This window comes from Vicia villosa, linkage group LG7 (genome assembly GCF_029867415.1).
Source record: "Vicia villosa cultivar HV-30 ecotype Madison, WI linkage group LG7, Vvil1.0, whole genome shotgun sequence".
Lineage (NCBI taxonomy): Eukaryota > Viridiplantae > Streptophyta > Magnoliopsida > Fabales > Fabaceae > Vicia > Vicia villosa.
This window is the reverse complement of record NC_081186.1, coordinates 114,317,005-114,388,914: the sequence shown is the minus strand read 5'-3', so window position 1 is coordinate 114,388,914 and position 71,910 is coordinate 114,317,005. Positions and strand designations below refer to the sequence as shown.

The window sequence follows — 71,910 nt, the reverse complement described above, 5'->3', positions numbered from 1 at the left end:
TTTTTACCCCTAAGATTCCACCTATCATTCATTTGCATTTGAATAAGATCACAAGCATGGTTCTCTTCTATCCCATTAGTCATAAGGTTTACCTTTTGTGGGAGATCACCAAGAACCTTTGTACTTCTTTTTGCATTTTTATTTGTTTATGTTTATCATCTAACTTTCGCTAATCTTTATTCAAAATACAAAAGCATGCATGTTTGTTACTTTCCTTTTCTCTTATTTTTCAAGGTAAGGTTGACAATCAAAAGGAAAAAGAGTGTCTACTACTCTAGAGGATATTATTTCATATGCAAATATGTTCAAAAGCTCAAAGTAACTTGGCTTGTGGTTGAAGTTTTCCCAAAGATCAAACACTATTTCCGAATTAGGGTTTTGGTTCCTCAATGTCAAAGTTATGGTTAACTTTTGGTCAAATGAATTTTTCTTCAAGGACTGACCTATAATCTTAGACCATATCATGTCAAGCTTCATTCAACATTATTGGATCATGAGAAGTTTAAGATTGAGGCTTATTTGTACAAGTGATTCAAGTTTGGTTCAAGGTTTATTTCTATGCCTTTTCCATGCATTTTCTCAAGAAACCATCAAGATTAGCTCAAGGCCAATAGTGTTTTCCATATCAAGATGATGCAAATATACATTCCATCATACTTGTGGATGGAAAATAGTGTTTTCCACTCGAAGGAGATGAAATGTCTTTTCCATTAAAATCAAACAAAACAAACCTCTGTGTTTCTTTTTTAGTAGAACTACAAATGCTCTGAATTCCCTATTGCACAAAAGGGGTATGTAGGCACAAGATGCGATGTCTTAACAAACACATAAAATAATTAAAAAAAAACAAGTTCTTTTTGCATCTCATCCATCTTTTTGCAAACTTTTACTGCTTTAGCCTAAACGCAAATTTTCAAAAGGTTCCTATGGATTTTATCGATATATTCCCTTTCCTTTGGAAACAATAAAGTTTGGTGGCAACTCTTGCTTTCGAGTTAAGTTAACCAATAGCTTAATCTCAATTTTTCTGCACTGACAGTTCCCTTCCATATATGTGACATTTTCTACAACAGTTAAAGGAAATCACCTCGGTTTTATTTAAAGAAATAGAAGCTCATTTTGATTCGAGGTCCACAAAATTTAAGATAACCGCCCTAGCAACACATATGTGACGGTTGATCACATTAGACTAAAACATGTTCATTCTCATCTCAGAAATAATTTTCTTCTCTTTAGAATCTAAATGACAGATAATTGGATGAACGAATAACTTTTGACTCAATCCATAATTATGTACATCACAAATCATACTAAATGTCCAAACATTTTCGTGTTCTAGTGTCAACACATTTCAACTTTTGGATAAATTCTTCATATTGGCCAATTCTTTTGTACCTCATCATAGAATGTCTTCTATTAGAACTATAATCCACCTTCTAGTTTCATTCAAAACCAAATTTGTCAACTTTCGCACGGAACTATTTAAGCATATGTTCACGTAACGTAAACTTTTGTTCACTAGTAAATTCTTTCCCACCATCAATGTGTACCACACCATGTTAGAGATCTTCTAGCATACCATCCTCTGATGCATTATCTTGGTTGACACCTTCAGCGTGCACCTTACCCACAACCAATAAAAACTAACAATTCAATCAATAATAAAAGAAACATCTGAATGTTACAATCCAGTAGAATCCAGACGATACTATTTGCATGACTCATATAATGATGAAATAATTAGATTATGATTAAATAATAAGAGATACAAATATACATTATTTGTAATTTAAAATGATTATGATGTTTTTGTTGTCGAAATACAGTTGAATGATGTTAACAAATTATTGGATAAGAAGGAAATAATTTTTAGAGGGTTTAAGGAAATATATTATATGATCACGAGTGAAATGATTTATGGAATTGCACTACTTAAAACTTCACGCTCCTGATAGTATTATCGGACTGTTTTAACCTTTTGTTCAAACGATACGATTTGAACATATAAAATCATTCCCACAACACCATTCCAAATAAATGATCCAGTGTGTTCTATTATGGATGCGTCTGAATTGTATTATCCAAATGACGTGAGATGGACAATTTCAAAGGAGAAACATATATGGTGTAACAAGAAAGGCTTAATATTATTTATTAGAGTGAAGACTCATTTTGGTCCCTCACAAAAATTACACAACCCACAATAGTCCTTCACGATAAAATGGACTCAATTTAATCCCTTATAAAATTTAATCGGATCATATTAGTTCTTTTGTTAATATTTTTTTCAAATCAGTTTTTTCCTAGTTTTAAACCCTGGACTGCCACATTGGACTTAATTTATTTTTCATTTTTTAAATACTAAATTCATTTTTATTTTTAATTTCATTTTTAATCAACAATGAATTAATTATATAAAAAAGTCAAAATTGTTTCTTCTTACAAAATTTAATCGGACCATATTAGTCCTTTTGTTAATATTTTTTTCAAATCGATTTTTTCCTAATTTTAAATCGTGACTGGACTGCCACGTTGATTTTATTTGTTTTTCATTTTTTAAATACTAAATTGATTTTTATTTTTAATTTCATTTTTAAACAATTATGAATTAATTATATAAAAAAATCAAAATTGTTTATTATAAGAAGTTGAACTCATGTCCTTTAAACCGCATTTTACATTTTTACCACTAGACCAATGTACATTCCTGATAAGTGATTCTCAATATTTCTAGTAATCTAAACAATTCTGAATTTAAAATAGAAAATACAAAATTTATATCAATAGGGTCTCGAACCCAAGTCCCTTCAGATTAAATGACAGTTAATTTATTTCAATAGAAATTGATTCGTCTATTTGTAAATGATAGTCACTTTACTAACAATAGAAATTGATTTGTCTAGTTGTTACTGATAGTCACTTTACTAACCGTAGAAATTGATTTGTCTAGTTGTAAATAATAATCATTTTATTAATAATAGAAATTGATTTGTCTAATTGTAAATGATAGTCACTTTACTAATAATAAAAATTGATTTGTTTAGTTATAAATGATAATCACTTTATTAACAATAGAATTTGATTTGTCTAGTTGTAAATAATAGTCACTTTACCAATAATAGAAATTGATTTGTCTTGTTGTAAATAATAGTCACTTTACTAACAATAGAAATTGATTTTTCTAGTTGTAAATGATAGTCACTTTATTAACAATAGAAATTGATTTGTCTAATTGTAAAGTGAATATCATTTAACCTGAAGGGACTTGTGTTTGAGACCTCATATATAAAAATTTATGTACAGAATTTGTTAATATTAGTAGAAATCATGAGAATTACTTGTCATGAATCTATATTGGCTTAGTGGTAAAGACATAGATATATCTTTTAAAGATCCTATGTTCGATTTCTTATAAGAAACAATTTTGACTTTTTTAATATTATTAGTAATTCATAATTATTTAAAAATAAAATTAAAAATCAATTAGTATTAAAAAAAATGAAAAATAAAAAATAAAATTCAACGTGGCAGTCCAATCACAGTTTATTGAAAAAATATTAGAAAAATGACTAATATGATCTGGTTAAATTTTGTAAGGGACTAAGTCGAGTCTATTTTTTGTAAAGAACTAATTTAACTTGTGTAATGTTTGTGAGAGAGCAAAATGAATCTTCAATCTATTTATTATATACAACTTTATGATGCTTTCTATCACAATGGAAAAGTTAAAAACAAACACAAAAATACATATATTATGAAAGTAATTTAAAAGATAATTAAGTGTTATCATTGTAAATCATTTTTATACTTTACTCTTGTAACGTATCTTCAAACTAATGATTTACACTAGAAAGTAGAAGACTCCTATTATCTTCAAACAACTTTTATATTATCATGTTAAAATCGAAATGGAATTAACTTCATATGAGTCCTCTTTGTCAAACCAGCTAATTAACTATCTCTTTTTACTAATAATTGTGAGCAGGGCAGGCCAACTCCAACTACTGACTTTTGAACATTGGATGCCCCATCCTTTATAATCCATTCTCTATGTCTTAGAAAGTGCTCTCAATCCATATGCTATATCTAGAAAAATAAAGTAAAAGCAAGTTGTATGGCACTGTTTGTGGGGAAAGATTATTAGTTATGGAAAAAAAAAGTTCCAATGCCGACTTAGGAAGTAGTAAAATCATCTTTGTGAGGGGAAAACTAAGTGGAATCAAGATTAAATAAGAAAATTTCTTTACCCACCTCCCTATGGGGGACAACCCAACGAAAATCCCACTTTACCCCTATTTCGGAAATGCATTTCTAAAATTTTTTTTTTTCTAAATTTTTTCAGACTTTGGAAATGTATTTCCGAAAAAATCCCAAAAATTGAGATTTTGATTAATTCGGAGATGCATCTTCGAAAAAAAAATCTAAAAACAAAAAATTAATTTTAGGATATTAATTAATTCATATATAATAAATTTGATATAATTTATGAGTAATAAATAATAATAATTATATATTTTAATATAATTTATGAGTTATGAATAATAATTATTATATATTTCTATTCTGAGTCATATTTTAAAATTTAAAATAATTTTAATTAAAAAAATTAAAATAATTTCACTTACAAAATGAGTTATAATTTTTTATTTATATATTTATAATAATTATTATGTATTTATAAAAAAAATTAAAAAAATGAGTGTTTTAATTTATATATTTATATAAAAATTATTATATATTTATATATTTATATATTTATATATTTATATAATAATTATTATATATTAATTATAAATATATTTATATAATAATTATAAAAATTAAAAAAATGAGTGTTTTAATTTATAATAATTATTATATATTTATATATTTATATAATAATTATTATATATTTATATATTATATATTTATACATTTCACTTACAAAATTAATAATTATTATATATATTTATATATTTCTAATTTGGTCTTGAAATATTTCGGATATACATCTCTGAAGACACCCCTCCCAAAAAAAAGGTGTTTTCGGAAATGCATCTCCGAAAACCAAAAAAGGGGGTGTTTTCAGAAATGCATCTCTGAAAACACCTTTTTTTCGCGTTTTCGGAAGTGCATTTCCGAAATAAGACAAATTTTAAAAGAAAAAAAAAAGTTTCGAAAATGCATTTCCGAAGTAAGGGTATTTTGGATTTTTCACCAGAGGTGACCAAGAAAATAGGGAGGTGGGTAAAGAAATTCTCTTAAATAATTGTTTTTAATTAAACTTAGCTCGATAAATAATCAATACAATATGAACTAATATTTAAAGAATTCAATTTAAAAGTCATCATAGACTCATAACTCATAGTGTGTGTATGTATTTATATCAAATCAAAATATCTTGTAATGTTGCACTTCTAATACAAATCATTTTTCAAGAACTAAACTAAAAAAACAAGAACAAAATTAAAAACAAACAAAAATTATATAAACTAAAACTAAAATATAATATATCTATAAGATTAATCTCAAATTTTATAGGTATGATCTATATAATAGTATGTTTCAATCTAACGGTTGATTTTAAAAAATATTTATTTAAAGTTATTAAATATATATATATATATATATATATATATATATATATATATATATATATATATATATATATATATATATATATATATATATATATATATATATATATATATATATATATATAAAAGACCGACCCTACGTGTAAGAAAAATGTAAAGGTACTCTTCAAAGATAGAAACAAGAACACATTTTCCATTTCCTTTACCCTAGTCGACGATGAAACATAGGAAGCTAGAAGTTTTTCTAAAAATAGAGAACTTATGTCACAAAAAGATGCATGTTTAGGGTGTAACATGATATCTCAACCAAAAAGATGCACGTAGTATCAAACTGTGAGATATAGCACGTGCCAAAATAGTAAATAAAATAAAAATAAAATAGAATATTAAAAGAGATAATTATGTATATAATCGGAGAAGGAAGGTAATTGTATATAATTATTCTAAAGATAAATATAATTGTAAAAGATTTCAAATAAAGGATTAGATCGAAAGGGACAATAGAAAAAGTTTTGAAAAAAAAATCTTTTATATTAATAATTCTCAAGGAGCTAGGAGCATAGGTTGTGGCGTGTTCCATTCCCATTGTTTGCTTTCATATTCAGCCATTGTTGTATTATTATTTTACCTCATATTTCTTCTCTAGAGGTGTGCCCATCTCTACTATAGAGTTGAGTCCACTAAACCGAAGAGCATAAATTTGTCTCCCCTAAAGAAATTAGTGCCCTACTTGGATAGGGCCATAAGGGTGTTTATTTGTTCTCATGAAATGAGTGGATACATGATAGATTAACTATTAATTAACAATTTCTAAATAAATAAGTTATTCAGGGGCGGAACCAAGATCCAGCTTGTTCGGACAAACGTCCGGACTTCCCTATTTTCTTTGTACTTCCCTCAATTTAATAGATGAATTGTTATGAAATTAACAAAAACAATATAGAGATGAAGTAGAGAAAGTAAGAGAGAAAGTGGTGTTCTATTATCTTCTTCAAGAAGTATTATTTACATTGCAAAGTGGACCTTATTTATAGGACATTAGGAAGGTGAAAAATCATAACCTTACTATACCACTTAATAGGGAATATGAAGAAAGATTAGAATACATATGGACATCCACAATAATATTTATTCATAACACTCCCCCTTGGATGTCCATTGAGGATATGCCTCGTTAAAACCTTACTAAAAAAAACCCAGTGGGAAAAATTCTAGTGAAGGAAAAAGAGTACAATATCCTTTGAATATGAATTGCCTCGTTAAAAACCTTACCAGGAAAACCCAGTGGGACAAAACCATGGTGAAGGGAAAAAGAGTGCAAAACATATGTTTTTCTCCCCCTCATGCATACATTTATATGTGTGAGGATATTCTTTGTAGTCGCTGCTTAAAATGTCTTCTTCGAAGTGACTTCATGTAGTGCTAATAGTTATGCAGGATTTTATGAAGTTGTTGCCATGATTTGTTTTATAGATCTCCATGAAATGATTGTACCATCACGTGTAAATAAATAGCCTCTTTCTGATCTACCATTGTCTGAATCTGACAAGTAACCTGCATCTCTAAGATAACGAAGTATATGTTTGACCGCTTTCCAATTTCTTCGTGTAGGTGAATAATTCTATCTTGATAATAGATTGACCGCAAATGATATATCATGATGTGTATATTTAGCAACGTGCATTAGTACTCCAATTGCACTAAGATATGGTACTTCAGGACCAAGCAATTTTTTATCCTTTTCTCGAGGCCTTAAAAGATCTTTCTCCACATCTAATGATCTAACAAGCATATTTGAGTAGGCAATATGTGACATTTGTCCATATATAATCATTTAAACATTTTTTATATAGCCTTCTTGATGTACAAATATTCTTTTGTCCACATGCTCAATTTGCAAACCTAGACATATTTTGTCTTTTCTAGGTCCTTCATCTCAAACTCTTTATTTAAGCAATTTATAGCTTTTGGAAGCTCTTCAGGAGTTCCAATAATACTTATGTCATCCACATAGACAACTATTATTGCAAATACTTTTCCACATCATTTTATGAAAATAAAAGGACAAATTGATCATACCACATGCGTCTAGATTGCTTCGATCCATAGAGAAACTTGTTCAATTTGATGAAGTGGTTTTCTCGAGATCCAAAATTACGTGCCTTTGGTATATTGAACCCTTCAGGGAGTTTCACGTAAATGTCACTATTAAGTGAACCATATAAATAAGATGTCATAACATTCACCATGTTCAAATTAAGCCCTTCATGTGCTACAAGGCTAATTAAATATAAAAAAATCGATTGAATCCACTACAGGTGGATATGTTTTATCAAAATCAATCTTAGGTATTTGTGAAAATCATTGAGCAATAAATCAAACTTTATATCATTCTTATGTTTCTTTTTCATAAAAATCATTTATATCCAATTGGTTTCACACCTTGAGGTGTTCGGACTACAGGTCCAAAAGTGAGTCACTTGTAAAGTGAGTTTAATTCTTCTGTAATTGAATATATTCATTTGGCCAATTCTCACTTAGTCTACAATCTTTAATAGACTTTGACTCATGATCCTCGTTATCATTGATCACTTTTAGCGCTATATTGTATGCAAAGACATTGTCAATATTGACTTTATTTGGTTATCTCAATTTCGGTTCCATTGCATTTCATCCATGACATAATTTATCGAGATCTCTTTATTTCATATTTCAAGTACTTGATTTGTTCTTCTGGAACTGAAAATTAAATTAAATCAAAGTGCTCTTAGCATTTTCATATCCTTACTTGGGTCATCTTTAGTTTCTTTTCTTAGTAGAGGACTTTTAACATTGGAACCGACTTTCATACCACGCTTCAGGCGCAGCTACAACTCATTTGCAATATTATATTATCCAATAGGAGAATCCACTTTGAGTGGAGTATTACCAGCTGATAATTTATTTCATAAACTTTGCAAATGAATAATATTTTGAACTTTTGGTTCATATTGATTTGTACGAGGATCAATACAACAATTTATTTTAACTTGTTCATTTGAACTTCTTGTTCATTATTTCAGCTGTTCATTTCCCTCCCCCTAATATTGGGAAAATTAATTTATCAAGTGATAATCAGCCTACCGGGCTGCAATCAAGTATTTGATTATTTGCTCAAATTATATCCTCAAAATTGAGATTCATATTAATTATATTTTTCCAATATTCTTTCATGACTCATCTTAAGGTATTATATTGAAGCAATTGGAATATACACAACACATCCAAATGTTCACTAAGATGAGAAATATTAGAATACATTAGGGAGGACTAAGATATAGTATATTGTTGGCTTAATGCGAATAAATATCTTAATATCATACTTTGGGTGTTTCAAATATATAATTTAGAATTGATGATCTCATAAGTATCAACCATATAATTAACTTTAGACGTCTAAAGAATGAATCTTCGGGTCCATTTTCTTTTTATGAACATATATTACATGATATTCAATATCAATTTTAATAATATATATGTGATACTTATACAGGAATTTCTATAAAAAAAGTTCAGAAAACAAGATCTTAGTCTAATTAGGTGAGAAAATAATTTCACAAACTTCTGGTTGTGAATAGAGACATATGCATGATATTTTAGTCGATGCAACAGTTAATGTCATAAAAACGCAATTTCTCAAATTTTTATTTTCTTTTAGAAACACACAAAAATTTAATGGATTGAAGAAACTTCTGGTTCTTCAATACAAATTATTCGCATCATATTATATCCGAGATGACCCAACCGGTTTTACCAACGACACTTTTAAGTGTAATTTGTAAACTACTGGTTTACAATGACATGTGCTTAAATTGTACTAATATAAGTGTAGTACAAGCTCAAGGAAAAAAAACGGTAGTTTTTCTATTGTACATTTTATGTCCAAATTCATTTGTGTAATACAAAGATATTCAATACCTCCAGTATAATTCAAAACCAATATAATAATAGTATCTCATTATTAAACACTTTAATCAAACATATTCATATGAACATATGATTATAGAATTATCAAACAATTACCCCTTATAAAATTAAACATATTTAATTAAACAATATTATATCACTAAAATTATATTGTCATATAATTATTTTGATTTACTATCCTTCAGGGATGGATAAGTTCTCCAGGAACTATAAAAATAATTTGTTATAAACAATAATCTAAAAAATATAATCATCCTTCTAGGATGCATTAAAATTATGTGTGTCATTCTTCTGGAATGACAATCTTTTAATGAGCATATTACAAGTTATAAAATTTTAGATCGATAAATCAAAAAATCTTTATGAAATCCTTTTGGGATATTTTAGTATTCTTCCTGCAATCCTTCTAGGATGTATGGAAATTATAATTGATATTATCCTAATCAAATAACATACAATAGCTTGAAACTAAATCAAACAAAGAAAAACATACCTGAGAGCTTCGTGCTGATAACGTGTTATGAAATTAACAAAAACAATATAGAGATGAAGTAGAGAAAGTAAGAGAGAAAGTGGTGTTCTATTATCTTCTTCAAGAAGTATTATTTACATTGCAAAGTGGACCTTATTTATAGGACATTAGGAAGGTGAAAAATCATAACCTTACTATACCACTTAATAGGGAATATGAAGATGAAAGATTAGAATACATATGGACATCCACAATAATATTTATTCATAACATGAATAATAATAGTGTAAAGTTTTTGCATAGTCTGTCTAAAATTAAAGGCATTAGTGGTTAATGAGTTCTTTAAAGATTTAATCAATAGAGAATTGAATTTTGGCGGAAGTAATTCCTAATCAGTATCAATAATTTATTTGTATTAATACATATTAAATTATAAATCAATTAAATTAACTATCACGACCTTCTTATTATACAACTAACCAATTAAATTAACTATCAAACACACCCAACTTTATTTATTTCTTTAATAAACCACGAATTAATAAAACCGTTTCTTTGATAATAAATGATTAAGGCTGTGTTTGATTAAAAAAATAATAATTAATAAGTTATTGATAGTTTATAATTAAGGACTAGTGAATATATTAGATGGTTGATAATGATAGTTGATATAATTTAACATAATATCAAAATATATTTAACACATATAAATTTTGACAGTGAACTAAGATGACAAATTAAGATTTTATTTGATAAAGATAGCGGTTGGATGATAAGTTAACAGATAACTTATAATTTAGGAATGATGGTTGATGATTGATATCTGATAGCTGATGGTTGATGAGTTATAGTTGATAAGTTAATTAAAGTATTTGATAAAAGTAGCGGTTCAATTAGTTGATAAGTTAATTAAAGTATTTGATAAAATTAGCGGTTCAATTAGTTGAAAAATTAAACTAACATAACAAACATTTAATAATTAAAGTATTTGATAAAATTAGCGGTTCAATTAATTGATAAATTAAACTAACATAAAAAACATTTAATATATAAGTGTTTTATTTTAAACTAAAATCAATTATAAATTATAATAGTGAGCTTAAATTAAAATAATAAGGATACAAATGAAAGAAAAATTAATAAGCTATAAACTATAAGTTAAAATGTTATTTAAAATAGCGCCTAGAAACTAAACTATAATTTAGTAAAACAAACTATAAGCTCGTGATGAAATAAACTATTACGAGACAAGTCTTTTACTGTCATATGAGCTTATAAGTTATAAGCTATAAACTCAAAATATGCCTCGCCAAATATAGTCTAAACGTGAGCATCACTACAACGCGGAAGCCCTTTAAAAGCGCTTTTTATGGGCTTTAAAAGCGCTTAAAAGCGCTGTGAAAGCCAGCGCTGGCGTAGGTAACAAAAGCGCTTCAGAAAGCGCTCTGGTAGGCCCCCCTATAAGAGCGCTTTTCTGGAAAAAGCGCTCTGGTAGGCCCCCCTATAAGAGCGCTTTTCTGGAAAAAGCGCTCTGGTAGGCCCCCTATAAGAGCGCTTTCCTGGAAAAAGCGCTCTGGTATCCCCCCTCTATAAGAGCGCTTTTCCAAAAGCGCTTTCGTATGTTGCGTTTTTTTTATTTTTTATGCTTTTTTATTATTCTTTGGCAGCGCTTTTACTAAGAAGTGCTTTTGTAGGTGGACCTTTAAGAGCGCTTTTCAAAAGCGCTGTCGTTGCTAAATGATGTATTTTAATGTGCAGCCTGTAATTTAATCCTCCCAGTCGACCTGTAATATGTTTTCAACCTGTAATATTTTCGACCTGTAATATATTTTCGACGATATAATTTCAGCCATCAGTAAGACAATATATATATATATATATATATATATATATATATATACTAATATAATACCATTATAATATCCAAAATTATATATATACATCATTACAACATCAATAATATTATAGTTCAAATCGACACAAATCCTACATGAAAAATTGCTTAATATAAAAGTGACACAAATCCTCTTTGATTTCTTCCAACTTAAGTCTCGGGTACCCAGCAGCACGGAATTCGTCAAGGTACTACAAAACAAAAACATAATATGAATGATATATTTAGTTAAATGTAATAAATTATATGAAATTATCTTAAGTTATAAATTCATACCGTGAGCGGAATCTCTAATTGATTCGCCTGAAGGATTTCTTTCATAAACCTCAAAACAAAGTATCCGCAATCTGAACTGTTTCGCTGTTGCGGACACTACATAGAAAAACAAATAAGATTTTATAGTTGTCTTGTTTTATCAAGTAGCATAAATATTATAAGCAAAATTGTGAAAAATAATGTACCTGCACTTTGATCCAAGTAATGTTGTTTGATTTAGTCCGGGATACCTGTGCGTCCCGTTGACTTCGGAACACTTGTATTGATCTAATTAACAAATATATAAAAGCATATGTTTAGATCAATCCCATAAATAAGTAAATATATAAATATACACGAATATTTAAAACGATCCCACTTACAAATCAACGATTTCCTTCATAGCCGGATAATTGGTCCAGTCACCATTTACCGAATTCAGATAATACACGACTTCTCTTATAGGGTTGATAGCAAGCAACAACCAGTGTGCTCTATAAATTAAAACAGTAGGTTATATGAAAATTTTGCTATACACAAAAGAAACAGAGATTAGATGAACCAAGAATGAGAAACTAACCCTACTGGTCGGGTATTATACGCCCAAAGATGCAGACTTTCTGAATTGCCGGTGAACATGAATCTATCGACTAAGAGCTGTCTAACTGATTCCGGTTCCGAAGCAATTGCCATTCCGCTGCAATGGGCGGAAGACACGAAACGGAATCTGTTAGACAATACAGTCCCGCGCAACACTCTGTCATACAACAACCTTAAATAAAAACATAATAAACATTAGATTATTTTCATTGAAATGTGTAAATAAATTATATTGTGGGACTAATTAAATAATATATCGGATGAGTGAATATTACCGGATGTATGAGTGCATATTACCGACGCCTAGTTGTTCATGCGTAAAAATCTCTTCCAAGTCATCAATTGCAATATGTGACTTGAATTCAATACCGAAGACACTTTCATCCATATTGATTTCACGTAAAGCACCATCCTTCAAATCGGACATATCAACCATTGTTACGAGCGTCGTCCGGTACCGAGCCACAAAAGCACCGCTTTTTTTGCCGCTATCTTCGGAGGACCAGTGGGTGGTACGCTACGAACTTGCTGCGTCACTTGTTGTGACTCCCGAGCGGATACCTAAAAATCATATAAGTTAGGTAAAATAAAAAATCATGCAGATTTAGATTCAGATTATATATTAACACTTTAAATGTGCCTCTTTTAGTGATGCAACAGACTCCTCCTCCTGTAAAATCCCTTTACCCTTAATTGCAGGTTTTATAGGAGCAGTCTAAAATTAAAATGTAAAACATAATTAATAAACGGTTTAGAATTGACAATCGAAAACTAAATGATTCATAATCGTTTTCAATATACCTCATCACTAATGGTAATGAGCTCCGAGGGCCATGCAACAAATGATCCTATTGCATCTCGCAGCAATGTCGTCTCTGAGACCATGTCAGGTACCGGTAGCATCGCATCATGATCTAATACAACATCCACCGATACTTTCAGGTGTCCATCCGGGAGCGGACTATGGTGAAGTAAATCTCCCAAAGTGTTGTGCACTTTTCCCTTGCCAACTAGTCGATAATTCGGTGACGATAAGTATAGTTGGCAAGATGAAATGCCCTAAACCAATAGTAAATATAAAGTCATTATCATTAATAAAATAGAACAATTTGTAAGGAAAAAAGTTTATAATTACCTCGGGAAATTTCCTTTGACAGTTGATACTAGCCTTATCACTAGTTTCTTTCACCAATGAAGTGTTGCACTTTTCTCTCATATACATATCTTTATCTCTTTGCAATTCAGAGACTTGTGCTTGCAATTCCTGCAAATTTTGCAACACTTCTTCATTGGTAAGATTTGATCTTCTCCTAGGACTCTTGTAAAAAGAGGTTGGAGTCACACCATGACCCTTACCCCTCACCCGACCGGGATACTCAGGAGCATCTAGTGCTCTACTAAGTACGCTCCCCTCACCGGTGGATACCGATTGCGACAAGGTCTCCTGTAATTCATTTACATTTCAATAATTATTAGTGGAGATAAAAAATCATTTATATATTAAAAAACATTTGATTTAATTAAAGACACAGCATTATACTTACACACTCAGTATAAACTCTCTGAACATCGGGATCGACAGCTTGATTCTTGCCCACACGAGCTTCCTTCCACAACACATGTACAGGAAGTGAAGTTTCCTCACTTTTAGTCTCCTCTAACTATGCATTGACACAAATGATAAAATCGTCAAATAAAACATGTACATTTAGACAATTAATTAAAACGTATTTCTATTTACTTACAATTTTATCCTCTAAGCGTGCATATCCCAAACGCCCTTTTTTGTATGGATACGCGGGTTTGGATGCTCTCGCATTATTCGTGGCACTCCTTTTCCGAAAATCTTCATCTCTTTGCTTTACAAACTCAGCCCAATCTTTTTCATCAATGAAGATCTCATACTTTTTGGGCCGTCCCGGTGCCTCTTCAAGAAAGTTTCCATCTTTATCCTTAAGATAGGTGTTTGTCAAAAAAGCTTTCCACCCTCTATAACTTTTGCCGGCCAAACTAAGTATGTAGCGTCTACGATCATCTGGTATCTCAAAAGTCCTCTGCAAAAAAACATACGCATAGTGTGTTAGTATAAGTAATTTAAACAATTTATCGTCAAGATAATAACAACAATTAACCATATATGATATATACCTGAAGCTCGTCCCAAATCGTTTTTTTTTTCACATCCAACTCTTCGCTTTTCAGATTCCATTTAGCTATGGAGACCGGAATATGCATACGAACAAGTGTACCAATATAGCTTGTCAACTTTGCAGAATTAGGACCAATTGCTTGTTTATCAGAATTCCAATCCAAATGGTATACTAATCCTTGGTCTCTATGTCGAATGATTCCCTTCATAATGGTGATGCCTCGTGCAACTTCTTTTGCTTCAGCATCAGGTGGAGCATTTGTATCCGGAGCATCTCTTTCTTGAGCATCTCTTTCTTGTGAGTTTTCTTGTGAGTTTTCAGGTGGAGCTTCTCTATCCGGAGCCATTGAACCTGTATCAAACAAACTAAAGCACATTAGTACACTATTAATAAGCTAACAATCTATACAAGTCAAATGGAAGTCAAACCATGCATGTACAAGTAAATCGGAAACGAAATCGATACAAATCAAAATAAGCGTCAAAAAAGAAAGTTGTCGGAATTGAACGAAATTTACATGGCTATGGTAAAACGTCCCCACGGACTCAAAAATAAAGTCGGTTTTCCGAAATTCAGACCCTAAGCCCGACTTTTGATTACGGGCAGAAGCAAAACCGATAAAAAAACAGTCCCGAAATGTAAAGATAAGTGCATGAGCAGCTCATCGTCAAAATAGTATAGTTACATGTAAAGAAGTCAACAAACGGATACATGGTTCAAAAGTTATGTACAAAACGAGAATATGCACCAAAATTGAATAAGTACTATACTATTGAATAAAACAATCGGTACAAATTGAATAAAGCAAATTAGTCGGAATATGTATACTATTACCTTTATCACTAACGTCTCTTTCTTTTCTTGGTAGGATTGTGTTCTACGCGTCTCTTAACAACGCGGACGGTTGGATTGATCCAAATACGCTCATTATGATCATTTCTAGTACATGATTCATTCTCATTTTGATCGTTTCTTGTACAAGATTCAATGCCAACACCAATATCACCTTGATCTTCAATGTTTTCATCAACTATTTTGTTAGATAAAAGCACTATAGACCATTTCGTACTTGTCGGATCATTGACATAAAACACTTGTTTAGCTTGAGAGGCTAGAATGAAAGGCTCATCTTTGTACCCTACCCTATTGAGATCCACTTGCAAAAATCCTGACTTATCCATTCGTATGCCACTATTATTTTCAACCCACTTGCAACCAAATACAGGAATCTGAAACTTCGCGTAATCAAACACCAAAATGCGCTCGATAACCCCAAAATATGACAAATTTGCAAATTTCGGATTTAAGTCATTCGCACTTGATATGTGCATTGCTTCAGCTACCAAGGTAACACCACTATTTTGCATAGTACTTTTATCATCCTGTTCTTTGGTATAAAATGTGTATCCATTAATTGCGTATGCGCTATAAGAAAACACAATTACACTTGGACCATAGGCTAAACATCTCAACCTTTCTGTTACTGAAGCAGGATCTGAACGATACTTTGAATAAATATGATCCCTAAACCACGGTATGAAACTTCGATTGTGCTCTCGTACTATCCAGTTCTCATTTCTATTTGGATTTAAATCTCGGAGAACAACCTTGCGCATTTCAACATACGGCTCAACCTCAATCTCATTGTGCAGAACATACAAGTGCGCTTGATCCCGTTCGACCATTGATACTGTCACAACTTTATTTCCAATTAGCCTTTTTCCTTCTTTTTTTCGACAATATGATATTTGGGGAGTCCAATTGATTGAACATTTGACAGATATTCAGTACAAAACTCAACCGCTTCTTCAACAACGTATCGTTCGGCAATACAACCCTCCGGTCGACTTCTGTTTTTCACGTACCCTTTTAATATTTTCATATAACGTTCAGCAGGGTACATCCATCTCATATAAGCTGGTCCGCACAATTGTGTCTCTTTCACAAGATGAACGACTAGATGAACCATTATGTCAAAAAACGAGGGAGGAAAATACATTTCAAGATCACATAAAGTAACAACTATCTCTTTTTGCAATGTTGGTAAGATCGCGGGATCGACCACCTTACTGCAAATTGACCTGAAGAAGAAACACAGCTTAGTTATTGCGCTTCTTACTTTTTCTGGCAGAATAAAACGTATACCTATTGGTAAAAAGTGTTCCATTATAACATGGCAATCATGCGTCTTCAAACTCTTTAACTTGAGGTCTTTCATGGACACAAGTCTTCTAATATCTGAAGAGTAGCCTTCTGGAACTTTAACTTCACTGAGGAACTTACACAATGTTTTCTTCTCCTTTCTAGATAGAGTGTAAATAGCAGGTGGCAGATATGTTCGTTTTCCTTTCGTCACGAGTCCCAATTCAGTTCTCATTCCCATGTTTACCATGTCCTTCCTTATGTTGAGGCCATCCTTAGACTTTCCTTGTATATTGAGTAACGTACCTATGACGCTGTCAAATACATTTTTTTCAATATGCATAACATCCAGGAAATGTCTTACGTACAACGACTTCCAATATGGAAGTTAAAAAAAAATTGACTTCTTCTTCCACCCACCCTTGACAAGTGAATGTGCAAAAGGCTTGCCAAACTGAGTGCTCACATCTTTCACCTTTTCAAAAATTTGATCACCTGACAAAAAAGGCGGGGCTGTACGATGTTCGGCCTTTCCATTGAATGCTTTTCTCCACCCACGGTAGTGATGATTAGAATTTAAGAATCTACGATGGCCGAGAAAGACATTCTTCTGACAAAGCTCCAATCGTGTCGTATCGGTTTCATCTTCACAAACAGGACACGCCTTTTGACCTTTATTGCTGTACCCGGATAGATTTCCGTATGCTGGAAAATCATTAATTGTTCCAAACAACATCGCCCTCAAGTTGAAACTTTCCTTCCTATACCCATCGTAAACCTCCACACCGTTCTCCCACAAAAACTTTAAATCTTCGATTAACGGTGCCAAGTATACGTCTATGTCATTCCCTGGTTGTTTAGGCCCAGAAATTAGCATAGATAACATCATGTACTTACGCTTCATGCATAGCCACGGAGGTAGGTTATAAATCATAAGAATCACAGGCCATGTGCTATGCGAGATACTTTGAATACCATGCGGGTTCATTCCATCAGTAGACAATGACAACCGAAGGTTTCTTGCTTCTTTTCCAAATTCAGGATAATCAGTATCAACTTTCATCCATTGTGGTGAGTCTGCCGGATGTCGCAACTTTCCATCAATAATTCTTTCATCTGCATGCCAAGTCAAGTGTCTTGAATCGGTCTCACTACGATACATGCGTCTAAATCTCGGAATTATAGGAAAATACCATAAGACTTTAGCAGGAGACAACTTTTTCTTATATCGAGGGGCACCACATTTAGGACACTCATTCAACGCTGCATACTCGTTTCGAAACAAAACGCAATTGTTTGGACATGCATGTATCTTATCATAGCTCATGCCAATAGAGGACAACATCTTTTTGGCTTCATACGTTCGATTGGGAAGAACATTATCCTTTGGTAGCATATCTTTCATAAGGGCTAATAACTCTATGAAACTTTTATCCGACCATCCATTGTCCTCCTTTAAGTTGTACAACTTTAACACCGCAGACAATCTTGTAAATTTTGAACAACCATCATACAACGGTTTATCTGCATCGCTTACCAACCTCTCAAACATTTTGGGACAATCCGCAAGATCTTCTTCAAGCGCTTCTGCAATCTCTTCGACTCGATCGCACTCGTATGTGTCTGTGCAATCGTCGTTTGAAGCATACTTCCTATTACAACTCGACTCAGCATTCCCGTTACTTTTCTCACCATGCATTGTCCAACATGTATAACTTATATCAATTCCAAACCGTAGTAAATGGGATGCCAACTTATTCCCGTCAACCTTACCCCCATAACAGCAACCCAAGCAAGGACACGACATTCGAAGCGGGTCTTCGGAGTGCGCAACCGCAAACTCAACGAATTCCCATACCCCTTTCTCGTACTCTTTCGACAATCGTTTTGAATTCATCCATGTCTTATCCATGTCTTAATTAAGCTAAACAAAAACGGTCAAACTTTCACTCTTCACAAGTAACCCCTATGGCGAATTCAATTCACAAAGTTAGTAAGTTCATCACTTAATATTATTGACATCAAGAATATTCCACATGTCGGAATAATGAGTATTACTAAATATAATCTAAAAGTTACAAAGTTAGTAAGTTCATCACTTAAAAATCAGAGAATATTCCACATGTCGGAATAATGAGTATTACACTCATGTCTTAATTAATTAAGCTAAACAAAAACAACTAATTATTAAGAAACAGAACGGTATAATGCGTTTCTGTCAAAACGCAAAGGATACACGGAATGAATCAGAAGCAATAAAACGCAACATATTACTTTGGCGAGAGAGAACAATTAATTACATGTATAGTAGTAAGCAACTTCTAGACCCACACAATGTAAGATTCTTGAATGAGATCAAACTTTCACTCTTCACAAGTAACCCCTATCTAGCAAATATATTCCTTAAACATGAGAAATTGGGTTCAAAACAAGTTCTAAATCCCTAAACCAACATCCCGGACAGCCATGATATACGTATAAATTGGCTCTCAAAATTCACTTCAAACAAGTTCAAGATGAAAGAAAGTAAACTCAACCATAGCCAAAGCTCAACGATGTCTTTAGTGTTAGAAAAAGATTTGTTATGATCAATATTCTTAGTTTTGATGATAACAAGGATATGAATTTTGTGTGAGATAATGTGGTACTCTAATACATCGCAATTTCCCTTTCAGGAAATATATAAAGAGTATGCACAAATCAGCGCTCAGAAGCTTTGTCTCAGAAGGTTCAGCATGCAACATCAGAACATGGTCTGGCAAGACATCAGAAGATGGTCAAGGCAGAATCAGAACATGGGTATATGGAAGCATCAAAAGAACTTGAGATCAGAAGCAGAAGCACTGAAGTTCTCATGGTATCACGCTCAGAAGCACTTCAAGGTCAGAAGACAAGAAGATGCTATGCACCAAGCTGTTTGACTCTGATGATATTCAAATATTATATACACAAACATCAGATCAGAAGAAAGTACAGGTGGCAGGCTACGCTGACTAACAAAAGGAAAGTTGGAAGCTATTAAAGGCAACGTCAGTAGACACAACGTGAACAAGGCTCGAGGTAGTTGACAAAAGCGTGAAACATTAAATGCAAAGCTGTACGGAATACGCAAAGCATTAAATGCGCCCAACGGTCATCTTCTCAAAGTGCCTATAAATATGAAGTTCTGATGAGAAGCAAGGTTACCAATTTCTTGACGATTTGCTAACAATTAACTTGCTGAAACGCTGTTCAAATCAAAGCTCAGAAACTTCATCTTCATCAAAGCTCACTACATTGCTGTTGTAATATATTAGTGAGATTAAGCTTAAACGTTAAGAGAAATATCACTGTTGTGATTATAGCTTTTCAGAAGCATTTGTAATACTCTTAGAATTGATTACATTAATTTGTAAGTAACTAGAGTGATCAAGTGTTGATCAGGATACTCTAGGAAGTCTTAGCTTGTGTCTAAGCAGTTATAATTAGAGTGATCACGTGGTGGTCAGGATACTCTAAGAAAGTCTTAGCTTGTGTCTAAGCATTTGTTCCTGGAGTGATCAGGTTGTGATCAGGATACTCTAGAAGACTTAGTCACGGACTAAGTGGAAAACCATTGTAATCTGTTGCGATTAGTGGATTAAATCCTCAGGTGAGGTAAATCACTCCGTGGGGGTGGACTGGAGTAGTTTAGTTAACAACGAACCAGGATAAAAATAACTGTGCAATTTGTTTTTATCGTTCAAGTTTTTAGACTACACTTATTCAAACCCCCCCTTTCTAAGTGTTTTTCTATCCTTCAATTGGCATCAGAGCGCCGGTTCTAAGGTGCAAGCACTTAACCGTGTTTAGAAAAGATTCAGGAAGAGAAAAACGCTTCAGTAAAAGATGGCTGGTGAAGTTCAAACAAATCCAACTGCATCTACATCTGGCTCTGTTGAGCAATACAACGGTAACAATGGTTATACTAGACCACCAGTATTTTATGGTGAAAACTTTGAATACTGGAAAGATAAACTGGAAAGTTACTTTCTTGGTCTAGATGGTGAACTATGGGATCTTCTGATGGATGGTTACAAACATCCAGTGAAAGCCAGTGGCGTAAGGCTTACAAGGCAAGAAATGACTGATGATCAAAAGAAAGAATTCAAGAATCATCATAAATGTAGGACTGTTTTGCTGAATGCTATCTCTCATGCTGAGTATGAGAAGATATCTAACAGGGAAACTGCCCATGATATATATGAGTCATTGAAAATGACCCATGGGGGAAATGCTCAAGTCAAGGAGACTAAAGCTCTTGCTCTAATCCAGAAATATGAAGCCTTCAAGATGGAGGATGATGAAGATATTGAGAAGATGTTCTCAAGATTTCAAACTCTAACTGCTGGATTGAGAGTTCTGGATAAAGGCTACACCAAGGCTGATCATGTAAAGAAGATCATCAGAAGCTTACCCAGAAGATGGGGTCCAATGGTGACTGCATTCAAGATTGCCAAGAATCTGAATGAAGTTTCTTTGGAAGAGCTTATCAGTGCCTTGAGAAGTCATGAGATAGAGCTGGACGCAAACGAGCCTCAGAAGAAAGGTAAGTCTATTGCATTAAAATCTAATGTTAAAAAATGCACTAACGCTTTTTAGGCTAGAGAAGAAGATCCTGAAGAATCAGAATCTGAAGAAGAAGATGAACTGTCCATGATCTCCAAAAGGGTAAACCAACTCTGGAAGAGCAAGCAAAGGAAGTTCAGAGGCTTCAGAAGTTCAAAGAGATTTGAACGAGGAGAATCTTCTGGTGACAGAAGATCTAACAAGAAGAAGGCTGTATGCTATGAGTGCAATGAGCCTGGACATTACAAGAACGAGTGTCCAAAACTTCAGAAGGAGAATCCCAAGAAGAAGTTTCATAAGAAGAAAGGTCTTATGGCAACATGGGATGATTCTGAATCAGAATCAGACTCTGAAGGAGAGCAGGCCAACTTTGCGCTGATGGCTACAGAAGATGATGGATCAGAATCTACATCAGAATCAGATTCTGAAGAGGTATTTTCTGAACTATCTAGAGAAGAGTTAGTTTCCAGTTTAACAGAACTTCTGGAACTCAAAGCTCATCTTAGTATCAAATACAAAAAGCTGAAAAAGCAGTTTGAATTTGAAACTAAGAAGCTGGAATTGGAAAATTCTGAACTGAAGGAAAAAGTTTTAAATCTATCCAAAGATAGTGGATCTCCTTCTAAAACAGAAAAATCCATTCCTAGCATGAATCATATTCTGAAAGAATATGACTCGAGCTTCAGAAAGTTCTTATCTAGAAGTATTGGCAGAAGTCATCTTGCTTCTATGATATATGGTGTTTCTGGAAACAGAAGGTTTGGTTTTGGCTATGAGGGTGATACCTCACATAAATTTGAACCTATTGATGATCTGAAGATCACATACAAGCCATTGTATGATCAGTTCAAATATGGCCATGCTCATGATATTAGGCTCACTTCACATGCACAGAAGTTTAACACTGTTCACACCAAGAAGCATGTGACACATCCTAAGAAATATCATGCTGACAAACCTAAAGAATATCATGTTGTTCCTCCTGTTAAATATTTTGCTAAACCCAAGTTCAATCAGAACTTGAGGAGAACTAACAAGAAAGGACCCAAGAAATTGTGGGTACCTAAGGAGAAGATAATTTCTGTTGCAGATATCCTTGGCAGCAAAGAGGACAAAAAGCAAAATGTCATGGTACCTGGACTCTGGGTGCTCGCGACACATGACGGGAAGAAGGTCTACATTCCAAGACCTGGTGCTTAAACCAGGTGGAGAAGTCAAGTTTGGAGGAGATCAGAAGGGCAAAATCATTGGCTCTGGAACCATAAGTCTTGGTAACTCTCCTTCCATAACTAATGTACTTCTTGTAGAAGTATTAACGCATAACTTATTGTCCATAAGTCAATTAAGTGACAATGGTTATGATATAATCTTCAATCAAAAGTCTTGCAAGGCTGTAAGTCAGAAGGATGGCTCAATCCTATTTACAGGCAAGAGAAAGAACAACATTTATGAGATTGATCTTTCTGATCTTGAGAAGCAGAAGGTAACTTGTCTTATGTTTGTTTCTGAGGAGCAATGGGTCTGGCACAGAAGATTAGGACATGCTAGTTTGAGAAAGATTTCTCAGATTAACAAACTAAATCTGGTCAGAGGACTCCCAAATCTGAAATTCAAATCAGATGCTCTTTGTGAAGCATGTCAGAAGGGCAAGTTCTCCAGACCTGCATTCAAGTCTAAGAATGTTGTTTCTTCCTCAAGGCCGTTAGAACTCTTGCACATTGATCTGTTTGGCCCTGTCAAAACAGCATCTGTCAGAGGGAAGAAATATGGATTAGTCATCGTTGATGATTATAGCCGCTGGACATGGGTAAAGTTCTTGAAACACAAGGATGATTCTCATTTAGTGTTCTTTGAATTCTGCACTCAGATCCAATCTGAGAAGGAGTGCAAAATCATAAAGGTCAGAAGTGATCATGGTGGTGAATTTGAGAACAAATTCTTTGAGGAGTTCTTCAAAGAAAATGGTATTGCCCATGATTTCTCTTGTCCTAGAACTCCACAGCAAAATGGAGTTGTAGAGCGAAAGAATAGGACTCTACAAGAAATGGCCAGAACCATGATCAATGAAACCAATATGGCTAAGCATTTCTGGGCAGAAGCAATAAACACTGCGTGTTATATTCAGAATAGAATCTCTATAAGACCTATTCTAAATAAGACTCCTTATGAATTGTGGAAGAACAGAAAGCCCAACATTTCATATTTCCATCCTTTTGGATGTGTATGTTTTATTCTGAATACTAAAGATCATCTTGGTAAGTTTGATTCTAAAGCACAAAAGTGTTTCCTTCTTGGATATTCTGAACGCTCTAAAGGCTACAGAGTGTACAATACTGAAACATTGACTGTAGAAGAATCAATCAATATCAGGTTTGATGATAATCTTGGTCTTGAAAAACCAAAGCAGTGTGAGAATTTTGCAGATTTTGATATTGATATATCAGAAGCAGTAGAACCAAGAAGCAAAGCTGCAGAAGCTGGCAGTCTCAGAAGCAATGGATCAGAAGATCAAGTTGCTGCATCTTTAGAGAATCTCAGAATTTCTGAAGAACCAACAGTCAGAAGATCACTTAGACTTGCCTCAGCTCATTCAGAAGATGAGATCCTTGGGAAGAAAGATGATCCCATCAGAACACGGGCATTCCTTAAGAACAATGCAGAATGTCAATTAGGTCTTGTTTCTTTGATCGAGCCAACTTCTGTTGATCAAGCTCTAGAAGATCCAGACTGGATAATTGCCATGCAAGAAGAACTCAATCAGTTTACAAGGAATGATGTATGGGACTTGGTTCCTAGACCAAAAGGATTTAACATCATCGGCACTAAGTGGGTATTCAGAAACAAGCTGAGTGAGAAAGGTGAAGTGGTAAGAAACAAAGCCAGACGGGTGGCTCAGGGTTATAGTCAGCAAGAAGGGATTGACTATACAGAAACCTCTGCACCAGTGGCCAGGTTAGAATCTATTCGTCTATTAATTTCTTTTGCCACTCAACACAACATCACTCTTTATCAGATGGATGTTAAGAGTGTCTTCTTAAATGGTTACATAGATGAAGAAGTTTATGTCCATCAACCTCCTGGTTTTGAAGACTCCATGTCTCCAAATCATGTTTTTAAACTAAAGAAATCAGTATACGGATTGAAACAAGCTCCTAGAGCTTGGTATGAACGTTTGAGTTCTTTCCTTCTGGAAAATGGTTTCACTAGAGGAAAGGTGGACACTACTCTCTTTTGTAAAACATTTAAAAAGGATATTTTAATTTGTCAAATATATGTTGATGATATTATCTTTGGAACATCTAATGCTACACTTGGAAAGGAGTTTGCTGAGTCTATGCAGGCTGAATTTGAAATGAGCATGATGGGAGAACTCAAGTATTTCCTTGGGATTCAAATCAACCAAACTTCTGATGGAACCTATGTTCATCAAACGAAGTATGTGAAAGAACTTCTGAAGAAGCTTAATCTTTCTGAAAGCAAAGAATCCAAAACTCTTATGCATCCAACATGTGTCCTAGGTAAGGATGAGGTAAGTAAGAAGGTAGATCAGAAGTTGTACAGAGGTATGATTGGATCTCTTCTATACCTAACCGCTTCTAGACCTGACATTCTCTTCAGTGTTTGCTTGTGTGCTAGATTCCAATCAGATCCGAGAGAATCTCATTTAACTGCGGTTAAGAGAATTCTGAGGTATCTGAAAGGTACTACTAATGTTGGTTTAGTTTACAGAAGATCCAAAGATTACAACTTAGTAGGATTCTATGATGCTGACTATGCTGGAGATAGAATTGAAAGGAAGAGCACTTCTGGAAGTTGTCAATTTCTTGGAAGTCATCTGATCTCATGGTACAGCAAGAAGCAAGCTACTATTGCCCTCTCAACAACAGAAGCAGAATATGTTGCTGCTGCTGGTTGTAGCACACAAATGCTCTGGATGAGAAGTCAACTAGAAGATTATCAGATATATGAGAGTAACATTCCTATCTTCTGTGATAATACTTCTGCTATATGTTTATCTAAGAATCCTATCTTACATTCAAAAGCTAAACATATTGAGATTAAACATCATTTCATAAGGGACTATGTTCAGAAGGGTGTTATATCTTTAAACTTTGTGGATACAGACCATCAATGGGCTGATATCTTTACAAAACCCCTTGCTGAAGATATGTTTAAGTTCATTCTGAAGAATATCAGTATGGATTTATGCCCAGAATGAGAAGATGTAGAAGATCATGTTGATGAAACCATTCCTGTTGAGGAAAATCCTGTAAATGATCTGACTATGGAAGCCACGGATTAGAATGCCATCCCTGTGGATAGAAGCTGTGAAGCTTCTTCTGATGAACCTTCCCGTCTTGCAAGGACTCTGGAAGTTCTTCAGAAGAATCAGGATGAGCAAAGCTCAGTCAATGCTGAGTTTAGAGCTTTCATAGAGAAGCAGAATGAGCACAACAATGGGGTTCAAGAGATGCTGGCCAAGATCTTGTCAAGGCTAGGGTCGTCTTAGATTGAGTCTTTGATGTTTTGTTTTTGCTTTTGCTGCATCTGTTTTGTGCATCTTGTCTTCCTTCTCTTCGTGTACTTCTGTACTTGTCTGTTTGAACTTCAATGAAAATCATCTTTTTCTTCCGTGTGTTTCTTTTTGTTTTTATCTGAATCTTTTATGTTTTTGATGATATGACAAAAAGGGGGAGAAATATGTGATAAATGATTTGATTTAATCAGTTGCTTTACTAACAGAACTTGCAAAGTTTTACACTTTAAGTTGTGTTGTTGCAGGAATCGGAGATTCAAGATCAACATAAGAAGCAACAAGATGAATCAAGTTCTTGGATTCTTGAAGCAAGCTGAGTGCTATGAAGCTTCTGAATCAGAAGCAAGAAGGAAGAATGTTCAGATATTCTGATGATAGAATATGATTTGAAACTTGGATTCTTGAAGCAAGCTGAGTGCTATGAAGCTTCAGAATCAGAAGCAAGAAGGAAGAATGTTCAGATATTCTGATGATAGAATATGATCTGATTCTGAATGTCTATTTGTTCTGATACATTCTATATGGCTTATATGGCTCTGATACATATTATGTGTTCTGAAACATATTCTATGTTCTGATTCATTCATGCTGACTTTTGTCGTTTAGTTTTGTTCTGTAACATTTCAGGATGTAAAGATGCTCTGATGAAGCTCTGGTACATTCAACAATGTTCTGATACATTCTAGCATGAAGTGATGAAAGAAGAAATTCAAGCTCTGAAGCTGTCCGCTGGAAGCAGAAGTCAGAAGCCGTGAATGTTCTGAAGATCAAAGAAATTCAAGTTCTGAAGCTGTCCGATGGAAGCAGGAATCAGAAGCTGTGAATGTTCTGAGGATCTAAAGAAATTCAATGTTCTGAAGCTGTCCTATGGAAGCAGAAATCAGAAGTCATGAATGTTCTAAAGATCAAGCACTGTGAACGTCTCTACCGAAATAATCAGGGAAGTCTTTTATTTATAAAATTCTTCTAGTATTAATTTCAGGGGGAGATTATTCATCTCAGGGGGAGATTGTTAATCTCAGGGGGAGACATATTCACATGCTTATGCTATAGCTGTGTAATTTGTCTTTAGCCGTCTGCTCTTTCTGATCGCAAATTCATATCATTTATATATGTTTTTGTCATCATCAAAAAGGGGGAGATTGTTAGAACAAGATTTGTTCTGATCAATATTCTTAGTTTTGATGATAACAGGGATATGAATTTTGTGTGAGATAATGTGGTACTCTAATACATCGCAATTTCCCTTTCAGGAAATATATAAAGAGTATGCACAAATCAGCGCTCAGAAGCTTTGTCTCAGAAGGTTCAGCATGCAACATCAGAACATGGTCTGGCAAGACATCAGAAGATGGTCAAGGCAGAATCAGAACATGGGTCTATGGAAGTATCAGAAGAACTTGAGATCAGAAGCAGAAGCACTGAAGTTCTCATGGTATCACGCTCAGAAGCACTTCAAGGTCAGAAGACAAGAAGATGCTATGCACCAAGCTGTTTGACTCTGATGATATTCAAATATTATATACACAAACATCAGATCAGAAGAAAGTACAGGTGGCAGGCTACGCTGACTGACAAAAGGAACGTTGGAAGCTATTAAAGGCAACATCAGTAGACACAGCGTGAACAAGGCTCGAGGTAGTTGACAAAAGCGTGAAACATTAAATGCAAAGCTGTACGGAATACGCAAAGCACTAAATGCGCCCAACGGTCATCTTCTCAAAGTGCCTATAAATATGAAGTTCTGATGAGAAGCAAGGTTACCAATTTCTTGACGATTTGCTAACAATTAACTTGCTGAAACGCTGTTCAAATCAAAGCTCAGAAACTTCATCTTCATCAAAGCTCACTACATTGCTGTTGTAATATATTAGTGAGATTAAGCTTAAATGTCAAGAGAAATATCACTGTTGTGATTATAGCTTTTCAGAAGCATTTGTAATACTCTTAGAATTGATTACATTAATTTATAAGTAACTAGAGTGATCAAGTGTTGATCAGGATACTCTAGGAAGTCTTAGCTTGTGTCTAAGCAGTTGTAATTAGAGTGATCACGTGGTGGTCAGGATACTCTAAGAAAGTCTTAGCTTGTGTCTAAGCATTTGTTCCTGGAGTGATCAGGTTGTGATCAGGATACTCTAGAAGACTTAGTCGCGGACTAAGTGGAAAACCATTGTAATCTGTTACGATTAGTGGATTAAATCCTCAGGTGAGGTAAATCACTCCGTGGGGGTGGACTGGAGTATTTTAGTTAACAACGAACCAGGATAAAAATAACTGTGCAATTTGTTTTTATCGTTCAAGTTTTTAGACTACACTTATTCAAACCCCCCCTTTCTAAGTGTTTTTCTATCCTTCATTTAGAATCAAAATCAAATAATATCAATACAAAATATGACTTAATTCCACTTCAAAACATGAGATCAATTCCAACCACCTTTGAATCAATTAACTTAGAAACCGGGAAGCCACTACACCAACCTATTAACACATACTTAAGTTCACTTCAAACATGTCTTACACAACGAACTCGGGCAGCCATGAACATGAACCAAAACCAAAACTCAAAGAGAAGCACAATATCATTCAAACTCAACAATACACTCTAAAGACATTTAATCAAACATGTAATATGCTTCATTCTCAAATTGCAGTGCAACTGTGCAAGGTAAAGAAAAACAACATCCCTTAAAACTAAACCCATAAATCATTCCCAATCTCTGAACTAAACTAAACTAAACTGATGGATTATATCAAATTTCAACTTGGAATATAAACTACATATGAAAATAAACTTAATATGAATCCATTTGTTTTACTATAGAAATGCTATCAAATTTCTTTCAGGCATTTCATAAAACAAGTTGCAAGCAGAAGTCCAATCTTTGATACCAAAATTTTCACTGAAAAAATAAGTGATAGAAAAATAACAAAAGAAAATGAAGCCTAAAACTCACCGACGGTGAGGTTCTGGATGAAGACGGAGGAGAAAACGAGTGTAGACGGAGGGACGCCGACGGTGGTGGATGGCACCGATGGTGGTGGACGGAAGGGCGATGGAGGATGATGAAGATACAGTGAGGGTTTTTCGCGTGCAGAGAACAGAAAATGAAAGAGAGAAAGTGAGAAACAGTAACAGGTGAGAAGCGTGTTTTTGGTTTTTTAGTAATAAAGGCTACTAAAGCGCTTCTGAAAAGCGCTCTCATAGCCTGGTCTATACCAGCGCTTTTGACTAAAAAGCGCTCTCATTAAACCCCCCCTATAGCAGCGCTTTGAAAAGCGCTTTAATAGACAACCCTACCAGAGCGCTTTTGAAAAGCGCTCTCATACCCCCCCCCCTTACCAGAGCGCTTTTTAAAAGCGCTCTCATACACCCCCCTACCAGAGCGCTTTTTAAAAGCGCTCTCATACCCCCCCCCTACCAGAGCGCTTTTTTTGCATCATTTTCCCTTTGTTTATTAATTTTGTTTTTAGCGAACCCTACGAGAGCGCTTTTGCTAAAAGCGCTTTAGTAGCTGGGCTGCTACAGCTTAAATTTGGCGTAGTGCATATAGAGCAAGAGTGAAATCGGTAGATGAAGATAAAGAAGGAATACAGAGTGGACACGATGGAAAAAAATAATGGCGGAAAGTTGTAGTAAAAATTCATGGTTTTTTAAGATACAGAACTTGAATTTTTCTATTTCTGCATTTAAAACATATTTATTTTATTTTAAATTAAATTAAATTATAAAGAATAAAAATAAATTTTACTTAAAATAATAATAATAATAAAAAAGTAAGAAAAAATAATAAGTTAAAAATTATAAATTCAAAAGCTACTTCAAATTGCATTGCATTTAAAAAAATGCATCAACTAATAAAATAAGCTACAAACTCCTGCTAAAAAACAATTATCAAGTAAGACTTTTTTTATTAATGTGAGATTTCTTTGTCTTATCAAATATACTCTAAGACATAAAATCTATGCAAAGATTGTTATAAGATTAGTTACAAAAATATGGAATAGATTATTGTTTTGGGCCAGTTAGAGGCTCAATAACGGAAAAGGCCAATCATAAATCTGAGATTATAAGGTGTTGAAGGTACAATGCACCCACTGCCCTGAAACCCATATTCGATCCATACCACCGATGAGTATTCACAGTTGGATATCATCCAACTCATGTTCCACGTAGAAAAGTGTAGTGTTATATTTGTGAGAGTCCCAAACATAGGCGACTCCAGGGTCCCTGCCTAGTGTGGTATCGCCTGTGTGACATCCCATTAGAACATGGGGACTCGCCTTGAGACAAGTGTTGTGTACAATACTGTTATTCAAGAAAGAGTCAAAGCATAACTCCCTGAAAAATAGGTGGTTATCAGTCTCCCCTAGTCATAGGAGAGCAGTTACTGCCTTTAGAGGTTTCTTAAACCTTATGCCCAAGGTCTTTATATATATTTTTTTCCCCAACGGGAATATGAGATCTTAACTCATACATATCACACCTTACACATTCTGACTCTAAAGCATTACGCTCATAATCAGCGTCCCTCACCTCACGTGAGTATATCTCTAAACTACCAAAAACGCCGCTTATAACACCCTAATTTTAATTTTAGTATTTTTAATTGAGTTTTGTAGTATTTTTCGATTTAATTAATTAATATTATCTAGATTATTGGGGTGGTAGAATTAAATAATTATTTTAATATTTAAATTAGTGCATACGTAGAGAATATGATTTTAGCATTAAAATATAATTTATTTAATTAATTTAATAATTTAATTGGTAGAAATTGAGAGAAATTGTGATTGGGTGGTAAAATAGAATTTTTTAAAAATAAAATAAGGAAGTGGGTAGAATTACGAAGAATTAAGGGAATTAGTGAGAATTAATAAAATAAAATGAGTTGTTTTTTTTTATAAATATAGGGGGAAGAGAGAAAAGTGGCAGTACGTAGAATTTTTTTAAAAAAAAAAGGAATAAGGAGAAAATAACAAACCCTAAGTGAGCAAGTGAGGGAGAAGAGAAACTCCATAATCAAAGCTCCAATCTTTGTTGCAAATTCGAGGTAATGGGAAAATTGTTCATTATATTGGTGTCGAATTCATGGAGGGTAATGGGGAGTCCTTAACCCCTTTCTTTTTCTCTTTTATTTTCCTCCATTGATGAATGAATTGAACCTTAAAGGGGTTTGTGCAAAACCTCTTTAGGTTGTTGTCAATCCCAATTTTTGTGCTATGTTAATTGCTGGAGTTTATGTGAATGGGTGTGTGAAATTCATATATATGTTCTTGAATTTGGATGATAATTTGATAAAATGTGATAATGATAGCAATGGTGAAAATCATGTTTCTGACTTTTGTTGTTCTGGGCATTTGCGTTTAGCCACCAAAAGTTGCGCTTTGCGAGCCTGCACTTAGTCACCAAAATCTACTCTTATCTAGCTAGTGTTTAGCCCCCAAAAGTCGCGCTTAGCGAGGATGACAATGCAGAATTGTCGTTTTCGAATCGGTTTCGCAACAGAGTTCTGTTTTAGCGAGTGTTGGTACTGTTATGTGTTGATTAATACTGTTTGGCATTGTTTGATTTTAATTGTTGTATTATTAATTAATTTACATGGTTTTTTTTATAATTAATTTTGAGTTTCATGGTGTGTGGCCATGAAAGGTTGAGTTATTGAGATGCAAAGTGTACAGTTTAGTCTCACAAGTCATTTTTGTATGTGTCTGATGTTTTACGATTGTTTTGATGTATTTAATGAGATTAAATCAATGTGTTGAAATATTATAAATGAATGTATAATATGATGGTTATGTGTATAATTGTCGAGTAATCATGATTATACATGTGAGATGTGCATTGGTGGTTATGATTATATGTTGTGAAGGTAATTGCTTGTGTTAAAGTGTGTAGTTCAGAAGTGTGGACTACTGTGTATGCTTATTGCAGGTTGTTTATGGTCAGAAGTGGAACTGTAATTGGTGTTATTGCATTATTTTGTATTTCATGCATCATACACGTCTATGTTGTGAAAAGAGGTGAGTCACAGGTTCACAAGTGGGGACCAGTGATCATCCAGGGTCCTGAAGTGGGGACTCAGTTCAAATAAGGAACCATTTTTTAGTGGATGAGAACCAGTAACAAACCTATGATGTCCAAATTGGTACCACGTGCATTGAGTCAAGTTGTGAGTCACATTTCATACATAAAGGCTATGTGAAATTGATTATAATTGTATCTTATTGTGTAAATAAATGTGTGTTGTAGATTGTGTGTTTTAATCTACCCTTGCATTTTTTACACCATTAATATATTAAAGTGTATTCTCACCCCTTTCTTGTTTGCTTTGGTGGCTTTGTACAATGTTGTACAGATACTGATGGAGGAGTAAGTGATGTTGTGAGTTGGAAGATGGCTTTGAAGATCTCTTCGTTTATTTATTGTTTTTCGTTATTAGATGAATTTTGCTCTGATTTCTAACATCGGGGAACGGGTCGCTCAATTGTTTTGAGTTGATGTCTAAATTTTGTTAATTTCATTAAGTATTTCAATTGAAGAGATATTGAAAGTTTATGTTAATTATTTGGGTTCCGTAGTGAGTTTTGAAATTATTTGGAAAGTATGCATGTATGTTTGAGTAGCATCCTAAAATGATGATTTTATTCCTTTAAATTAAGAGTTGGGTTTTATGGTGTTACACCAGGCACGCCAACCAGGGTTGCCCAACCTCAAGGCACATACGCCTTAGTAAAGTAAAAAGAAGAACATTATAATGGTTAGGTCAATCCCTAATCGTCGATATATAACCTCAAATACCTTGATCAAGCTCCATCCATTAGGCATGATTTGGCAGGGAGCCACATTGAGCGTTGTTAGAATCTCTGTAGCAAAGAAATAAAAGGGGAGTGAATCCCAATCTTGTAAATAGTAGGCAGATAAAAGTAAAATGAGAACGTAGAAGAGGCATCAAAAGTGGCCATATTGGCCCTCTCCTTTAGAGAGCGCACACACAAAACAACTTCTTCATCACCAAAATAAGTTGTTGTCGATGGGAGGTTATGAGGTCATTAATGGTATAAATGGACCCAACTTCTCTCACATCTTTGGGCTCGGGGTCGGAAATAGACATAATTGTCTTGTTTTCTGGGAAAACATAAGAAAAACAGGAGTCACTATCACTTTCACCCCTACTATCGCTCTCAAAATTAAGATAACTCTCACAATTTCTAAACATGCCTATTTGTACTAATCTATAATCAACAATCCCTCGGAATGCCTGGCATTCATATAACAATAATTTCATAGGGCTATACACTTATCACAAGTAAACGGTTCAAACATGTTACCAATCTCATCTAAATACATAATAATTGCCATAAATAAAAAGGGAAAAAGGGAGTACCTGCGTAGAACTTGAACTTGAGCTCGTGGAGAGGCAGAAGTTACCCAAAGTAGAAGGAACATCTTGAAAACTGTAAACAAGGAAATTTGTAATAAAAGAAAAAAATTGGTTCCCGTCTCCTAAAATAGGAGAGGAAACTGGGGGGTTATCAAATGTCTTTGGGTTTTAAATCAGATGTGAAAGGTTTTGTATGTTTCCACGTGCCAAAGAAAAATGGGCTAATTGGGTGTCCCAATGTTAAATCGTCATTTTTGGCATTAAATGCCTTGCATGCTTTTACTACAGCAGACGCTTCAAGACTTTCCAATTGACATGTGTCAAACAAGACTCAACTAAGTCTCGCCTAAAAGACTCTACCTAGTCTCGTCCAAGAAGATCATTCAAGACCTAAAGGCAGGAAAAAAAAGCCTCGGTAAGGATTTTCACAAATGTTTGAAGATGAGTCTGAGGTTAAAACACTTCGGCCTCTACGAGCCCTTGTGCTTTAAGGATTGTGTTGTGGTATAATTTGGAGAAACCTTGGGGGCGGGGCGAATGGTTGTAACACCCGTATATTTTAATTTTTAATTTAAATGGAAATTTAATTAATAATTAGAATTAGTGGTGATTTGTAGAAGTTAATTGGAAAAGGATGGTTTATGGTGTTGGGCCATGTGTGATGTTGAGGAAGGAGGGGGTGTTATGTTAGTAAAGGTCTTATTCCAATTAAAGTTTATTTTATAAAATAATAAGAATTGGGAATAAGGAAAAAGGAACGTGAAAAGCAGAGCAGAGGAGATGAGGGATTGGAAAGCTGGTACGTGAAGAGGAGCAATGGAGGGAGAGACCAATCAAGAATCTTTGGCTAAGGTAAGGGGGGACTCTCCGGTTATCATCTATTATCGTATTCTTGGATAATAATATTGATTAGGGATGTTGTTGAGTCAATTGGATTATATGTCGGGTTTAGGGAGGTTATGAATTGATGAAAATTGCATGGATTATTGATTGATTATGTGTTGTTTTGATATGTGATGATGAATAATGATGCAATTGATGATTAACTGCCTGTATATGATGTTTAGAGTCAGTTTTGGACTCAAATTGGGTGAGATCGTAGGATCTAACGCAGACCTGAAAGTCTGTGAAATCGCCAGTTCGCGCCGCGTCCCCGTGTTGGCGCCGCGAAGGCGTACTTGTTTCCTCGCATCGCGCCGCGTGCATAGGTTGGCGTCGCGAACGTGTTTGTGTGCTTCAGGTCGCGCCGCGAGCCTTAGTTGCGCCGCGTGCTGTAGCGATAGTTGTTTTCTTGAAAAAGTTAAATGATGTGTAACTTTCAAAACGTAAGTCTGTTTTAGACGCCGTTTTGGACGTTGTTCCTTAAATTGAATACTCTACCATATGAAATAAATAAAACAACAATAACTTGAGTTTATTTTGAAAATTATCGTTTTCTCCAAATGTGGGTTATTCTGGCTTTGCCTAGTTGATGAGGTGCAATGATCGTTGTTTGCATAATTGAATATGTGCAATGATGTGTGCTGTGATAATGTGGTTGCTTCTGCTTGTTATGCAAATGGATGTTGTTCATGGTAAATATGGTTATCATGTGTTTTGATGAACGATGATGTAAATGCTCTGTTGTTGTTGGGTTGATTTGTTGTACTTGGTACGCGATGGTGAGAGGTGCTATTGTTGTTGCACTGTGTGGTGGTTTATGCGTACAAACACATTAATGAATGATTTACCTGCTATGATGTTGTGGTTGTAATTGGTGTTTGTATACATATATTGTTGGTGTAAAATATGTCTTTTATTATGGTTGAGAAATAGCATAATTGTGTGTGGCTATTGATTATTGTGTTGGTTGATGATTATGACATTTGGATGGTTTATGTGGGTGATGAGCATGTTATGGTTGATACATGCATTTCATAATCATTATGTGGCTGATCCTTAACGATGGTGGATCAGTGGTAGCTAATTCCCATTATGTGGAATTAGTGAGTGGGTGTTGCCGTATCCTTGACGATGGTGGATCGGTGAGTTGGGTTATCCCAGATTTTGGTACCACATGCATATAGTTGCATTTGCATTAGGCTACTTGTGTTATTATAACATGAATGGAAGATTGTCCAATGTTATAATATGTGATGATTGTGTAACGGTTATGATTTGTTTGGATGAATTATGGTGTTGTCTCTTGGTAATGTATTCTATTTGTTGTTGTGTGGGGATGAGTACTTCCTGATAATCTGAATATGATGAAATTGGGTGAATAATATAACTATGATGTGTTGTTATTTAAGATGCAATAACATTTGTTAACTATGATGAGACTCACCCTTACTGTCGACATTTTCAGATTGAGGATAGCTGCTTTCGACTTGGTGAGGATTAGCTCATAAGTCGGTTTAGTTGTTGTGTCGGTGTCATGCTCTGATAGATGTAACACTGGGGACGCGATGTTTTGAGTTTCGATTATAACTCTATTGTTTATTTTATTTGAAGTCGGATACATTAACGATGTAATGTTGACTTGATGATTTGATTCCGCTGTGTAAACATGATTTTTATCTAATGAGTTATAATTTCGGATGTTTCAGTGAATGCATGACATATGCCGACGTGTGTTTTCTTTTATTTTTGAATTGTGACACCCTTTGCATGTTTACTCTGATTTAATTTTGTTAATTGCCGTGGGGTATTAGAGGGGTGTTACAGCGCATATTTTGTCCTTCGTCTTCCCGAATTGCCTTTGCACTAGGTCGAGCGCCTCCCTTTCATTTTGAGTGCCCTTTTGTCTAGATGTGTTGCCCGAACCTCCACTTTCTCTGTCCATGACGCGTGATCGTGTATAAGAGCGTATGTTAGGTCAACATACCTTATATGAAAAGGCATGTGACTTTACCACACCTCTTGGATTTCATGGAGTCAACCACCCATGCGGAGAATGGTTGCTAAATTATCCACGACTTTTCCATTATTATTTTGCAAACCGAATGCGTAGAGAAGGTGTTTTGCGGATTCAAATTCTAAAATCTAAAACTTTCAACCTAGAGAAGAAAAAGTAATGGGAAAAAGGAGATATTTTGTGAATTATAAGAAGTTTATAGAAGATATTTCTGAAATTCTAACATTTAAAAAGTCGCTCTAAATTCAAAAGGTGTTTTTGAGTTTTTAAGAAATTTCTTTGAAATTTTAAGGGTGGAAAAAGAAGTTGTCTACAAAGTTAGCCATGCTAGGTTATACTGAGCCAAATTTATGTAATTTTTAGGATGGTAAAAAAAGTTTAGAGGGAAATCTGGCTAAGTATATATATCAACCAGAATATTCTACACTACAATCAGCTCCTGCTGATCTACATTACAACTTCACACTCAGAATTCTGCATTACTTAAAAGCTTCAATCAGACAAAGGGGTATTTATTATAATTCATGACTTAGTACAATTTCTTTTACTTCTAAATTGGCCGTAATGAGTAATCAAAAAAAGAAAATATTGGCCGGAATGAGAAAATAATTGTGTTCTGTTTTAAAAATATTCAAACGATAAAAATAGAATTTTTATTTTTCAGTTTCATTCTCTTTTTCCATTCTGCAACGTTTGTTTTGAAATCTTCAATCAAAGCATTCGATCATAGTGAGTAATTTAGTTTTTTTTTATTTGACGTTAAGGTGAGCAATTTAATTTAGATCGTTAAAAATTAATCTTTTTTATAACAAGGTTAATCATCAAATACCATATACAGATGTATAACAGCTCGTGTTCGAGTAGTTTGTAACTGTTCATACGATCCCAATCCCTTATATTTTAGAGGCAATGGAATTGAAAGAAATGAGAGGAACTGCAAACAAAGTCACTAAGCGGTTTCTCCTATAATCTTAAAAAAAAAAAGTTAAAAAGCGGTTGATGCTAGAGTATTACTGGGTAAAAAGATTTTCCATAAACCAAAAGCTGCTAAGCTTACACTTACACATATACTTGCAGCTGAAAAAATAAAATAAAATATACTTTGATTTTTTTATCTGTTTGCTTTGAACTGTGTATGGATTTGGAGTTCAGGGAGTGTTGGGGGTAAATATTATCAGATAACTGATAAACTTAGGAATACAGCTGAAAGCTTTTAAAGGGAAGATGGAAATAAGTCGCAGGCAGCTGGGCGCAATGATTTGCGTGCATTAGAGGCTCCGACAAGACGATGAAGCTGATCAATGGCGGAAGATGCATCAATGATCGAACAAGAGGAATGCATCAAATATTTATAAGCTTGAGAAAAAGTATGGTGCAAGGAAATCGGAATTTGAAGTGTTACCTTCAAAAGATGGTTATCATAGAATTACGCTTTCTCTTGCGCCTCCTCGCATTCCTCAAAATACGCTCGGCTTCTTCCTCTTCTTCCTTGCTCAGATTTCCGAACAAGTCTTTTCCATGGAAACACATATTTAATTAGAGTAGATTGATGAGTGTATGAAAAATCAGTTATTACTGTTTAACAATATGTAACAGACGCAGCACACAAGTAGAATCCCTGTGTTTAACATTGGTAATAATTACAGAAATCTGTAGAATGCAGCTCTATCATCTATGTCTCATAAGAACTAAGTTGTTGGAAAATAAGTAGAAGAAAGCTCAGAGATAATGACTTTTACAGATCAAACTTGCCCTTTTTGCTATGACTCTTTTTCTTATGCCCTTTACACACAAAATCACCCATCATTCGGTTAGGGAGTCTCTTCCTTGCACTCCTCCTCAAGGGTACCTGTCCATCTTTTGCAACCAACTTAGCTCCCTCCATTTGGCTGACGCGAATTGCCTCATTTGTAATTTTTGGTTTGTTGTTCTCTTTCCCCTTTGCTGCTACTGGTATCATCATAATACTATATAACTAAAGTTTTTCATAACCCAAAACTGCATCTAGAAATTGAATTCATCCCTTCTACTGCTATTGTTCACTGGTCACTCGATAACAATCCAATTTCAAACTATTTTGAACAGAAAATCCAAAGATGGAAACTATATTTTTCAGAGTACTATTGAATATGTTTGAAAATCACCTATCTATTATTTTTTCACTCTTTTCATGTATGTGGTAGTGGCTAGCAGGATAGTAAAGTAACTTCGTATCAAAAATAGTCACTATACGATCTATACATTATGAAATTCAGTTGCACTATATTTCGGTAAATATGAGCTAAGATAATATAAGCATCAAGACTCCATATTTGTGTGTGTGTGCGCGCGCGCGCACACATATACACGTGGGCATTAATGAACCTAAAGGAAATCTTGTTATAGTTCTGTTAATTACCTGCGTTTACTCCAACCACGCAGGAAAATTTTCCATCAGTCTCCTCGTCAGATTCAATGACAATTGCGCAGTCTCTTGCTCCCCTTATCTGTCATTTAAAGTTTCAAACAGTATTTAGCATTGGCAATAGATAATGCACGTATAAGACTTGTCAAATTGATAAACACGGCCTGAACAGGTATTTTGCAAGAAAATAAAATGACAAATATCACAGTCAAGTGCATATCATATTGAGAAGTTACAAGAAGGAAGAACAAAACACTAAAATCATGAGTGGGAAGAGACCAAATTTTTTAAAATACCTTCTCCGTGTGTGGTTGAATTTGCTTTTGCACCTTCTCAGTTATTCTATCTGAAAAAGTGACTCTCTCTCTTTTTACTGGCATCCAGCCTCCGGTGTCTACTTTTGAAGCTGCAATAGCTGGAGTGTTCATCTTTGTTTCACTGGAGTCAAAAGAAAAAATATCTGTGACCCTTGGCCATAACAAATACTTTTGCAAGGGAAGACTAATATAAGTAGTTGTAAATAACAAGGATTTCCGTAGCATAGTAACATAATTGATCAAACAAAATGATGTAATGTAAATGTCCTAGTAGTTTAAAGGAAATGTTAGTGCTATAAAGGGAGATACACTTACTTAGCCGGACGCTGATGCACTTTTGGTGTGATGAATTGTTTGCTAACACACTGCAAGCTGACAATATATCAGGAAAGAACTATGCTTTTCACCGCAGGAGTTAATACGGAGCAAGATGGGTGTGTGTGTCTCCGTGTGTGTGGAACGAAGTAATATTCTTTCATCGCAAAAGTCAGATCAGGAAAGTATGTTAATGGTTTATTATTAGAGAAACAGCACCTTTGGAGACAGAATAGACAGTGCCAGATCCTTTTGGTTAGTATGTTTTAAACTGCGAGAGATTTCCTGCAATTACTTGTGCAGAAAGCATCAGTTTGTTGACGGCCATCTACGACACTAAGATATAAGCGAGAAGGAAAAAATAGAAAGCTAAAGGGAAAATTCAAAGGCATCATACTATGTAACAAAAAAAGAAGAGGGGTTTTAAGCAATCTTTAAATTGATCATCTATAATCTTAAAAAAAATTGATGTTTTGCATAATTTAGTAATTATTCGATCCATATCTTACGTGCCTGCATTTCCTTGTTGGTGTTCTGGAGATCATTTTGCAAATTTCTCAGAGAGCCTTCAATTAGCTGAGGCATGGTTGAAACCAATGTAAATACTTCCTGTAACTTCTCTATGTTTGTAACACGGCTCATTTGTTCAGATAAAGATTTCAAGCTCTCATTAATGCTTGCTTTAAGCTCTTCTTGTCCTTTCATCTAATTTAAAACCATTCTCTCAGTCTATTGAACTTCAAATATTCATTGATGTTAGAGAAATCAAGCAAGTCAAAATAGAAATCAGCTAGTTACCATTAACTGAAGCGAGTTATCCTGAGCAATCAGTTTCTGTCTTATGCACTCCACTGAAATGCAAAGCAAGGAGTTCAAATTGTATACTAGTTTGAAAAAGTAATTTATTAAAGACCAAGCCTCAAATTACGAAGAGATCATTATAAATTTAAAAATGTTAGTCACTTACTCTCCAAATTAATTTCCTTTGTTCCTTTGTTTACTTGCATTACATCACTTTGAACAGAATCCATGATCATTGCAAACCTGCTCAATGAGGTTTCCATAATGCCAATTCGGTTTTCGAGTCCTTCACTTAACTGATCTGTGGAGCAAACAGAAGACTCATAACCTTTAGTAAATAATGTGCAAAAATGAAAACACACAATTCATTGGCTTCCTAGTTTTGCATAGATTCAAGAAAGCTAGTTTATCATTCGATACGTCTAAATGATAAAATTACAAGCTATAGAAACAAAACTAGTACTTCAATGAAATACTCACTTTTATTATCTACAGAGTTCCATTTGACCAGGAGATTGGATGAAGATCTTGAGTTGTGCGGTTGACTCTCGTCCTTTGGAAAAGCAAGTCGAGGCAAACTAGAAAACCTCCTTGAAGAGTTCTCATGTTCTTGAGATTGAGAACCAGCTCTCTGTAAGGATTAAAAAAAACATAATAAAACTTAGTAATGGAATCGTGATAAGATTTTCCTAATAACTTCTAAACCTAAAGATAGCACACAGGGTTAAACACGAGACATTCTGTAAAAATAATCACGATAAGATTTTCGTAACATTTCCTTTTTCACATGCTTCTTAAGAAATTCATCGAAACTGAATCTAAAAGATTTTTCAACTATATTAAGCTAGTGAGATTGAAAAATACGAGAAACTAAAATATTCAAGCATCAGGATCGTTTATCGTTTAGGTTTAACCTGATCATTTGCTGTGATAGCTTCATCGAGAGAGCTTTGCGAGAAATGCGACAAAATCCCTTGCTGAGAAGATATTCCCTGAGAAAACGACTGCTGAGACGGTTGCGATCGATGCTGCGACGCTTGCAATCCATTCGATACATTATTCGGCCTCCTATCACATTTTCCACACATCAAACACCAAAATCCACAACAACAAAAAAAATTCATAAACATTCATCCAGAATCCAGATATAGAAATATAAAATCCACACACTCAACCGAAGCATGAATTTGAGCTTATATACATAATTCGATTAAATCACACTTCATCGGAGCATTGAATTGAACTTCATTTCTAGATCCAGTAATTTCACGTGATCTAAATTCAGTGAATCTCAGAAATACGAAGCTAACAAATCAGCTAGAATTATTTTTAAAATTTGAATCTAGAATTTCGTAAATCTCGATGGATAACGAATCGGAAAGAGTTGAGATGAAAGTTGAGGAAGTAATGAAGGAATGGTGATGTGATCGGAGAAGGAAGTAACCTTGAAAAAATGTGAGGAGGAGGGAAGACGGAGATGGAGGAGAGATCGGCGGCTTTGTTGATCTTCATTTTCATTTCAGATCTGTGTGTTGGAAGTTCGTTGTTGTGAGAATGTGTATAAACGGTTAGTTATGAGAGAGAGAAAGTGGGATTGGATTTGAGAAGAAGGAAGAAGGAATGGAAGTAGCGAGTAGCGATTTGAAAACACGCGGGAATGAAACGGGAATTTGAGAGAGAGAGAGAGAGAGAGAGAGAGAGAGAGAGAGAGAGAGAGAGAGAGAGAGAGAGAGAGAGAGAGAGAGAGACCATTTTGTTGTTTGGGTTAAACGGATTTAAACGGAGATGGGCCGTGTCTTCGGTCCACTACTTTTTGACGATTCAACCTTGCACCCCCAATTAAACTTGGCAGCTCCCATAATTTCTAAATGCTAATAATGTCTCTTTAAATTTTATAATTTTCGAATAAAATTATTTAAAAAGAAATTTATTTTCTTACCTCTATACTTTCTCTCAAATTCTTGATAAATTTTTTTTAAAAAAAAAGTCTCTAGAATTTAGAGATTCATCTTCGGACACATCTATTTCTCACAAAATTGAACGTAAACGAGTGAGTCATTCATGTTATATTTAATTTTAATTCGGAGTTGCATCTTCAAACATGTATTTGGTATATTTAGGAGATACATATCCAAAAACTGGCACTGATACTTCAAAACAGAAATAGAGACAGTATGAGCAAGATCTAGAGAACACAATTTGACATTAAATTAGAACACTCAACATTACATAGATAGTCGTCAACATAAATTTAACATTACGTATCATTATAAACGGGTAGTTGAGAACGTTGCAACATATTAATAATATCTTTGACGGATCTTCTAGTCTTCGCATCCACTTCAATCGAACCCTTTTATGCATAATGGTGAAAAGTACTCCACATAACATTTAAATCTTCATACATCTTCGGCTCAAAGTTGGTGAATTATTTCTTCCCTTCACCTTCAAAGGAGGGTGCACAATACTCGAGCTTGAAAATTCTTCGATTTTTAGATATCGCAGGAGAGTATTCAATTTGGATATTAGATCGGAGAGAAGAGTGTCCTCGGTGACCCTAAATTGAAGTAGCGGCTTCGCGCCATTGAAATACACAAATTCAAGGTGGAGATATGCATTCATTCTCTTATTGTGGTGTGTTTTGTAGAAAGTATTATATTCTCCCTTCGACGTCATACATATATTCCACCATTTCTTTCACTACCGGTTGTTCTCCCGACTCTTGTGCACTATTTTCTATTTTTCTTATTTTGTCCCTTTTCTTATAGACATGTTTAAATGGTTTATTGGACACTTGTAGCACTCTGTAAGCACTTTTTCTTGTTTACCTTTGTCACACCCCCTTTATCTAATAGTGATTTCTTCCTCGTCATAGTTATTACCAGAGTTGACCATTGTGAAAGTTTGCTCTTCATCCTTGTTTTTGCGTGCCTTTATTATTTATTTATGAACAAAAAAGCTGCTCTACAACTAATCAATGCAAGGTTATAGAATAACTAAATTCGTCAATATAACATACAACATATTCAAATCTTGTAATCATGGATAAACCTTAAAATTTTCTCAACTACTAATATTTCAGCCATCTTTTTCCCATTAGCAATCATTTTGTTGACAATTGCAAGAGTTCTTGCAAAGTAATTAGTGACACATTCATCAAAGTCACACCTAGAATCTCAAACTCTCCACAAAGAGCTTGCAATTGAGCACGTGTCAACTTACTATATCCTTAAAACTTCTTGTGTGGGGAGTATCAAATATCCTTCGTTGTGTTTCACACCGAAATCGTCTCAAGAATGAAGTGTTCAATAGATTAAAATAGGAAATTCTTCACTTTCAAGTCTTATGGTTCACCTTATCCGATGTAACATTTACAAAAGTCAATGTGACACCATCTCTAATACTTTTTAGAAAGACTAACAAAGTTGTGCTATGTGATCAATGAGAACCCTATGTAAACTTTAGATAATTGAAGTATTCATCAATTCATTACCTTTAAATTATGTTTACAAAAGTATATATAAGTTGTCATACAAGTGAATCAACTTGGCAGCTTATAATTAGCTAACAACACAAATAAGTTACTTCATAACTAACTATCTAACAAATTGCATCAATCTTAAAAAGTTAATAATAATAGTTATGTTTTGTCTTTTAGTTTCTATTTTTTAACAAAATGTAGATAAGCCATTTGAAACATCAAATAAGACCATAGATTGGGCATCTTTTTTTCATATCTACGTTAGCATCACATTTACAAAATTTCTTATACAAACATCACAATTACATCAAATCAAATCTTATCAAAACTTAGACATTTGAAAAATCAAATATTAAGAAAACTAAAAAACAAACAAAATTTGCATTTGATTTTTTAACTTTAAAATGAAAATACAAGTGTCAAGAAATTCACGTTCTAAGAATAATCCCAAAAACTAATCTCACTTCAAAATATCTTTGACTCACTTATTTCCAACTCCTCTTCTTCGAAACTTCTTGTGATTTGAGTCAAGAAACCAAAGAGATAAAAGAGACAAGAAGAAACGATAAAGAACAAAAAACAGCCACATAGTTTTGGTTTAAATGGAGCCCACAAGAACCACGAGGTTGTTCATGTAATTTCCTAGAACCAAATAGTTATTAATGATTATGTTCGGTGTCTCATCTACTTGTACTCTTCCACTTTTTCTACCTTTCATTCCATTAGAAGATGAAAAACCTCTTTACATAAACACCTGCAGAATATACTACTATAAAAAGTAAAAACCTTGTCCTATTCACTTTATCACTTTTTCATCATCAAAAGAATATAGTTAGAAACAAACACATTTATGAACTCAATTGGTGATAATATTGTGATGGCTACAAGGAGAGAAAGTGTGAAAGAGGTTAACTCAAATGGTGTTAGTGATACAGTTTATGTTGCTGTGGCTAAAGATGTGAAAGATAGTAAATTGAATGTGATTTGGGCTATACAAAATTCTGGAGGAAAGAGAATTTGTATTCTTCATGTGCATGTGCCATCTCCTAAGATCCCTATGAGTAAGTGTTTTTGTTATTTTATTTGACTATACTATAAATATTTTAGAAAACTTGTTCATAATTCTTGTCAAAAAACAACTCAGTCATACATAGATATTAGAATTCTCAGATGTGTTGGGTTTGGTTATCTACAGTGGGAGCTAAATTTCCAGCAAGTGCACTGACAAAGCAACAAGTTGATGCATACAGGAAAATAGAAAGTCAAGACATGCACAAGACTCTTGATGCTTACCTTCTTATCTCTCAAAGAATGGGGGTGTGTAATTTCCATGTGTTTGCATCATTCATTCATTGCAAAACCTACTTGAGTTTTGACTTGTAACTTTATGATACAGGTGAAGGCAGAAAAACTTCACATTGAAATGGATTGCATTGAAAAAGGGATTATAGAACTTGTCTCTAAATATAACATACAAAACCTTGTTATGGGAGCAGCTTCTGATAAGTACCATTCAAGGAGAATGACTGATCTCAGATCTAAGAAAGCCACCTATGTATGTGAACATGCTCCATCTTCTTGTCTTATCCAGTTCATCTGCAAAGGCTATCTTATACAGACAAGGTATGCGTCTTGCATCATGAATGGTTAATAATAATAAGCAAATCAAGTTTTTGCAGGCTCTGTGTAGATTATTCATAGTTTAGCTGAGAAAATATTTTATGAGGCTCTAATATTAGTCACAGCTCTAATATTAGTCACAGTTTAACCATGACAAATTTTGAACCCTGCGCAGTAGTCCGTTTTGCATGTTCTCAAAGACGGCCCTGATGATAAATTTTGTTGTTTCGTAGGAATACTCGTGCACTCAGGGATTGCGATTTGGATAAATATAGAGTAGAGGGAACATCTACTTTGATGGAGCAAATGCAAAACTCTGAAGTTGGTAACTCATCTCACTTGAGATCTAGATCAGTTTCACATGATCAAGATCAGTTATCTCAACATCATAGAGTAAGATCTATAAGCTCCTCTGTTGGAAGTGGAAGAAGCATGGCATCATCCTGTGCATCTTCACCAGAAACAAGTTGGAGTCCTTCACCTTTATCAGTTGAAACAGCACCAATTCCAAGTGATGGTAATGAGAGTGTGTTGGACTTGAAAATGAGTTGCTTATCAAGTATTAAAGAGGAAGATCTTCATCACAAATCACCTCCTAGTGTGCTGGTAACAATGTTTGTTTCTCTTGTGGCGCGCATATCATGCATGTGCATGTCCATGTTTATTATTGGATTTTACTTTCTCTTTTTCTTTTGGACACTAGCAGGATGGAGGAATGGATAGTGTTTATGATCAGCTTGAGCAAGCTATGGCTGAGGCTGAGAAGGCTAGATGGGAAGCATATCGAGAAACGGTTAGGCGTCGCAAAGCCGAAAAAGATCTCATTGATGCAATACGAAAGGTAGTTGTAGTCATTTTTTGCCGAGTTTCTAGAAAAATTTCGTATATTTTTCTTGAAACTCGACAAAAAAGGAGTGTATTGCAAAGAGATTTCATTTTTCCTGTCACGATTTTTATTTATTTTTAGTTGTTGAAATAAACAGACTAATGACAACAATATCTTGTACCAAGAAGAGATGAAACTAAGGAAAGAGTTAGAGGAAGAACTACAAAAAGCAAAAGAAGAAATTCACAACATGAGAAGCCAAATAGACAAAGTCAATGAAAATCTCCAACTTGCCTTGGATCACAAGTCATCAACAGAGAATCAAATTGGTGAAGCCTTAACACAATCTCTTCAACTTTTTAATGAGTTTTCTTATTCAGAAATTGAAGAAGCAACTTGTAACTTCAATCCATCCTTAAAGATTGGTGAAGGCGGATACGGAAGTATATTCAAAGGTATCATTCGTCACACCGAGGTGGCTATAAAAATTTTGAGCCCCGACAGCACTCAAGGACCGTCGGAGTTTCAACAAGAGGTAAAGATAGTTTGAGTTTGCTTGATGTCTTCATAAACTATCGAGTTTGTCATAAGTTGTTTTTATAAATTCTTTCGTATCAGGTTAAAGTATTGAGCAAGTTAAGGCATCCAAATCTTATAACACTTATTGGAGTAAACCAAGAATCAAGAACTCTTGTTTATGAGTATTTACCAAATGGAAGCCTTGAAGATCATCTCAACTGCAAAGTCAAAACCACCTCTCCATTATCATGGAAGACACGAATTCGCATCGCGAGAGAACTATGTTCAGCTCTAATATTTCTCCATTCCAATAAACCTCACAGCATAGTGCATGGTGACTTAAAACCCTCCAACATTCTCCTAGATGGAAACCTAGTAAGCAAGCTCAGCGACTTCGGGATCAGTCGAGTACTATCGCGCCAAGACGATTCTTCGAGCAACAATAAAAATACTACACAGTTTTGGATCACTAGTTTTGCAAAGGGAACATTTGCATACATGGATCCTGAATTCTTTGCAACAGGTGAACTTACTACAAAGTCAGATGTTTATTCATTTGGAATTTTGTTGTTGATGTTGGTAACTGGGAAATCAGCCTTAGGAATAAAGAATGAAGTGATGTATGGTTTAAATGGTGGAGAAGTGAAATCATTGTTGGATCCTTTGGCTGGAGATTGGCCTATTGTGGAAGGTGAAAAGTTGGTTCATTTGGGTTTGAAATGTTGTGATATGGATAGAAAATGTAGGCCTGAACTTTGTTCTGATGTGTGGAGGGTGTTGGAATCAATGAGGGGGTTGTGTTAGCAATTGATAGGAAATTAATTACTTTTAAAAAATAATTTTGATGATTATTCTAGAATTCAAGTTAGATTATTCTAGTGTTTATAAGTTTATTGGGTTTGGAGTTATATTCTTTCAAAAATAATGGAACATAACTAAGATAGATGTCTTCAATGCAGTCTTTTATTTTCTCTCCTCTAACTCGATCCTCTCAAACGTTAATGCTAACACTATGGTATTGATTCCTAAACAAGAGGATGGTGGTCCAAAGGATCGTTACAGACCAATTGACATGGCTAACTACAAATTTAAGGTGATCTTAAAAATTGTTGCGGACAAATTAACTTCCATAATGCTGAATTTCATATTTAGAGAGCAAAAAGGTTGTGTTCATGGTAGGTTTATTAGGGATAATGTATGTCTTGCCTATGAAGCAACTAACTTGCTTCATAAGAAATCTTACGATAGAAATCTGATTCTAAAAGTGGATATTGCTAAAGCCTTTAATGTTGGACATGTGACTCTATACACAAGAGAGTAAAATATGGAGGTTTGAAAAACGTTGATTTAAAATAAAGTTATTGATAAAACCAGAGTTTAAAAATATTTAAAACAAACAAGTAAATAAACAGCGGAGAACTAAAGGAATGATAATAAAGTAAAGAGATAAGGGATAGATCGATACACTAGAGATTTATACAATTTTAACCTAAATTGACCTACTCTTGTCTCCAAGAATTATTCTTGAGAGTATTCACTAAAATTGAGAGCTTTTATAAGGATATGTCCATGAACCTCCTTATATAAGAAAATGAAGTTTTAAGGCTAACTTCCAACCAAAAAACAAATTAGCCTTAAAACCAAAAAGAGATTTTTCAACAGGAAGATCTCGAACTAAGATGGAGTTTTGAATTGGCTATCATCCGAACTGAACTGGAGTTTTATATAGACTGGCCACAAACCGTGTTGAGATTTTGCACGAGCTAATCTCGAACCAATTGAGCTATACCTAACTGAACTCAAGAACCAAGTGACATTTTAACCAAACTAATCTCAAACTGGATATCTTTTAACTAGGATGAATTCACGGAGCGTTGTGGATATTTTAATGACTGACCTTCACGAAACAAAAGAGATATTTTCTTCTTGGTGAAACTCATAAAACCAAGCAGAGACTTCCTAAGACAATCCCCAAAAAACAAACAAAAGTTTTTACTAGTTTAGCTCGCAACCAAACAACTTCTTCTTGAAGAACAATTTTCACAAGAGATAATAAATTCTAGATAAATTACAATTAAGCCCTCATGCAGAACAAAAATCCTCACTTATACTAAAGAATATTTTCGAAGCACTATGGCAAAATATATGTGACAAAAATGAAAGATTTAGAAAAATGATGAGAGAAATGAAAATGGGATCAAAACTCATTTTCTGGATATTTGAAAGTGATAGAGAGACTATTTATTTATAGTCCAAATTGTGATTTAAATTTGAAAACAATCCATGGGCCAAGTCAATGTCATAATCAATTAGGCTAATCAATTATAGACATTCAATAATCGATTGTTTAAGTCACAAATTGATGGTTTGAGTAAAAAATCATCGCCAATGTAGGAACCCTCTCCTTAGGTACTTCGTAGATGAAGTTATTCAAATATGCATAATCAAAATCTTTGACAAAAGCACAATGAGTCAAGAAACTTTATTTCTTCATAGTAGCGATTGAAGTTGTTTTCTTGATCTTGGACGAGAAAAATTGAGTAGTATGAGGAGAAACCTCCAGAAGTGTGAGATCTCTTTGATGCCACTAATGATGATTATGAGGAGATGGAGAAGAAAATTTTGCTCTAAAACACTCAACTAGGCATAAAAGAGATAAAGATAAAATGAGATGAAAAAAGAGGAAGAAGAATACCTTTAAATAGACCATGCATAATCGATTAGAAAGTCTCCATAATTGATTATTTGATCAAATATGTGTGCTTGGCAGTTGAGATGTAGTTGTTATACAGATTTTCAACTTAATAATCAATTAGAACCTCAATTTAATGGATTATTTTGATTAGAGTGTGCAAGATTTAAAATTTGAATTTTTCTAATCAATTATTTTATGCCTTTTTAGCGTCCTTTGTCTTATGGGCCTTGGATTGAGGCTTAACTTTGATGTATTCATTTTGGTACCCTTTCCTTCATTTTTGCACCACTTTTCTCAAGAGAATGCTTAAAACTCAAATGTTTTATCAGTAATAATAATTTTAAACGATTGAGCAAATGATAAATCATTTATTTAAGGATTAATAAGAGTTTTATGATTTTTCAGTCTCTAAAAAGTGTACCACCTTAAATCTTAAGTTACATGAGTAAAACTCCCCACTTTCGAGAGAAAGACAAAACAACGTCGTAAATCTTTCTCTATGAATCATTTGACTCGAGAGTTTGTTCAAACCACGGGGTTGATAAATCCATTACAGAATTATCACCACAACCTACTAAGAGGTTAAATGATCATCACAAATCATCATAAATGTTAGGAGGCATCCTCATCAACAGTACTTTGATCACGTTCGCTGAGTTACACCATCAACAAACATACTTGGACCATAAATATCATAATCATCAAACGCCATCAAGTCTGTCTTTTACTTGTATACTCAAATGTATAGATCTTGCTTTACACTGCTTAATTTAAGACACATTAAGGCTTCATTAAAAGCTGCAAAGCATCCCTGCAAAACAAGCTAGTTTTCACCTTTGGTACCAAAATCTTTTTGGATTCAGTTGCATTAGTAGCTCTAAGAGGTCTATGGTTATTTCCTTTAGAACTTCTTAGTTTATCATAACATAATGGCTCTAAGTGGCCGAGCTTATCATAAAACGAGCATTTATAAGTAGGGTGATTCAGTTTCTTCCTATTTAAACTTTTACTATGTGATCTACTTAATTTAAAGCCAAATCCAGTTTTATTAAAGAAAGACCTTTGATTTGATATAATCAAGTATAGTTTTAATTTCTCCTTAGTAAATTTATTTACGGTTTCATGCAAAATTTTTACTTCCTTTTTCACCAAGACACAAGTCTCTTATCTTATAGCTTCTTTCTAATATTAGTCATTTTGTAATTTAATGTTTCATTTTTATTTTCAAGAAACGCAATATAGTCTTTAAGATCTAAGTTTCTCTTTTAAATCTTATCATGTTCATTGATTAACTTAGCATTTAATTAAAAAAAATCTTGTATGATAAAGTTGCTACCTCACAATTGTCTGTTTTCGTCTAAGATCTTCAAGCAAACATGTTCTTCTTCTTCGTTGGATGAAGATTCTTCAAAGATTCTACTAGAGGTTGATTCTTCAATATTTTTCTTTGATGTAAAGTCTTTGATGATATTGCTTATTGAGACTTCTTCCTCATTTCTTCTTTCAAAGATTACACTGGATGAAGTTTATTCTTCTTATTTATATTCTCTCCCTGATGAAGTTTTCCCATTAGTTGTTGAGCCTTCCAAGGACCGTTCGTCCACCGAAATTATTCTTTCGAAGGAAATAACTGAAGTTTATTTTTATTTTTCTTCTTCAAAATATGTTTTTTTAGGATATTGTTAAAGATCATTTTTATTCCATAATATTTTATTAGTTGAATCAACTCATTAATTTTCTCAAAGATTTCTTCTTTTTTATATTCTTTTCTAAAAATCGCAAACATTTCCTATTTTGATTTAAGGATCAGATCAGGTTTCTAATTCCAACTCTTAACTCTTAACTCCTCCATAAATGTGAGTAACCCACATCACTAGTCTTGATTTATACTATGATGTCACTTCCGCTCCACCATTGAGCCTAACCAGGACTCTAATATCACTTGTTGGGGAGTTTGAGAAGCATCGAAAGTGTTAATTGGCTAAACGTTCAGGATCCAAAAGACCTTAACACCACATATTCATCCAAAATCTTAAGACAATAGGATATGGGTCACCTCTCTTACTCAACATTTCCTCCATTTATAGTCGATGTGAGATTTAGCTACTCACACTTGAATTCCAATAATATCTCTTACAAGCGTGAGTCATTTACGTCACTTGCCTGATCCATAATAAAATCTCAATTTCACTCATTGACACTTCTGATACTCCACAACTCTCCAACACATTATTTATGTTAATTCTATCATTATCGTTGAATCTCTTTTTTTAAAAAAATATTAATTAATAATTCAAGATTTCATCGAAAAAATTGAAATTTTGTCAATAACAAACAAAATCATACTTTTAAAAATAAATAATTCCTAAATTATATAAAATCTATTATTCAAGTCACTAAGATTTATGAAAATTTGTCTCTTATTACTTGTTAGTCGTGACTCGTTAACATCCTTATAGTATAGTTTGAAATGACAAATTTTATATATTTTAGAAATTATTTATTATTTTTATATACTTCAAAAATTAAATTGATTATTAAAGTGACTAGTGACCAATTTAGTGGTCCACACGGGTTCCTTCCTTATTTCACAAACGCCAAAGAAAGTGGGCAACTTGAAGGACCACCGTACGACACGACACGACAGCATAATAATTAACCCTTGACTCCCTTGTTCTTTCATGTCGATGCTATTTACTACTACTACTACTTGTTTACATTATCTAATCCAATATCTTGCCATTTTTTAAATATTTTACTTGTCTAAAATCATACATGTACGAATGATGATAGTGATTACTGGTTAGTTTGTGCAAATACTTTACTACTAGTACTGCTTGTTTATTTTATCTAATCAAATATATGGTCATTTTTTAAATGTTTTATCTGTCTAAAATCATACATGTACGAATGATGATAGTGATATGGTTAGTTAGTGCAAATATTGGGGAAGTTGAAGGTGGGGGATATGTGAAGAAGGATAGTCTTTTCTCGATCATGATAATAGTCTAAAGCGAGAGATACTGACCAAAGTCAATTCAGCCATAATATAATAAATAAAAGAGTAGAAAGATGAGTGATATTCTGGAGTATTCATGAGACTATGTACAATGGTTACATTATTCAACACTCTACTTTTTCACTTTTTATCTTCCACATCATCTTCTCTCTCTTCCACCTAATAATTCAACACCTATTCAATTTTTTTTCACTACAATGGTTTTGTTTAATAAAATTCAACACCCTACCCCACATCATATTCTTATTTTCTTTTAAAGTTTTGTTTTTATGATTATATATTAATATCTATTATCAATTAAAAGTGAATTTTTTTTTATGAGTCCAAATCAAATGAACCAAGTCTCTATTTATAGAGGAAAAATAATAATGAATTTTGATAAAAATAAAAATAAATAAAAAATTTATTTACTATGAAATAATTAATTTTAAATGATTAAAAGAAAATAAAATCTAAATAATCACAACAACCAATAAAATTGTGTAAAGTGTTGCATGTGGCCCCACTTTTTTCTCATTCAACATGTTGAATCTTTTCAACACCAATTAATCCACATCACATTAAACACCTCATTCAACAAACCATTGTAGACATTCAACTATTGAATAATTTTTTCAACACCCCCATTGTAAATGGTCTGAGTGGATCGATCCATAAATTCGTAGACAAAAACTGAATTACTTTACTAGTTATATGTGTATATTTATTTCAAAAATGTTACTCGTTAACAAAATTGTACACTTATACCGTATTTCAGTATTCACCAATCCTTTTTAATTGTCACATTTTAACTTTTTACAAATACCAAAAAAACTAATAATAATTGTTACTTTCTAAACTATAATTTTTCTTTTGTCTATAATACCCTTAACTTTTAATCATTTCAATATACCTTTTTCTCTCTCATAATAATTAGTTAGGGGCAATTTTGACAAAACTATAATAATTACTACATTGAAATTTGAAAGTGACAATTAAATTGAAACAAATTTTTTTCACAAAAGTGACAATTATAAAGGAACGGATGGAGTATTAAATAGGAAAATATTATAATAACAAATAAATTTTTTTAATATAAAAATTTATTTTTTATTTTTTAAATTAAGGGATACTAATTAACCAACTTCAGAATTTCATTAATCAACAATTTACATTTCATTAACCAACTTTGTTTTACTACTAAAAAATATTTTTAATATCTGGATATTTATTAACTAACTTGATAATTTAATTAATCAACATTTTACTTTTCATTAATTAACTTTATTTTACTAAACATTATTTTTAATATTTGGGCATTTATTAAACTTTATCATTTCATTAATCAACTTTTTAACTTTTCATTAACAAACTTTATTTACTACTAAATTATTTTTAATATCTGACGTTTACTGACCAACTTCATCACTTTATTAACAAACATTTTATATTTCATTAATTAATTTTGTTGTACCACTAAAAGTAACTGTTTATTCATTATTCATAGACATTGTTCATTCTCATTATTCATGTCACTGTTTATAAATATATTTTTTATTAAAAAAAACACTGTTCCCGTATAAATACGGTGAACTATGTTTGGTATAAATATTGGGTCTGCAATATGGATGTAAGAATAACATTCCTGCATTTCTTTATGAGTATATCCAACTCAACCCATAACAACTCACGTAGATATGGAACGGGTATTGAGTTTGAATTTCTTAATTCGTGAATCTTTTGACCTACTCGTTGATTTTGAATTATTAATTTATTGTTTTTTATTTTAAATGAAAATATATATAATTTGTATATGACGAACTACTATTTTTCCCTAATTATTCATTCATATTCAATAAGCTTAATGCATCTTTTGGTCTCTTAACTTACTTTATTATTTATCTTTGATGTCTTTACTAAAAAAACGCTACAAAGTAGTCTTTTAAAAACCATTTCATTACCTGAAATGGTCCATGTTATTAGTTTTTTTGAAAAAACATTAACTTTTGTCTTGCTTGACATGTAAAATTTGACCTGACTTTTTTCTCTTTGTATTTTTAATTGTCTATCCAAATTCTAAAATTTTAACAGAAGGAGAAAAAAAGAAACCCTAAGTTAGACGTCACCCCTCTTTCTCTCTTCTTTCTCCATTCTCTTTCTTCCACCACCACAATCCTTATTCTCCTTCTTTCTTTCTCTATTCTCCTTCTTCATCAAAGATTTGATGGAGATTTTCACTCTAATGGTTAACTGTTATTTATTCGAGTGTTTATTTTGGAATGATTCGAATGGAAAGGAAGGGGAAGAGAAAGAGCTTATTTTGGATGTAGAAGTGATTGGGAAGAAAAGGAAAAGGGACGAGGTTAAGAAAGAGTGGAGGAGAAGAAGTATCGGATGTTGAGGGAGGAGATAAATATGAAAGGGAAGGATTTGAGAATGAAAAGGTTGGGAGCAAGTGAAAAATGTGTGATAATCCAGCAAATATGATGGTTTCAAAGGAAGAAAAATAAGACTTTGTTGAAGGAGATTAAGAAATTCCGCGAGGTTGAATCTGTTAGGATTCGCCCTGTTCCTTTACAAGATGTATGTTAGACGATGACAACTTATCTAGAGGGGATGAATAGATCCCAAAAATTAAATCTCAATTTTTAAAAGGTTTTGAAACTTTAAAAACTATGGCGAGCGGAAGTATCAAGTTTAGATCAAAAGTCGTCTAAACAGAACCGGTTATTAGAACCTTAGATATCCACACAACTTTTAGTATAGGATAACAATGATACAAATATTAACCAATTAAATTCTCAACCAACCGTTCTAATGAAATCACCTAAGCAACCAATTTCCAATGAAATTAATAGAAAAACTCAAAAAGTCAAATTATCGAACACTTGGCGTGCGATCGATTTTTCAGATTTTCCTTTTAAGTTTGTTGATATCAAAATCATCTTACAATCTATTTGATAGTAAGGAAATCAACAAATCAATAATGCTTTTAACAATCAACGGAAAATCGTTACGAATCAATCACTCAATCAATGTTTTTAACAATTTGATAATGAAAATTTAAAGGAAAGAGATAAAGAGATAGAGAGAGGACACGAGGAGTTCTTTAAGCATGTTCATTGATCGTCCTCGCTACGTCTACCCCCAATTCCAATTTAGAATTGAGATATCAATCTTACTATGCAAAAATTATTTACAAGAGATGTGAAGCAATCCAACCCTACAAACCCTATGTTTGATGTTGATCCTTGCACTTCTCTTCCCTTAATCTGAGTTTGATCAAGTCACCCAACAAACACCAATTGATTCACCGTCTCGCGCTACTCCCTTGAAGAAACCACTGTTTTTCAAAGCTTTCACTCGGTCGAATTCAAATTGCACGTTGTTGTCAACCTAGATTACCAATTGATTCACCGTCTCACGCTACTCCTTTGCAAAAACCTCTCGTTCTTCAAAGCCTTTCACTCTATTGAATCCAATTGCATAACTCTTGTAAAAAAAAACCAAATCAACACCTTGATCTTGAAGTAAAAACCCTCAGAGTTTTTTTTATGAAACCCCTGATGATTCTCAATCCAACCTTAGGTTACAACCAACCTAAATTAAATGTTATCAACCAAGACTAGATGGCACCCAAACAATGAATGATTATATGTATGTTGTTTGTGTGTATGCATAGATGCACGATTGAAGATGATGATAAATCTTAGTATGTGTTTATAGTTTCATCAAATTGAAAATGATGCATGTATGATGTATTTATAGTGGTGCAAGTTTGAGGCAAAAGGGAAACCTAAAAATGTGAAAAAGGATGCAAATTTTCATAAAAGCATCAGCACGTATCAACACATGTAGGTCATGTGTAGACCTATATAAATGCATATGTCGACCTATATAAATGCATATGTCGACACACTCAAACAAAAGTTGCAGGCTTCAAAGCTACAGCATATGTGTCGACCTAAAATACGTATGTGTCGACACATCATAGTAATTTTGAGTGCATGTGTCGACCTAAAAAGTAGTATGTGTCGACACATACAAACAGAAGCCACGGGCTTCATTACTGAAGTACATGTGTCGACCTGAAGCACGTATGTGTCGACACATGCGCTTGTGTTTTGAGCAAAAAGTTATTTTTCAAGCTTGCAACTGATTTTTAATGCTATGTAATTCATTTTTGATGCATGATACCTTTTCTAAACATGTTCTAGGTGCATTCTAATATCTCTAATGCAAAGGTACACATAACGACTCGAAGATATCATTCAATGTACAGAAATGCTAAAATTTTCCTAAGTTTTGACATCATGCAAAAAATTTAATGGGCAAGTGCACTCACAATGTAGGTGTTCCTTTTGTTTATTGTTTTTGTTTGGATTTGTTGGTACTCTTTGAGGTTTCAATGATATTATTTTGATGTTAATTTCAAGTATTGTATTCCTTTTTTACATGAACCATACTAAAAAGCCTAGAAAGGGAGCTTCCTCGGTATATTATGACTCTGTCGAATCGGATGAAATATGAAATGGTGGAGCATATTGGTGGTTCCTCAAGTGCTTCAGAGGCCGTGATTTCGGCATTTTGTGATTGAATCTATAAAGACTTCCTAAATATGAATTTCCCCATGTTTAACATGGTTTTTTAGGAAATAGGATTTTTTTTCTTCCCTTTACTAAATTCAAACAAGAAATTCTTCGATATCTTGTAATGGCACCATAATAACTACGACCTAATTGTTGGGTTTTATTAAGGGCTTTTAATCGGTGTGTCAGTATCTGAATTATGAGGTGTTCCATCAAGGTATTCTTTTGCATATTATCCTTTTCTTGGAATAGTTATAAGACCCCATTTGGTTTCAAATAATCTCTCAAACTAGGTCTTCATACAATCTCTCCAGAATTCTAAGTTTTGGTATATCATCATTAAGCTATGTACTATTAATGCTTATCAAAATGTATTCACCTTCCTTAATAGATTTTGTTTTTCCATCCAGAGACTACTTGACTTTGCTCAAGGCAGTCTCTTTATTGATTAAAGCTTCACATGCCTTTTTTACGGTCCAAATGATCCAAAGCTTCACGACCTTCCTTGAAAATGACATTTTTCTCACTAATGGTTTTCGTTTATTAGCAACCATCTTATCAAGAGATTCCACATTTTTCTTTAACTCTTAAGGGGTCATGATTTATCAGATGAAATCACACTTAGAGAGTCTATCAGAGAGCTTTTGGTTAGATTTTTAAAATCCCCGAGGTATTCCTTTTGCTTTTCCTCCTTCTCAAAGGCCTTAGTCAACTGATCAATAACCTTCACCTTGTATATGTTAGAGCTTTCCAACTTCTTCTTTTCAAGGCGTCCCTCTCTTCATATAGCTTCTTTGACACGAAGACCTCAGTTTATATGCTAGCTAGTAGGAAGCCGACAACAAATAGCTTTTGCAAATGGTGAAAAGACTTTGCAACCATTTATTGACAATCAATGCCTCTTATCTATCTCAAGTAGTTGTAATCACTCTCCATGATAACATCTTGATAATCCTTCAAAGTCCCAAGGGAAATGGAAATGTGAAGGAGGAAAAGTCAACAAGAGTAACTGTTGAGGAGAGATGAGGACAATAGTTATTTCTCACAATAGCCTTTTCGGTCCAGATTTCTTTTGTACTTCATCCCACCCCGCTCCTCGATTATATGTTGTTTTCCCCTCTTCTTGAAGTCAATATCATTTTGTGCAAAGACGACAATACCCTCAGCAAGTGGATAAACCTCATTTACCTTTGTTTCCTAGGAAGAGAAGTCACTCCCTAGTCTAGAAATATAAGGCTACATGTCAAAGAAATCTAGTGAAACGTCTTAATGATTAATGATGAGACTGGTATTTAATGCACTTTTCTCTAAGTTATTCACATCGGTCGCCAAATCTCTTATATTTCTCCAAGCAACGACCTTGACGCATGAAACCCAACCAAGTTCTTTGAAATGCTTCTTGCTACTACGCCACGAGGAGCCATAGAGACAATTGTTCTAAACCAGCCAAAAGTTTAATAAGAGAAAGCTTACATTTGATCTGCATCTTAAACACCTCAACTATATATATATATATATATATATATATATATATATATATATATATATATATATATATATATATATATATATATATATATATATATATATCCACGTGAACAAAAATATATAAATCAAATCCACATTAACTCTCACATTATTCCTATTCTTTTACTAATTTAAACGTTAAAATATTAATCTTACTTATGAGATCTCTTTCCATTACATTGAAAGCATAAATCCGGCTTTGACTAATATGTATAAGGATTTACTTATGCACCATGCATAAGCCTACATAAGCCATTGGATCATGTTTTTAATTCAGTATTGAGTATTGAGTATTGAGTGGTGAGTATTGAGTATTGAGTAATAACAATTGATGTCTAGAATTTGATCCAAAAGTCCATAATAATCTATACATGGGGCATAGATTTTTATCTATGCACGATAACTACACCCCATAAATCAACTATGACAAAACATTACCATATTATTTCACGAATCATTTCTAATTATTAACCCAACTAGATCAAAAATATGTAGATAAAACATGCTTACATTTTTTTGAATATGCTTAATTTCTCTATACTTTTTAAAATAAATTAAAACACAAAACTTGCTAAAACATAATTATATCAAAATCACCTTTCAATCTTCCAAGGAAAAAGTAGGAATCACACCATCGTAGTACAGATAAAAACACGTGGCCGACACAACCAAGTGAGCACCATCAGCATTACACTGCAAAATCTACATTTTTAGCTCCAAGATTTACCACACACTCACTTGTTTTTTCCTCAACTCCCACAAACAACAAAACAAAAACTTAGGAAAACCAAATTAACATTAAATCCTGCTCTTATTCTCTCTCTCCACCGCCATCCACTTCTTTCCACTTCCTCAAAACAAATTAAAAAAATATATTCTTTTTTGCTTTTTCAGATACCCTTTTGATTTCTTCTCAATTTTCCATTCAAGAATCTCTCAGTTTCTCAGTTACTAGCATGGTTTCATTGGGAGCTATATATAGTGTTGCTTGTGTGTTCTTGTTTGGTGTTACTTTGGTTTTGGCTGGTGATATTGTTCATCATGATGATGTTGCTCCCACAAGACCTGGCTGTGAGAACAACTTTGTTCTGGTACTAGATTCTTTATTCTTCAGATCAATTGTGTAACTAGTTCTAAAAAAAATGTTAACTTTTTTGTTGTTGTTTTGATCTTGGTTTTGATTCTTGGTTGCTTAGAATCTGTTGGAACAGTGAAGAGATTAGGAATATAGAGAAAAAAATATTTTTTATTGAGGAAATGAAAATTGGAGAGTTGGTTGGGATTAATTAATTTAGAATTTGTTAGGTACTTGATTTGAGATTTTGTAAGAGTTTTTGGATTCCCTTTGAATTTATCTTACTAATAATATAAGCATTTATATAAACTTTTTATGAGACTATTTGGAACAGGTTATGAAAACTGATTCTGACTTGTTAATATGTTATTAAATTGTTTTCAGCTTATTATAATAGCTTATGAATACAACTATTAGCTATATGAAAATAATTTTTTATAGTAAAGAGATAGTTGTTACATAAACCTTTATCCTATATGTGTTTATGTGCTATAAGCAAAAATCTGCAAATGTATTGGTTTATGGTTTCTTGATTTTGAAGTAAACTTCTATGCAATGTTGTCTTTTGTATATAGCTAAATATGCAATAGATTTGTTCTCTTTTGGTGTTTTCCTTGACAGTTTTGAATGGCTTATTCTCTTTTGTTAGGTCAAAGTTCCAACTTGGATCGATGGTGTGGAGAACGATGAGTATGTTGGTGTCGGTGCGAGATTTGGTCCTACATTAGAATCGAAAGAAAAGCATGCCACTCATACCAGAGTTGTCATGGCTGATCCTCCTGATTGTTGTAGCAAGCCTAAGAACAAGGTGTTTTGAGTTCACTTTTAAACTAGAGAATTTACCGAATACAATTTTACCTGATTGTGAAGTGTAATTGTCAAGATCGAAAGCTTTATTGTAGGAAAGTATTTATTGATCGGTTATTTATTTGTTCGTTTTTTTTTTCCTCATTGTTGTTAGCTCACCAGTGAGATCATTTTGGTGCACCGAGGAAAATGTAGCTTCACAACCAAGGCAAATATAGCTGATGAAGCTGGCGCTTCGGCCATTATCATTATAAACAATCGTACAGAACTTTTCAAGATGGTTTGTGAGGTAAATGAAACTGATGTTGATATTGGGATTCCTGCTGTTATGCTTCCACAAGATGCTGGATTAAACTTGGAAAGACACATACAAAATAAATCCATAGGTATGTCGACTTTCTTGGAAGTGTCGCTTATGTTGTAATTAGTTGCTGTTTTTCTTTGCCGTAGAACAATTCAATTATTGAAATGTCTACTTTAAGTTTCGGTATCTGATATATATAGTCTGTGCTATTGTATGTACACTTCTTGCTCTTAAGTGGCCATTCAGTTATACTCTCCACTGCGTCCATTGGTTGATGTTGCGGAAGTGTTTTTATGGCTTATGGCTGTCGGTACCATTTTATGTGCTTCTTATTGGTCCGCTTGGACTGCCAGAGAAGCTGTTATTGAGCAAGACAAGCTTTTAAAGGTTATTGAGTTTTCTCTGTAAAGGAATATTTGTGCTCATATTTGTGAATTCGTTAACTCGGTTACTGATATATGGATGACTTTTGAGCTTGCAGGATGCTTCAGAAGAATATACTGCAGAAAGTGTTGGTTCTCGTGGTTATGTGGAAATCAGTACCACGGCAGCGATTTTATTCGTTGTGCTTGCTTCTTGTTTCTTGGTTATGCTATACAAATTAATGTCATTCTGGTTTGTTGAAGTTCTGGTGGTTCTATTTTGCATTGGTGGGATAGAGGTGAGTTGTTCTCGTCTCGGTTTTGTTCGTGTCGACTAGAGTTCATCCCTCACTCTAATCTTTGTATTTTTGTATGCTTTCAGGGACTGCAAACTTGTTTGGTGGCTCTATTATCATGGTAAGTCTTTTATCATCGAAGTTTATCGTTGCAGAGTACGTGGTTTTTCGTATTATGTTATATCCATGTCGAATTAACAGAAAAATTATTATAGTTTCAGATGGTTTCAACATCCTGCGCAAACATACGTGAAGATACCGTTCTTTGGAGCTGTTCCATATCTGACACTGGCTATTACTCCATTCTGCGTAGTGTTTGCGGTTGTTTGGGCAGTTAAACGTCATGCGTCATATGCGTGGATTGGTCAAGATATTCTTGTAAGAAAGTCTTACTAATGTCACTTTATTTTCTAGTTATTAAACATTCCTCAACTTTTAACACTGTTTTCTATATTTCTTATGATTGTTAATCAGGGTATCGCGTTGATAATTACAGTTCTTCAGATTGTTCGCATTCCAAATCTCAAGGTATGATTCTAAAGTCACCTCGCACCATTTATAAACAGTTACCGACGGAATAATGAAGAGTAGTAGAGATAGGTTTTTTGTATACCGACGTATACTTCTTTCTCTGGATCAGGTTGGGACTGTTCTTCTAAGTTGTGCTTTCCTATATGACATCTTATGGGTGTTTGTCTCTAAATGGTGGTTCCATGAGAGTGTGATGATAGTGGTAAGTGTTTTGAATAAAACTCTCCCGTCTCTATTGTTCTCTACAATGCTTGATTTTGGTCTCATAAACTCGATGTCACCTTCCCCTTAAATTGTATTGCATTTTCTCCGTTCAGGTAGCTCGAGGTGATAAGAGTGGAGAAGACGGTATTCCCATGCTTCTCAAGTTACCACGTTTATTTGATCCTTGGGGTGGTTACAGCATCATCGGTTTCGGGGACATAATCTTACCGGGACTTCTAGTAGCATTTTCACTAAGGTTGGTCATCTATTGATTATACAATTCATTTCCCTCAAATTAGGTACATAAATAAAATAACTGTATTGTATCATGTTAATTGTTCACTGATTTAATTATTCTATTGACTACTATCTTTACAGATACGATTGGTTGGCAAAGAAAAACCTCCGAGCCGGATACTTTGTGTGGGCTATGACTGCATATGGTTTAGGTATGATATGCTTGACCTCGGTTTAACTTTCATTGCAAAATGTGAATGTTTATTGTTTCCTTATATTTCTATCTTCGTCTTCTGGAGGTTTGCACTAGAAAAAGTTGAAACAACGACAGAAACTTAGATACGGAAAATTATGAAATGTCACAAAGTGTTAGAGACGTCATAATTCATGACTAATGCTCTTCCTTGAACATTAATCTACAGGTCTCCTCGTCACATATGTGGCTTTAAACTTGATGGATGGACATGGCCAGCCAGCTTTGCTTTATATAGTTCCATTTACACTTGGTAAGTACAGCCATCATGCTCATAAAAATTTGGAAGTAACATGCCGCAACATCACATGAAACTAGTTTATTTTCTGAAACATTGTTGTGTTATCATAATTGCAGGAACCTTCTTGTCATTGGGAAAGAAGAGAGGTGATCTGAAGATTTTATGGACAAGAGGAGAACCAGAAAGGCCATGTCCTCATATTCAAGAAGTTAACCAATCAATCAATTAACCACCAATAATTCTCAACATAATTGTATCTTAGATATTAGTTCATATTAGGAGATTATGTTAACATATGTAACATTATTGTAATAAAATTCCAGCCAAATGGCCCTACTGTGTGCTGTAACATTAATTTTTTTTCTTCTGAGATAGCAGATTGAAGGTCAGAAGATTATTCAAGGGAATCCATATTCTGGTTGGTGGGTTTGCTTTGAATGAGTCTTCTCTATTGTTGAGTCATAACTCCAATGTAATGTAATATTATTGTGATGATTATAGTAAGTTTTTTATATCGAGTCTAATTCATTCTTACAAACTCGAAACTCGAAGTATAAGGTGAGGCTCAACACAAATAAATACCAAAATATGAAATAAAATCCACACATTCATGATAACAACTCCAATTTTACATTGAAACTCCTATTTATTGTTCAAGTGCAGGAAAGGGGAAAGAAGAAAACAGAATTCCATATACATAAAAATGAACTGCAAAAAAATAAATTAAAACAAGATTCCTAGGACACTTGTTTAAAGAATAACAAAAATAAAATATTTCACATTATCCGGAAAAAAAACCTGAGGAGCTTTGTTTTTTATTTTTTATTTTTGATTCTTAATAAGCATCCTAAGGTTACTCATTAAAATTACCCTAAAACAAAAAATAAAAACAACTGACATGCAACAACTTTCTTGTGCTTGCCAGAATCTCTCAAAATTTTGAAGCCAATGGCCATCTGGAAAAGATTCATTTCCATTCCGAATGTCCAGTCCTGAGCATGAAAAGAGATGTCCAATAAGTTATTGTTAGAATTTAACATAATATCATAAGATGTTTTAACACAAATGGTTTTTGAATTTCAGGTAGAAAGCAGATGATGGTTAAGGTAAAATATTGAAATGCATGGAAGAAGCATACAAGCATGTCGCCTTAGACAACCATTCCCATTGGTGGTAGTTAAAAGCATTGTCTTCCTTTCTTGTGTCGACGACAAAAAGTCTTTTATTCTCTCTGGCCAGTCGGAATTTAATCTGCGGGCAAAATCTTCCACTTCCCTGCATCACAAGATAACATACAAAATGAATTTTGGCGACCATCGTCAAGGAAGCACTTGGTGTAACCATCCTGCAAACTTCTCTTTATATCAGAAAATAAACCCACCTGTCAATTTTTGCCTTTAATATCGGATCAATCTCATCGTCTGTATCATCATCATCAAACTCAACCATAAGATCATCGTCTGTATGGTGTGAATTAGAGGTCTCACACGGTCTATCAGCTTCCGAACTATGGTGTCTGATGTTATGACCGTTTACCTCCTGCGAGAAGAAAGAAAGGCAATACAGTTAATATTTTATTGATAGAACATGGACTATATGTTCATTCATCGTTGACATTGTGCCAAATGATTTAACAGTATAAATAAAACAGCAGAACAGAACATTTACAACTACCTTTTTATCTGGTACAGATGCTTCCTTCAAAGAAGAATTCTTCTGCTGGTCTTTTTTCCTTCGATTCTTCTTTTTATTTTTAGAAGTTTTAATCCCCTTCGGATCTGTGACAAAATTCTTCATCTCCAATTAGGAAGTCAAAAGGGAAGCTGAAGAAAAATATAAGGCTATAGCTCTCGGACAATTCGGACCCGAAAGAATCTCAACGTTTTAATAATGCAATTAGCGCGTCTCAAAAATCAAACAAAATTTCTTATCCCAAATGATGAGACAATATAAGGGCACTAGCTCATCACTAATGAGCCTTGGCACCACGGAAATAAAAGTTATATAAAGTTTAATCCAGTTCGTGAATAATTTTCTTTGTTTACTAATTACAATGAGCTGAAACATTTGTTAATATTAATATCTCACAAATATTTAACAACAATTTATTGGTGTTAACCCTCGGAATTTGGCTCTGATAACCCGAAGTTCAGCTGAAAATAAAGTCAGGCCAATAGGAACGTAAAGTTAGGTATGTTAAATATATTTCTTAGAGCAATTTATCTGTAATTAAGTTAAAGAATAGTGATGTGCAAAAAAAAAGTTAAAGAATAGTGAAAATACTTGTCATATAGAAAAGGGGACAGGTGCTTGCGCCGTCCTTGCCCAGTCTGTCATAAAATTGTGTAGACTACTTGTTAAGATATGTATTAGACTTAAATTATAGTTAGTTTAGAGAACATCTCTATGATTAGGTTTGTTGGTTTTATCGCTATAATCAAGGGGGACTTAGTTGTGGATTTGATTGCAATCATTTGGTTAAAAATTAACAAGTATGGGAGTAATTTCACTCAAACAATTCAAATAATATAGTATCTAGAGCTTGGTCTGAGTTGTAGATTTGATTGTAATCATTTGTTTAAAAATCACAAGTATGAGAGTAATTTCTCTCAAACAATTCGATTTGATTGTAATCATTTGTTTAAAAATCACAAGTATGAGAGTAATTTCTCTCAAACAATTCAAATAATCTAGATAACATAGTATCTAGAGCTTGGTCCAATCCTCATTGAACCTTATTGCTATTATTCCAATGTGGAGTTTTCAAAATGTTGGAAACATAATAACTGTTATTTTCTTTTCCAAGCAAGGTTCAAAATCCTAGTTTCTTTTGTCTTTGGAATCAGCCGCCGTCAAGACTAACCCTAGTTTATATTTCAATTTGGGTTGTGGGTTGCAAAGTCTGGTCACAAAACCCTAGTCATCATACTTGCACGTAGCTGTCCCGTTAAATGTCCAACTTATAGACCCCTATGTGTCACGGCAACCCCACCATCAGATTTTCCAGAGTTAAATCAGCCAGTCTCTGAAGCACTTCTCTCAACCGCTATCTCACGCACCGTCACACATATTTCTGCTGCCATCCAACCTGTCATCGAGCGAAGGCCTTGCGCCTCCCTCCAGACCTTTGACGATATCTCTGTTGATTCTATTAGACTCCCCGTCCCGGTTCAGTTTGGGTCCCACGTTTAAGGTGTTCATGAGTTTTCTTTGTTATTTCAAAGGTTTTTTTATTGTTGTGAAGGCATCCAGGTAGTTTTTCTGCAGTGTTTTGGTATTTGGCCGCTGTGACTGAATCCCAGTGTCTGTTGCTTCAATATTTTAGGTCCTTGGTCACAATATTTTTCCGTCTGTTGTACCCATTTGCACACCGCTTATTTATTGTGGTTTTTAGTGTTCCTCTCTGGTTCAGTTTTGCGTATCTTTTAGTTTGGGGTTGTTTGTTAACAACATCTATGACAGGTATGTTGGCATATGTTAAGTCTTACAGTCAGTTCCAAGTTCGTTGATCATCTGTCCAAGTTACTCTTGTCAGTGTGCTTTTTGCCTTTTTTCGATTTTGTCTCTAATGGAAGGCTCCCCAGTCATTGGTCTCCCCAGTCCCTTTGCCTCACCAAAGTGAAGGTTGAGTCGTTGGCACTAGTCATATATGACATGTCCCACTTAAGTTAGTTTTACTTTTTTTGGTAGAGTCATGTTTTCCAAGTCCAGTCCAACTATCGTCAATGTTGATTCACAGGCACCATTCACTAAAGTTGGATGTTTCAAGCGAAGGACAACATATGACCCAAATATCATTGCAATTTGTTTGGATGTTTATTGTGGTTCTAATATTGGTTGATTTGGTTTGATTTGATCTTCTCTTTTAAAGAGAATATTTGAAACAAACTTAAAGCTTGGTAAGCTTTAGCTTGAGGGAGAGTGCTAAGAACACTTTCATTTCGACACACTTTCTAATACTCACTCTTTAGGTGAAACACAAGTGGTTCCCACACCTTAGAAATGGGTTCCGCATAAAGTAGTGGAACTCACATGTGTTTCATTCAATAAGAGAGTATGTTGAAAAGAGTGTTCCTAGCACTCCTTTAATTTAATATCAACCAACAGAATAAAAACATCAAAGTACTAAAGATGAGAACTGAAATGCTCAACGTACCTCCATCATTTCCATTAATAAAAGATAGAAGGTCATCAACTGATCGTTCATCTACATGTTCTTCTTCAACTTCAACATTCTGAAACATGAAAGGAATCAACTTTAAAACTTATCTAAAACTTAGGGCATGCAAAATGGTGCAAGAATGCATCTGGACCTGTGTTGTCTGGTTTATGGTGCGCCTTTGTAAGCCAACAATATTGTAAAATGACATTGAAATACTCACCTATGCTGATGTTAAACAACTGGACTTGAAATTTTAAGGGGTAAATAGGTTTTTGACTAGGCCTGGTTCCGAAAAACATCAATTAGATCAGGAGGTCCTAGCTAATTTAGTCTACGAACATACCTAGAGGCTGTAATGTTAACAGTTTCAGCTCCATGAAGAGCTAATGAGTGCTCACTTTCTGTTTATTGTTGCGTGTTTTTTCTGTTTGATTTCTGTTCTAAAAGAGTGTCCTACATGAACATTGTCAAGCTAGTGTTGTGTTGGTTCAACATGGTGACAACGTGCTATCAGCCATAAAACAATGGACGCCGTGTCGCCATGTTGGCACCATACACATTGACAACACTGATCTTCACGGCTCTCACTTACAATCGTTTAAACATAGATTATCTAATTGACAAACGAGGATTAAATTTGACAGGACTATATAAAATGTGCTGAAAAAAACCCAGCAGCACCTTTATCCTTTCACGCTCTTTAAGTTCTTTCCTCTTCTTGGCATACAAGCGATTCAAAAGCCTAATCCTTGGATCGTCAGTTATGTTTCTCAAGGGCTCCAATTTCTCTTCCTAGATCATAAGAATGTGTGAGAAATGAAAATTGAAAATCCAAAAAAACATAATCGGAATACAGAGTTCTCACAAGCACCAGACACCTCTGTAAGATCATCAGGCAAATGAAATATGTCACGTATCTCCTCCGGCGATCTTCCTTCAATTATTCGAGCTAGTGCACGACTGGTGAGATCAACCAATGGCTTTAACTGAAGGCTGTCCGCAGCAGACGTCAACTCACAGAGCCGCTCTGTGTCTATCCTGACAAATTTCTCATCATAAGACTTCCGTTCCTATATAAAAGAATAATCACCATGTCAAATAATCTGTTGTATTCATTGTTCAGACTTGGGTTAACTTATCTAGAATATAATCCATAAGATAAGAGCATCGAAAAACCTTGTTTGAGCGGCCTAGTACTTGATGAAATCGACAATAATCAAGAATTAAGCTCAACATTGCAGGACTGACTTGTTGAGGAAGACATATTGCACAATTCTTGGAAGATCCCATGCTTTTTTGTATTATTTCTTGACATATAAATGGGCAAAACATCGCAATCTCTTGTTCCACTTGTTGGATTGAATCATCGGAAGTTTGAAGCCACACATAAGGCTTCATCATCTAAAAATACATACAAATACCACTGTAGTGTCAGTTTCAGTGCCGAAAATATAGCCAAAGCATGGTCTTGATTCAGTAATAGGTAAGAAAAACACATAAACCATAGAATACAAACATCCACAGTTTCAGAGACCCTGATTTTTAAAAGGGGGATTGGAATTCAACTTTGTAGAAGAAAATGAGACAAAACCTTTAAACAGGCACATATGATTTCGAGTTCCCGGCAAAACAGAACTATTGAAATTATTCTTGTAGTGTAAATCCAATAGTGTGTCAAATATTATAGGAAACAGATCAAGAGAAATAAGAATAAATGGTTTATACAAAGGACAAAGGGGTAACTTAACATTACCATCAAGCATTACAACTTAAACAAAATTTAACAACTGGGCTAGATTAGATAGTTTAAAGAACAAAATACATATATTCACTTATACACGAAGATACCATACCTCAGGATTAATAACTGCCATGTCAGTTTCTGACATCTGAGAACAACTTAACTTGCAAAAAGTTTCTTATGACGCAAGGAACTCAGTAAAAAATTTAAGTTCCAAAAACCACTTATTGTGTCCTCCCGTCAAAGGTCTTCTGCAATCAGGATTAAATTACCCAAATGTACAATGTCCCTGAAAAAATGTGCAGTGCACACAAATTTAAGTCAACAATATATCATGATGCAAGTTAAAAAGATGTGGACTACTCAAACATCAGAATGAAGAATTATCATGGATAGCAAGCATACCTTATACCTTATTTATCACAAATTCTGGACATAACAAAGCAGTAAGGCAATGCAACATTGCATAATTGTCAGAAGTAAAATCTATATTGTTGTTTTTAGTCAAGCAAATATTGAGAGGGAACTATCATCAAGTTTCCTCAATTTTAAGTTTCCCACCAAACTCTGATGTAGTTTTCTTTCTTCGTGTGTTTGGTTCTATGGTGTCGATAATCGATTTGTATAATTAGATTATGTAAAATTGATTTTGGTTCAAACTTCAAAGTATGTTGAATGAAAATAATTTATGTTTATAGATACGTTTACTTACGTAATAGTGAAATGAACAATAAATTCCAAGCTAAAAAACACTGTTAGAGGCAAAAGTTCCAATTCGTAATTTCAAATCCATTCACAAAAACAATTCCACTGGAGAACATCAAAAAATGTCAAAATCAATTTTATGCATCTACAAAAACTTTTTCCTCTCACAAAAGTGAAAAACATTTATTATGATTCCATAAATTCTACCAATCACATACAATTTCTAAACCTATAATATTACTCTACTTTTGGGTGGAGAATCTCCCAAAATGCAACAAGCTATCATAATTCTGGTGATACATAATTCTTAATAATCAAATAAATATTAAATCAAAACCTATATATACTTATCTTAAACTAAACTTTGTTATAACCAAGATTTTAAAAAACAGTTTGTAACCGCAAAAACGGCCACGACAAAACAGTATCAGAAGATGCCAATACCTATCCCGTTATTCACCGTTTAAGCGATGAAAAAGAAATTGTGATTAATTCATACCGCGACGACCACAATCAGTATCGCAACACATGTACCGTCACGAAAGCCTTTACGCAACCGCAAAAAAGTCCGCGACAAAATGGTATCGGAAGGTGCCGATATCGATCCCGTTATTCACCGAATTAGTGATGAAAAAGAAATTGTGGTTAATTCACTCCGCGACGACCGCAATCAGTATCACAACACTTGTACCATCACAAAAGCCTTTACGCCCGCGACAAAACGGTACCGGAAGATGCCGATAGCAATATGTTATCAACCGATTTAGTGACGAAAAAGAAATTGTGGCTAATTCACACCGCAACGACCGCGATCAATTTCGCAACACATTTACTATCGCAAAACCCTTTACCGCGACCATCATTTAAAACCTTGGTTAAATCGAATACCCAAGAAGAAAAATCTCAAATTAGGTCTCAGAATAGCCCTATCAAAATTGTCAAAATTCAATCCCTATCACTTTCTTCAATAATTCTGCAAACATAATAATAACAATACAAAGCATTATTTCACCTTATCTACAATCCTAATTCACTTCTACTCACAACTACCAAACTAACTAGAGTCCTTACAATTATGAAATTACATATCTCTTTCAAACAACACACAAATCAAATAGTATCTCATCACAATTCAAACACTAACTCAAACACATCACTAACCTAAAAAGATAAGTATTTTAGTAATTCAATTAAAATCAAATCAATTCTTTATCTTTCTATGAAAAAAAATCAAACTTTACCATTCCCTAGCCTCCTAATTACCACTCAGATTTCAGCAAGCTAAACAAAGAGAGAAAAAAAAATACAAATTCATAGTATTTAAATTTGGGATAAGAAGAAGAAAAAAATCCCATTTTGATGAAAACAAAAAAGACCCACAATTCTACAACACGAGCTTAGATGAATTGAAAAGAGATAGAGTAAAAATTAAGAATTAAAATCAAATGCGAAAAATAAATCTGAGAGTTTTGATGTACACGTGTACCTTGAAGTGTAGAAAAATGGAGTGAAAAAATGTGAGAAAGAGAAAATGAGAGTTGCAATTTTTTGTGACTGGAAAATTTTTACACTCTATTGTGTATAGCTGCAATCATTTTCATTGACAACAATTGCGAATGGGAGATGAACGGGTGAGGGTGTGCTAGACGACGCCGTTTAGGACTGAATCCAGTTAGGTTGTTTGGTTTAGGCCCTTCAAAGTTAGGCCCAAATTAATTATTATGAACCCTTTGGGCTGGACTGTCCACTCTAAAAATGAGATTTTTAAAAGTTTTTGTTTTTTTAATTTAAGGTTGTGTTTGGATATCATGAAATGAACGGAGCGAAATGGAGTGGAGCAGCGAAGAATTAAGCGAAGCGAAATAAAGATATCATTCTGCTGTTTGGAAATTTTAGGACGGAATAAGGCATGTTATTCATTCCGCCCAAATCAGAGGGAAAGGAATATGGTGGTAACTGACGGAATAGAGTGAAATTCATACCACTTCATTCCACTCCATCCAATTTTAAATAATCCAAACAATATAATATTATTATATTACATCTCATTCCGTTTCGCTCAATCTGATTCCATCAATCCAAACAAAGTCTAAGTTTTTTTTCTATATTTAAAAAAAGCAGTATAACAAAAATATGTAATTAATCTCATTATATATTTATATATATATATATATATATATATATATATATATATATATATATATATATATATATATATATATATATATATTTTCAATGTTGGATGAGATGGTCGCGTAGGAGCCCGATCATAACACATATGTTAACCCTTGATAGATGTTGGATGGCCAGGTAGTAGCCCACTACAACGGTTAAGTGGCAACCCAAGGTTGCATGGATGTTACAATATTATGGTTGAAATCGTTACAGATCTTTAATACATCTGTTACAAATACTTAAAATAACCATTTACATTCTTTAT

At 33.8% G+C, this 71,910-nt stretch overlaps 5 protein-coding genes across 14 annotated transcripts; 2 read left to right on the top strand and 3 right to left on the bottom strand.

Annotated features, from left to right (window-relative positions):
* Positions 1-11,841: 11,841 nt before the first annotated feature.
* On the bottom strand, positions 11,842-13,210 carry LOC131618327 (uncharacterized). Its single transcript, XM_058889572.1, has 6 exons — positions 13,039-13,210; positions 12,744-12,935; positions 12,547-12,657; positions 12,370-12,451; positions 12,185-12,280; positions 11,842-12,099 (listed from the first exon to the last, which is right to left on the bottom strand). The coding sequence occupies exons 1-6, from the start codon at positions 13,197-13,199 to the stop codon at positions 12,001-12,003; spliced, it is 741 nt and encodes a 246-aa protein (XP_058745555.1). The 5' UTR covers positions 13,200-13,210; the 3' UTR covers positions 11,842-12,000.
* A 24,119-nt stretch (positions 13,211-37,329) lies between these two features.
* On the bottom strand, positions 37,330-41,966 carry LOC131616631 (putative recombination initiation defects 3). 4 transcript variants are annotated; one of them, XM_058888005.1, is made up of 12 exons: positions 41,742-41,966; positions 41,212-41,365; positions 40,778-40,928; positions 40,464-40,598; positions 40,295-40,347; positions 40,010-40,201; positions 39,716-39,781; positions 39,497-39,546; positions 39,161-39,302; positions 38,859-38,946; positions 37,863-37,971; positions 37,330-37,754 (listed from the first exon to the last, which is right to left on the bottom strand). In XM_058888005.1, exons 1-11 carry the CDS (start codon positions 41,813-41,815, stop codon positions 37,865-37,867), a joined length of 1,212 nt encoding a protein of 403 aa, XP_058743988.1. In that variant the 5' UTR covers positions 41,816-41,966; the 3' UTR covers positions 37,330-37,754; positions 37,863-37,864. The 4 variants fall into 4 exon arrangements, with proteins under 4 accessions (XP_058743988.1, XP_058743989.1, XP_058743985.1 ...); XM_058888006.1 differs by having other exon boundaries at positions 37,330-37,971; XM_058888002.1 differs by lacking the exons at positions 37,330-37,754; positions 37,863-37,971 and adding an exon at positions 37,986-38,410.
* A 2,364-nt stretch (positions 41,967-44,330) lies between these two features.
* On the top strand, positions 44,331-47,697 carry LOC131616630 (U-box domain-containing protein 33-like). 2 transcript variants are annotated; one of them, XM_058888000.1, is made up of 7 exons: positions 44,331-44,839; positions 44,974-45,095; positions 45,175-45,401; positions 45,632-46,004; positions 46,102-46,239; positions 46,382-46,759; positions 46,843-47,697. In XM_058888000.1, the coding sequence occupies exons 1-7, from the start codon at positions 44,629-44,631 to the stop codon at positions 47,545-47,547; spliced, it is 2,154 nt and encodes a 717-aa protein (XP_058743983.1). In that variant the 5' UTR covers positions 44,331-44,628; the 3' UTR covers positions 47,548-47,697. The 2 variants fall into 2 exon arrangements, with proteins under 2 accessions (XP_058743983.1, XP_058743984.1); XM_058888001.1 differs by having other exon boundaries at positions 44,333-44,839; positions 46,105-46,239.
* An 11,544-nt stretch (positions 47,698-59,241) lies between these two features.
* Positions 59,242-63,386, top strand: LOC131616627 (signal peptide peptidase-like 4). The gene is made up of 13 exons (XM_058887993.1): positions 59,242-59,643; positions 60,277-60,435; positions 60,589-60,820; positions 60,974-61,125; positions 61,220-61,399; positions 61,483-61,517; positions 61,612-61,774; positions 61,871-61,924; positions 62,037-62,129; positions 62,245-62,387; positions 62,510-62,580; positions 62,791-62,874; positions 62,979-63,386. The coding sequence occupies exons 1-13, from the start codon at positions 59,509-59,511 to the stop codon at positions 63,089-63,091; spliced, it is 1,614 nt and encodes a 537-aa protein (XP_058743976.1). The 5' UTR covers positions 59,242-59,508; the 3' UTR covers positions 63,092-63,386.
* A 140-nt stretch (positions 63,387-63,526) lies between these two features.
* On the bottom strand, positions 63,527-71,109 carry LOC131616628 (SKP1-like protein 21). 6 transcript variants are annotated; one of them, XM_058887996.1, is made up of 10 exons: positions 70,957-71,109; positions 68,878-69,054; positions 68,201-68,425; positions 67,903-68,094; positions 67,706-67,816; positions 67,019-67,097; positions 64,534-64,640; positions 64,244-64,401; positions 64,001-64,137; positions 63,527-63,854 (listed from the first exon to the last, which is right to left on the bottom strand). In XM_058887996.1, coding segments are annotated over exons 2-10 (1,047 nt in total). In that variant the 5' UTR covers positions 68,914-69,054; positions 70,957-71,109; the 3' UTR covers positions 63,527-63,852. The 6 variants fall into 6 exon arrangements, with proteins under 6 accessions (XP_058743979.1, XP_058743978.1, XP_058743980.1 ...); XM_058887995.1 differs by having other exon boundaries at positions 68,878-70,443; positions 70,957-71,107; XM_058887997.1 differs by lacking the exon at positions 70,957-71,109 and adding an exon at positions 69,171-70,894.
* Positions 71,110-71,910: the final 801 nt, after the last annotated feature.

Excerpts from the sequence above, each read along its gene's own strand:
- LOC131618327 (XM_058889572.1), bottom strand. The coding sequence starts at position 13,199 with ATGGTTGATATGTCCGATTTGAAGGATGGTGCTTTACGTGAAATCAAT. Across the intron at positions 12,936-13,038 it reads AATATGCACTCATACATCCG|GTTGTTGTATGACAGAGTGT; the intron begins GTAATATTCACT and ends TTTTTATTTAAG. Across the intron at positions 12,281-12,369 it reads TTACTTGGATCAAAGTGCAG|TGTCCGCAACAGCGAAACAG; the intron begins GTACATTATTTT and ends TTTTCTATGTAG.
- LOC131616631 (XM_058888002.1), bottom strand. The coding sequence starts at position 41,815 with ATGAAAATGAAGATCAACAAAGCCGCCGATCTCTCCTCCATCTCCGTC. Across the intron at positions 40,348-40,463 it reads AAAGGAAATTAATTTGGAGA|TGGAGTGCATAAGACAGAAA; the intron begins GTAAGTGACTAA and ends TTTGCATTTCAG. Across the intron at positions 39,782-40,009 it reads ACACCAACAAGGAAATGCAG|GAAATCTCTCGCAGTTTAAA; the intron begins GCACGTAAGATA and ends AAGTAATTGCAG.
- LOC131616630 (XM_058888000.1), top strand. The coding sequence starts at position 44,629 with ATGAACTCAATTGGTGATAATATTGTGATGGCTACAAGGAGAGAAAGT. Across the intron at positions 46,005-46,101 it reads AATCACCTCCTAGTGTGCTG|CAGGATGGAGGAATGGATAG; the intron begins GTAACAATGTTT and ends TTTGGACACTAG. Across the intron at positions 46,240-46,381 it reads TCATTGATGCAATACGAAAG|ACTAATGACAACAATATCTT; the intron begins GTAGTTGTAGTC and ends TGAAATAAACAG.
- LOC131616627 (XM_058887993.1), top strand. The coding sequence starts at position 59,509 with ATGGTTTCATTGGGAGCTATATATAGTGTTGCTTGTGTGTTCTTGTTT. Across the intron at positions 60,436-60,588 it reads GTAGCAAGCCTAAGAACAAG|CTCACCAGTGAGATCATTTT; the intron begins GTGTTTTGAGTT and ends CATTGTTGTTAG. Across the intron at positions 60,821-60,973 it reads CATACAAAATAAATCCATAG|TGGCCATTCAGTTATACTCT; the intron begins GTATGTCGACTT and ends CTTGCTCTTAAG.
- LOC131616628 (XM_058887996.1), bottom strand. The coding sequence starts at position 68,913 with ATGTCAGAAACTGACATGGCAGTTATTAATCCTGAG. Across the intron at positions 68,095-68,200 it reads TACTAGGCCGCTCAAACAAG|GAACGGAAGTCTTATGATGA; the intron begins GTTTTTCGATGC and ends TCTTTTATATAG. Across the intron at positions 64,641-67,018 it reads TATTAATGGAAATGATGGAG|ATCCGAAGGGGATTAAAACT; the intron begins GTACGTTGAGCA and ends ATTTTGTCACAG.